The 60948-nt window shown below is 41.6% G+C and overlaps 3 protein-coding genes across 7 annotated transcripts in view; all 3 read left to right on the top strand.

Moving 5' to 3' along the window:
* The first annotated feature begins 423 nt into the window (after positions 1 to 423).
* LOC117986468 (solute carrier family 22 member 6-like) lies at positions 424 to 31100 on the top strand. Of its 2 annotated transcripts, XR_011237293.1 has the most exons (9): positions 424 to 998; positions 22380 to 22602; positions 23426 to 23526; positions 25101 to 25255; positions 25913 to 26279; positions 26739 to 26998; positions 27335 to 27516; positions 28031 to 29058; positions 29098 to 31100. XR_011237293.1 is itself a non-coding variant. In XM_034973300.2 (8 exons), exons 1-8 carry the CDS (start codon positions 871 to 873, stop codon positions 28190 to 28192), a joined length of 1578 nt encoding a protein of 525 aa, XP_034829191.1. In that variant the 5' UTR covers positions 424 to 870; the 3' UTR covers positions 28193 to 31100. The 2 variants fall into 2 exon arrangements, 1 of the variants encoding a protein (XP_034829191.1); XM_034973300.2 differs by having other exon boundaries at positions 28031 to 31100.
* Positions 31101 to 41578: 10478 nt separating this feature from the next.
* LOC117986741 (organic cation transporter protein-like) lies at positions 41579 to 58973 on the top strand. The gene is made up of 7 exons (XM_034973613.2): positions 41579 to 42216; positions 51080 to 51290; positions 54140 to 54240; positions 55243 to 55397; positions 55840 to 56472; positions 57144 to 57325; positions 58122 to 58973. Exons 1-7 carry the CDS (start codon positions 42032 to 42034, stop codon positions 58332 to 58334), a joined length of 1680 nt encoding a protein of 559 aa, XP_034829504.2. The 5' UTR covers positions 41579 to 42031; the 3' UTR covers positions 58335 to 58973.
* Positions 58974 to 59242: 269 nt separating this feature from the next.
* galene overlaps positions 59243 to 60948 on the top strand; it is a 34272-nt gene continuing 32566 nt past the window's right edge. The window contains exons 1-2 of one of the 4 annotated variants that reach the window (XM_069501724.1): positions 59243 to 60244; positions 60575 to 60703. In XM_069501724.1, the coding sequence (XP_069357825.1) occupies positions 60161 to 60244; positions 60575 to 60703 (213 nt within the window). In that variant the 5' untranslated portion in view covers positions 59243 to 60160. Of the gene's footprint in view, positions 60245 to 60283; positions 60411 to 60574; positions 60704 to 60948 lie in introns of those variants that run through there. The other 3 variants (XM_034973612.2, XM_069501723.1, XM_069501722.1) reach the window with 3 other exon arrangements.

Genomic DNA, 60948 nt, shown 5'->3' with positions numbered 1-60948 from the left:
ATGATCCTCAAAATATGCCTACCTAGTCGGCGACAAGAGAGATTTTATCTAAAAGCCTAATGCTTTTTTTTTTGTTTAGCTTTAAAATTAACAAATGAAGCATCCTCACTTCTGCCTTCTGAGTGTTCTGACAAAGTTGTTACAATCTAATTCAACAACTTCAACACAATGCTATTCTAAACGGTTACACAATTCGTCAACAAAATTAGGTTGAGTTGACAGGAGTCCGAGTGTCACAGCTCTCGCGTGGGACAGCTTCTTCCGCGAGCCGGTCTGCGCGCGCGCCGCTGCTCTCCGCATTAGCTCTTGACACGACGCCGTACAGCTCGAGTTGGCTCGGCTCGGGCTACCGGTGAGCGGTCAGCACTCAACAAATCGATTGGCGATCTTCTTTCGCAGCAGTGCGGTCGGCTGTCGGGCGTCGGCACTCGGCAGAACCGCGTGGAGCCCCCGGCCGGCGCGACGTGTCGCGTGTCTTCGGCCAGCGGTCGCCCGACTGTACGCAATAAATACACGCCGTCGGTAACCTCTCCGCGCACTCATTTATCCGAATCATTAACTTCACCAACTTACTGAAGTACAAAGCTTAGTACATTCGGAGATATTCACTCGAAGGGGTCGTTTCTTTAATTGGATATATCTTTAAATTCCCTAACTTTAAAACTTTAAATAAATTCTGTTTTCTCCGGGCTCACTGGAGTTTCAATCTTTAATTAAATTCCGTCGTCTTTTGTGGTGGGGTCAGGAATTCTGTTGAAGCTGCCTGAACTTTTGAAATTCGTGACTGTGAGTGTATTGGCTCGCCTGCGCACCGTCCGTCGCCCGCGCCGTCGGAGTGGGAGCGTGTGGGAGTGTGGGTGTCGGCTCGACATGGAGAAGGAGTGGCTGGGCTGGGGGCGCTGGCAGGTGCGCATCGCGGCGCTGCTGGCGCTGCCCGTGCTGCTGACCGGCATGTACGGCACCAACTACGTGTTCCTCGCTGCGCGCACGCCGCACCGGTAAGTCGGACGTGAGTGTGACGGCACGTGGCACGGAATGTATAAATGCCCAGCCTCCTTCCACTTGTATCGCCACTGCTTTGCGGAAGATCGTCAGGTTTATTTTGCCCCAAATTATTCATTCTTTACGAAATTTGCAATTTCAAAGTTTTTATATGTACCTACTCCCCTTTTTTGTTCAAGTACGAAAATACCCGAATACAGAAATATAGAGTTTTATATATTCTGCCGTATTCCTTTCTACTTTTCCTCGGATTCCTTTGTTAATTCTTAGGTCTTCCCTGGAATGCCTGGAACTAGCAAACACCCTTCGGATAAAGCGCCAGTATTGTATAATTCAGCGCGTTACCTCCCTCGCGTTACCTCCCTCGCGTTACCTCCCTCGCGTTACCTCCCTCGCGTTACCTCCCTCGGGGCCTCAACCTTCACTTTTCAATTTGGCTCCAGTCGTCGATCTGATTTATTGGGTTCATTCTATTCAGTTCTACATGAAGAACCAGTGATGTGATATTTATTTGAATGCATACATATCTATTCAAATAATTGAACCGTTAAACAAAACTGTAGAATTTGCAAATTCTTCAATTTATCTGCTATGTAAATGCATAATTTATTGTTATAATTGTTATAAGACTTAGCTGACTGGCTGACTTAGCTGACTGGCTGAGTTAGCTGACTGGCTGACTTAGCTGACTGGCTGACTTAGCTACTATCTTTACGAGTATAATGCATCGACATACAGTTGCACACATTCACACCAATAGATACCATCGTGTAGTTGTGGATACGTAGCTAGTTGCTAGTTGCTAGTTGCTAGTTTACGTTAGCCAAATCATCACTGGTCTGTCATTAGACATGGCAAAAACAGGATTATATTATTATAGTTAAGGGGAATAATGTAGTAAGTTAACCGTGTTTTGATGAATATTGCAGTTAACTAATTAAGTTAAGTTTATCATTAACTGGAATAATAACAAGGTTTATAAATTGATTGTTTAGTTTAAATTATCCTGGTGGTGTGGATATGTTAATTTGTTTACGTGCGAACTAACGTCACGTGAAGTGAGTCGAGAGTCGAGAGTCGAGACGTGCACGTCCGCGCACGTGTAGCTGTAGTGTAGGGACCCGACTCCCGAGCCCAGGGTTGCCAAGTTAATGAACCTCTATAAAGAGAATTTAGTAAATAAAGCTTGATTCTTCGGCTTGGAGGTCATGTAAACTTCTAAAGGCAACTGAAAGTGGTTCGCTTCGATAACAAACGCTGCTCGTATTTTTATGAGCCCACTTACCTACCTACCTATAGGTACATAATATAATGAATATTGTGTATTGTTTTTTAAACCACGGCAAATTAGTTTGTTACGGAATTTTAACGAGATAGGTACCTACTATATTATCAAAAAGCAATTAATAACTTCAATTGATTATTATCATCGCTGATCGAACAACAGCCGGTGACAGCTGACATGACGTCTTTGTACCTGATTGTGTACAACCCTATGGCCTTGTACCTGATTGTGTACAACTGCACAGTGCACAGCCCTATGGCCTTGTATCTGATTGTGTACAACTGCACAGTGCACAGCCATATGGCCTTGTACCTGATTGTGTACAAGTGCACAGTGCACAACCCTATGGCCTTGTACCTGATTGTGTACAACTGCACAGTGCACAGCCCTGGGGCCTCGGTGCAGGGAAGTTAACTGTTGACCTATAGGTACAAAAATAACTTCACAATTCTCAAAAATGTCAAAGGAGATTAAACGCCGCACTAATAAGCAATAAGCAATAAGCAATAAGCAATAAGCAATAAGCAATAAGCAATAAGCATAGCAATATTAGCAAAGTCAAATTCTACTTAATTATCATTTTCTTTTTGTATTGTCAATTTGTTGGACTTTTGTAAGATAACGATTTGATGTAAATTAATTACGTAAACTTGAAACTAAAGCTTCAAGAGGTTTCGAACGCGCCCAGGTTTGAGAAGAGCCCACAAGTCACAACAAACTCAGCCAGCAGGACCAACCCACCGCTGGGTCACTAAAAAGGCCTCCACTAGAATGAGAAGGATTTGGGACAATAGTCCGCCACGCTGGCCCAGTGCGGATTTGCAGATTTCACATATTTTGGAGAATATTATGGAAAACTCTCAGGCGTGCTGGTTTCCTCACGATATTTTTCTTCACTGCACTGTTGATATTAAATTGCTTAAATCTCACATAGGTAGGTAACTGTGAATAGTGAGAGATGCGTGCCCGGGGTCGAACCCCGGACTCCCAAAGAGGAGGCCGACGCCACCACCACTAGGCAATGACCGCTTTTTAGCAGGATGAACATTAGCTGTACCTATCAGCCGCGTCACGAGAGTCAACATCTGCTACTGATGCGTCACACGCTCGTCTAGCAACCACGCGTTCATCCTACCTACTTGCTGTGAGCTTTGTGGGAGCAGTACATAGAGTGATTGTAAAACAAAACATCAAGTACAGGAAAGACAACACGGTGTTGTTTTGGCTCATTCAGTTTATCTTCTGTTCATTACATGTTGTTTTATTAACGTTATACCGAAATAAATAAATATTAATTAAATATCCCGTGGGAACTTGATTTTCTATGCTTGAGTAAAGCTGTGGTAGCCTAGTGGCTAGGACGTCCGCCTTCCAATCGGAGGTCGGGGGTTCGATCCCGGGCACGCATATCTAACTTTTCGGAGTTATGTGCGTTTTAAGTCATTAAATATCACTCGCTTTAACGGTGAAGGAAAACATCGAGAGGAAACCTGCATGCCTGAGAGTTCTCCATAATGTTTCCAATGGTGTGTGAAGTCTGCCAACCGCTGCTAACAGCGTGGTGGACTACGGCGAACTCTTTTCATTGTAAGAGGAGAGTCATGCTCTGTCGTGATCGTGTCGTTGATCATGATGATGATCATCTATACAGGTACCTACTCTGCTGTGTTGGTGAAGATATTGGACAAATTCGATCCAGAGGCCCCGAGCTGTTTCGAATAGATACACAGACACCGTTCACGTGACGAATTCCTATATTTTTGTTTACTGTGTCGTTTCTCACACGCCATCTTTGTATTTCATGTTTTGGTTTACTGTGTCGTTTCGCACACGCCATCTTTGTATTTCATATTTTTGTTTACTGTGTCGTTTCTCACACGCCTTCTTTGTATTTCATGTTTTGGTTTACTGTGTCGTTTCGCACACGCCATCTTTGTATTTCATATTTTTGTTTACTGTGTCGTTTCTCACACGCCTTCTTTGTATTTCATATTTTTGTTTACTGTGTCGTTTCTCACACGCCATCTTTGTATTTCATATTTTTGTTTACTGTGTCGTTTCTCACACGCCTTCTTTGTATTTCATATTTTGGTTTACTGTGTCGTTTCGCACACGCCATCTTTGTATTTCATATTTTTGTTTACTGTGTCGTTTCTCACACGCCATCTTTGTATTTCATATTTTTGTTTACTGTGTCGTTTCTCACACGCCTTCTTTGTATTTCATGTTTTGGTTTACTGTGTCGTTTCGCACACGCCATCTTTGTATTTCATATTTTTGTTTACTGTGTCGTTTCTCACACGCCTTCTTTGTATTTCATATTTTGGTTTACTGTGTCGTTTCTCACACGCCTTCTTTGTATTTCATATTTTTGTTTACTGTGTCGTTTCTCACACGCCATCTTTGTATTTCATATTTTTGTTTACTGTGTCGTTTCTCACACGCCTTCTTTGTATTTCATATTTTGGTTTACTGTGTCGTTTCGCACACGCCATCTTTGTATTTCATATTTTTGTTTACTGTGTCGTTTCTCACACGCCTTCTTTGTATTTCATATTTTTGTTTACTGTGTCGTTTCTCACACGCCATCTTTGTATTTCATATTTTTGTTTACTGTGTCGTTTCTCACACGCCTTCTTTGTATTTCATATTTTGGTTTACTGTGTCGTTTCGCACACGCCATCTTTGTATTTCATATTTTTGTTTACTGTGTCGTTTCTCACACGCCATCTTTGTATTTCATATTTTTGTTTACTGTGTCGTTTCTCACACGCCTTCTTTGTATTTCATGTTTTGGTTTACTGTGTCGTTTCGCACACGCCATCTTTGTATTTCATATTTTTGTTTACTGTGTCGTTTCTCACACGCCTTCTTTGTATTTCATATTTTTGTTTACTGTGTCGTTTCTCACACGCCTTCTTTGTATTTCATGTTTTGGTTTACTGTGTCGTTTCGCACACGCCATCTTTGTATTTCATATTTTTGTTTACTGTGTCGTTTCTCACACGCCATCTTTGTATTTCATATTTTTGTTTACTGTGTCGTTTCTCACACGCCTTCTTTGTATTTCATATTTTGGTTTACTGTGTCGTTTCGCACACGCCATCTTTGTATTTCATATTTTTGTTTACTGTGTCGTTTCTCACACGCCTTCTTTGTATTTCATGTTTTGGTTTACTGTGTCGTTTCGCACATGCCATCTTTGTATTTCATATTTTTGTTTACTGTGTCGTTTCTCACACGCCTTCTTTGTATTTCATGTTTTGGTTTACTGTGTCGTTTCGCACACGCCATCTTTGTATTTCATATTTTTGTTTACTGTGTCGTTTCTCACACGCCATCTTTGTATTTCATATTTTTGTTTACTGTGTCGTTTCTCACACGCCTTCTTTGTATTTCATATTTTGGTTTACTGTGTTGTTTCTCACACGCCTTCTTTGTATTTCATATTTTTGTTTACTGTGTCGTTTCTCACACGCCATCTTTGTATTTCATATTTTTGTTTACTGTGTCGTTTCTCACACGCCTTCTTTGTATTTCATATTTTGGTTTACTGTGTCGTTTCGCACACGCCATCTTTGTATTTCATATTTTTGTTTACTGTGTCGTTTCTCACACGCCATCTTTGTATTTCATATTTTTGTTTACTGTGTCGTTTCTCACACGCCTTCTTTGTATTTCATGTTTTGGTTTACTGTGTCGTTTCGCACACGCCATCTTTGTATTTCATATTTTTGTTTACTGTGTCGTTTCTCACACGCCTTCTTTGTATTTCATATTTTGGTTTACTGTGTCGTTTCTCACACGCCTTCTTTGTATTTCATATTTTTGTTTACTGTGTCGTTTCTCACACGCCATCTTTGTATTTCATATTTTTGTTTACTGTGTCGTTTCTCACACGCCTTCTTTGTATTTCATATTTTGGTTTACTGTGTCGTTTCGCACACGCCATCTTTGTATTTCATATTTTTGTTTACTGTGTCGTTTCTCACACGCCTTCTTTGTATTTCATATTTTTGTTTACTGTGTCGTTTCTCACACGCCATCTTTGTATTTCATATTTTTGTTTACTGTGTCGTTTCTCACACGCCTTCTTTGTATTTCATATTTTGGTTTACTGTGTCGTTTCGCACACGCCATCTTTGTATTTCATATTTTTGTTTACTGTGTCGTTTCTCACACGCCATCTTTGTATTTCATATTTTTGTTTACTGTGTCGTTTCTCACACGCCTTCTTTGTATTTCATGTTTTGGTTTACTGTGTCGTTTCGCACACGCCATCTTTGTATTTCATATTTTTGTTTACTGTGTCGTTTCTCACACGCCATCTTTGTATTTCATATTTTTGTTTACTGTGTCGTTTCTCACACGCCTTCTTTGTATTTCATGTTTTGGTTTACTGTGTCGTTTCGCACACGCCATCTTTGTATTTCATATTTTTGTTTACTGTGTCGTTTCTCACACGCCATCTTTGTATTTCATATTTTTGTTTACTGTGTCGTTTCTCACACGCCTTCTTTGTATTTCATATTTTGGTTTACTGTGTCGTTTCGCACACGCCATCTTTGTATTTCATATTTTTGTTTACTGTGTCGTTTCTCACACGCCTTCTTTGTATTTCATGTTTTGGTTTACTGTGTCGTTTCGCACACGCCATCTTTGTATTTCATATTTTTGTTTACTGTGTCGTTTCTCACACGCCTTCTTTGTATTTCATGTTTTGGTTTACTGTGTCGTTTCGCACACGCCATCTTTGTATTTCATATTTTTGTTTACTGTGTCGTTTCGCACACGCCATCTCGTTCATCACAACTTTCAAATCAATCATTAAGTTAATAGTATTTTTATCTCTGGTATGTATGGTGTGGAAAAGTTTAAACTGATTCAAGATTATGATAATGATAGTCAGTTGTAGCTCCTACATTCCTGATAGATTGTTTTGTTGATTATCAAACCAATTAGCTCGCCACGCACGCCACGCACGCCACGGTGGCGGCCGCCATTGAATACATTATACTAGAACGTGTTATGTTATGTGTAGTAAACAATAGCGTGGAAACCACTAAAGTTAAATAATAGTACTAACGTGTAGAACACTCAGCATACAATAATACGCATAATAGATTCGTTTTATTTTTACGTTTTTACTACCAATTCTTATGTTTACATAGAAGCACGAACTTGCTCACAAGGAGTTTATGTATCTTTCTGATCTTTCGGTTTTTCAGTGAAGGAAAACATCTCGAGAAAAAAACCTGCATGCTTGAAAGTTCCCGTAATATTCTCAAAGGTGTGGAGTAGTCTGTAAATCCGCACTTGGCCAGCGTGGTGGACTGTGGCCAATCCCGGGTCTGAGAGGAGAGCCGAGTAGCGCGATAAACATTAAATACACTAACGATATCGGATGACAGCTGCAGCCACAGGGCGGCGGTAACTGATACCCTGCCGTCTGCCGTCTGCCGTCTGCCGTCTGCCGTCTGCCGTCTGCCGTCTGCCGTCTGCCGTCTGTCGTATGCCGTCTGCCGAGGGTAGCTTGCCGGCAAACCTGTCTATATAGCCTTCATTAGATTTTATATTTATCGACATAACAATAAATAGCTGTAAAGTAAGTATTTGTCAATGAATCTGAGAAATCTAAATAAGTATACATACTTATAAAATAAAAAGGTGACTGACTGACTGACTGATCTATTAATGCTCAGCTCAAACTACTGGACGGATAGGGCTGAAATTTGGCATACAGATAGCTATGATGACGTAGGCATCCGCAAAGAAAGAATTTTTGAAAATTCAACCTCTGAAAATGTGAAAAAAAGGTGAAATATGGGTTTGAAATTTGTGTAGTCCACGCGGACGAAGTCGCGAGCATAAGCTAGTTTTATTATTAAGTAGGCACAATATAAGGACGCGCCACAAAGCCGAGATAACCTCTGACTACAGTTTAGGTTAACGGTTAACCTAAATACTCAGTACGATGCAGATGGGGTAACTGGTGGAGCAACTCGACCGCGCGGGTCACGACCAAGGCCTTATCTCTTATCAGCGGCTGAAGCTGAAGCGGCGCGTCGGGGCAGAGGCGCCGTTATCACCTGCCGCTGATAACACGGGTCACCATGTGTACGTGGGAACGAGGTGCGCGCTACTATGGCCCATTGACTGATAACCAAAATTATGTTAAGGTCATATGTTGTAATAATATTATAACAATAGTTTTTTTTTATTTTCAGGCATAAAAATACCCATAAACACATTTAAAAAATTACAATAAAATATTATAAAGCATAAACATAATTAAGATAACTTTTTTTTTTTTTTCTAGTCATCAGTTTTATTTAATTAAGAATAAAATCTATCTCTAGTCTATAAAACATACAGAAAAATTTATCACAAAAAAAATATATATTTACAAAAAATATACGATATTAAGATAACTTACGACTAATTGAAATGGTTAAAAAACTCATTTCAGATGTCACAGGTAAGGCAATAACTAAACATAGGGCTGGGCACTGGGCACTGGGCACTGGGCAGCCCTGCACAGTGCACAACCGACCTTGAGTATTGCATTGTTAGGGTGAGGGCTCCGAAGTGTTTCCCAAAAGGATGCTACGCGAGTTCTAACAATACCACAGATGTCGGGCTGTCGGGCTGTCGGGCTGTCGGGCTGTCGGGCTGTCGGGCTGTCGGGCTGTCGGGCTGTCGGGCACGGGGCACCCCCGCTTCGGCAAACATAGCACAAGCACTGCAATACCTCGGCAATCCCATGAGTATTCGGAATGCGTTATATGATCAACCCATCGCTGGCTCACTACTGAGTACGGATCTCCTCCCAGACCGAGAAGAGTTTGGCCATAGTCCACCACGCTGGCCAAGTGCAGATTGGCACCTTTGAGAACGTTATGGAGAACAAGCACGTAGGTTTTCCTTATGATATTTTCATCACCGTTGAAGCTAGTGATATTTATATGTTGTTTAAAACGCAATAACTTGGACAAGTTGAGGTGTTCGGGATCGAACCCCCGACCCCCAAAAAAGGACGAACGAGTAACGTGTAACCACACGGCTATCGCCGCTCATACCTATGTCCTATGTGGTACCTACATGCATATGTGGTACCTACATGCATATGTGGTACCTACATGCATATGTGGTACCTACATGCATATGTGGTACCTACATGCATATGTGGTACCTACATGCATATGTGGTACCTACATGCATATGTGGTACCTACATGCATATGTGGTACCTACATGCATATGTGGTACCTACATGCATATGTGGTACCTACATGCATATGTGGTACCTACATGCATATGTGGTACCTACATGCATATGTGGTACCTACGTGCATATGTGGTACCTACATGCATATGTGGTACCTACATGCATATGTGGTACCTACATGCATATGTGGTACCTACATGCATATGTGGTACCTACATGCATATGTGGTACCTACATGCATATGTGGTACCTACATGCATATGGTCCAAAATTAAACAGTTTAATTAGGCAAGTCATTTAGATTTTAGAGGAAATAAAGAAATACTATTTACGATTAAAACGAGTTGAAACCTACATTATGGTTATTGAGATGTTAAATTATTTTATTTTTAAAAACAGTAATTGTGTTCTTGTTTGTGTCGGCTGTCGGCGCGCAACTACCTTGTTTGTGTCGGCTGTCGACGCGCAACTACCTTGTTTGTGTCGGCTGTCGGCGCGCAACTACCTTGTTTGTGTCGGCTGTCGGCGCGCAACTACCTTGTTTGTGTCGGCTGTCGACGCGCAACTACCTTGTTTGTGTCGGCTGTCGGCGCGCAACTACCTTGTTTGTGTCGGCTGTCGACGCGCAACTACCTTGTTTGTGTCGGCTGTCGGCGCGCAACTACCTTGTTTGTGTCGGCTGTCGGCGCGCAACTACCTTGTTTGTGTCGGCTGTCGGCGCGCAACTACCTTGTTTGTGTCGGCTGTCGGCGCGCAACTACCTTGTTTGTGTCGGCTGTCGACGCGCAACTACCTTGTTTGTGTCGGCTGTCGGCGCGCAACTACCTTGTTTGTGTCGGCTGTCGACGCGCAACTACCTTGTTTGTGTCGGCTGTCGGCGCGCAACTACCTTGTTTGTGTCGGCTGTCGGCGCGCAACTACCTTGTTTGTGTCGGCTGTCGACGCGCAACTACCTTGTTTGTGTCGGCTGTCGGCGCGCAACTACCTTGTTTGTGTCGGCTGTCGGCGCGCAACTACCTTGTTTGTGTCGGCTGTCGGCGCGCAACTACCTATAGAAGTCAGTTTTTGTAGTTCTGTGTACTGTTAGCGAGAGATACAAGAAGTGTGTCCAAATCGAGGCCGTAGAAACTCCAAACAATAATGTACTTAGCAATTACTTTGGCGAAATTTCATGTTTAAGTAGACCGCGAAATTCTTTTATCTAATCTACTTAGGAGTTAGGTGTCAAGTCTTCTGAGCTGAACTTATTATAAAGAAAATATTATCATTATATTATAAAATATATTGTCATACAAACAAAATTTCTTAAATTAATTAAAACTTTTTAGAGTTTAGGGTTCCTTAGTAAATCCAGTAAAGCTAGGTAATTATACTATTAGAGAGGACCGGTCGGGGGTTCGATCCCGGGCACGCACCTCTAACTTTTCGGTGTTATGTGCGTTTTAAGTAATTAAATATCACTTGCTTTAACGGCGAAGGAAAACATCGTGAGGAAACCTGTAGAGAGTTGTCCACAATGTTCTCACCGGTGTGTGAAGCCTGGCGGTCTGCACTGGGCCAGCGCGGCGGATTACGGCCTGAGCACTGAGCCCTTCTCATTCCGACCGTAGCTTAGACAATTTGATAGCTGTTACAAACATTATTGTTAGTTTAGTTTTAGCACAATATGTTATCCTCGCTCCTACGCCATGTGTTTGGCGTGTGTGTGTGTGTGTGTGTGTGTGTGTGACAACATCGGGCGTGGGAAGCTCATCGCTTATCTTGGGCGATGGCGACCAGTGGCCAGTGGCCAGTGGCCAGTGGCCAGCGAGCACGCCACACGCGCTGCCTGAGACCACCAAACATGATGCCGATAAAAATAACTCTAACAAAAATAACTAAGTACATAATAATATATTCAAAAGCTTCTAATTCATATATATAACTTATTTTCATCATTACTTAAATAGGTTGGTATAAGTCCCGCAAATTGCTAACGCGCGTGACCGCCATTTTAGTGACGTCAGTCAGTCAGACGAAGTTTCGAGCTGATGGTATATATTTTTATTTCGGATAGAATTTTCTATTGAGTTTTTTTTTTTTTTTTAATTCTCTTTTAAAGAGCTGAGTCACTAATGTGACTATGTGGCTCTCGTAAGTTTACAAAAAAATCAGACACTTAAATCTAGATCTAAATACTACTTATTTACTAATTATTTCTACGACTTATGTTATTACGGACCATCTTATACATACTTTTTGCAGCTTCGGACGTCGGGTTTGCCAAAATAATATTTACATTTCCCAGCGTCCTGTCCAGCACATCACTCCGGACACATTCCGTCAATATATGATACACGTCTTCCCTTGCGCCTGGACAGTCTGGACAAATGGGTGAAAGTACTTTTTTAATTAGAAATGCAAATTTGTTCAACGGAATGTGTCCGGAGCGAAGTCTGTACGCAGTAGTTAGGTCCTGTCGACACAATTTATTACTATTATCTATCCAAGATATGTCACAGGGCTGGGGTTGGATCGTCTTGTACCAAATCCCTTTTTGTTTGGACCTTAGATCAAAGTATTCATGCCAAATCTGTTTGCATCGTTTTTTAATCAAGTATAGGCATTCTGTATAATACGGCGCAATGCTCATTTCTACTCCTTCACTACAGGCCTGTTTTGCATAGGCGTCTACCCGTTCATTGCCAGAAATACCAATATGTGACGGAATCCACTGTAATATTATATTTTGGTTTGGTTGTAAATTTTGTAGGAGATCTAATATAGTATAGGCTATCGGTGTTCCTCGTATAGACGAGGTACACCGAGCCAAATGTTGTAGTGCACTTTTCGCATCCGAGAGTATCACAAACTTATCATAATTTACGGTTTGCATGTAAGCCATAGCTTCGGCTATACCAATTAGCTCCGCGTGCATAATAGATATTCTCGAGCTTACCCTTAATTTAATATTGGTCTCTGTTTGTGGGTCGTAAAAGGCAATGCCAATACTATGATTATCAATTGATGCATCAGTAAATATTTTATAAAAATTATGGTATTTAGAATTAAGGTACTTAACACACTTCAACCTAAGATCCACAGGGTTATATAAATGTTTAGCTTTATAAATTTCTGGTATTTGTGAGATTATACTTTGTGAAGCATTAACTCGAGACATCCATGTATTTAGTGAAAACATTTCCAACTGTGTACTGGTATGTATAAGAATATCTTTATATTCTAAGTGTATTAAAACTAATAGGGGTTTTTTCCTTCTACTCCAATAGGCAGCTTCATAATCAGTTGCATATTTGTTAAGTAAGTAAATCACTTTATTTTCTTTAAAAGATTTTGCTTTAAACCAAAATTTTCCACCTAAATATTGTCTACGTACAGTCAAGGGAGGTAAACATAATTCACTTTCCATCACGTGAATGGGGGTGGTTCTCACAAACCCTCCAATAACTCGCATAGCTTGGTTTTGAATTACATCTAATTTAGCCAAATGTGATCGTGCGCTGTTATCAAATAAAAAGCTAGCATAGTCAAGTCTGCTCCTTATAAGAGAAATATATAGTTTTCTCAGCCATTTAGGATGAATACCCCAACCGGGCCCTACCAACACTTTAAATATATTTATAAATTTTAAAACTTTTTGTTTCACTTCGTTGATGTTTTTACTCCATTTTAGTTTTCGATCCAACCACAGCCCTAGATATTTGACATTCTCAACGACTTCCATAGGATGATTTCTAATTGTGAGATTGATCGATTTTCCAATATGACTTCTGTTAAAAATGCATATCTTACTCTTATGAGGCGAAACGTCCAGACCCAAATTTTGAAGTAACGTCCCAAACGAATCTAATGCGACTTGTAATTTATTTCCCACCATAGCCAAATTTTTATTCGCCGCGTACAAAACAAAATCATCAGCATATTGGGAAATCGATACATCATTAATTTTTTTACAAATATGTGCTGTCACTACATTAAACAATAAGGGAGATAGTGGGTCTCCTTGAGCTAAACCACGACTACAATGTCTACTTACATTTATCTGGTCCACGCCTATTATATTCATAGTTCTATAATTCAAATAGTTCCATAGATATCTACATAGTTTTGATCCAATACCATAACCATCCAGTGAGCGCATAAGGCTGTCAACATCAACGTTATTGTATGCATTCACTATGTCTATAAAGCAACAAACCGTAGGGATCCCTCGGCCTAAATTAGTTTCAATGTCTATAACTAGCTGACTTAAGTTATCCAGACACGATCGCGCTTTTCTGAAACCACTCGTGTATGCAGAAAGTACGTTAGATTTTTCAAAATACCATTCAAGTCTTGTGTTCAAAATCGAATGATATACTTTGCATATGCAAGATATTAAAGAAATAGGCCGTAGGGTTCCTTGTGGTTGTTGATTTTGACCGGGTTTGGGAATTGGCTGGACACTAATTTGTTGCCATTGTTGGGGAACAGATCCGGATTCTAGACACATATTATATAGCCGTAGCAACCACTCTTTGCCGCATTCTGGCAAGTTTTTGATCATCGAATATGAAATCATATCTGACCCCGGGGCAGTATCTTTAGGTTTTATGGCTGCCTCCAACTCCTGCCTAGCAATTGGACTTTCTAAATGTAAATTGTTAGAGTAAAACGTTGGACGCTCATTTACAACAAAGTCAGGTGTAAGACTTTGCAGAAGATTATTGGCCCTGTCTCGATCAATAAATGTTTTTTTTGAGTATCGTCCTTTTAGCCATTTCATACGGAGCAACATTTCATTTATTGAGGACACTTCACTAATAGAACTACAAAAATTTTGCCATGATTTTGATTTAGAATTGCGTAATATTTTTTGGGCTGTTGAAATTTTATTTCGTAGTGCATCTAAATTATTTGGCGTGGGGTTTGCTCTAAATTTTACAAGTGCCAATCTACGTTCTGCAATAGATTTTGAGACAATCATGTTCCAGTATGGCTTAGGCGCAAAATTATTATTTGGATTCAAATTAATTTTAATATATGGGATGTGCTTATCTGCTGCCTTATTTAGGCAGTCCAAAAATAGGTTATAAGCACATTGTAATTCTGATGGCATGACTAAGTCACCTAATAAAGATTCTAGCTCTGAGCTATACGATTTCCAATTCGCATTTTTAAAGTTCCTTTTTTTAATAAAATTACTAACCGGTAAACAATACTCAAATGATAACTTAATAGCTACATGGTCACTTCCCAGTGATTCGTTCGTGGTTTGCCACTCAAAATTTAAAGCAATATCTGATGACAGCAAGGATAGATCAGGGGACGATTGTTGTAGGTTCCCATTTACTAAAGTTATTCTAGTTGGCTTACTGCTATTATTAAGTGTTATAAAGCTACTTTCGATAAGAGATTCAAAAATTTGAGCTCCTCTACTATCTATCTTGTTTGACCAGTTCGAATGGTGTCCGTTGAGGTCACCCAGTATTAAAGTTTTATGACTATTTAATGAGAATAGTTCATCCCAATCCGTTTGCGATGTTCTTGTTGAAGGGGCGCAATATACGGCACAAATATTTTCAACACTTTCACAATTATGGATTTTAACATGGAGAAATTCAATTTCTGTATTATTTAAGCTAGTCTGGCATACCTGTGAGCTAATAGATTTATGTGTGAGTATCGCAACTCCTCCAAAACCATCACCCCTATCTTTTCGATAAATGTTGTAGCCTGCCATCCTGATGTCAATATTTGATGATAGCCATGTTTCGCTGAGCACGGCAATGTGTATTTTTTCTTGCAATAACAGTTGTTCAAATTCAATCAGTTTGGGTTTCAAGCTTCTACAATTCCACTGTATAATGTTAAGTCTTAATCTATCCATAACCGAAGAAGTTTTTAAGTATTGGTATTTCTAAAATTTTGTCTTTGAGCCATGTAACCATCCATTCCCATGTTACTTCACAAGCCTGCATAATTTTGTCATTCAGTGTCACATCGCGCATAAATATGATATCTCTCAATTTTTCTAATAGTATCTTAAATGACCGCGACGGGTCGTTCCCTTTGTTATTGGACCGGCTATCTCCTCGTGGAGTATTTGCTGAGTTGGGCATCTCTTGAGTATTTATCTCTGAATCTGAAGACATATCCCAATCCATGGTGTTACGCGGCTGAGATCTTTTCTTTTGTCGCGATTCGGTGTTTGGTTTGGTTTTATCTTTTTTATACGTTTTAGGTTTTGAGGATCTATTAGGTTCTGAAGAGGGTTTCGTAGCTTCTGCATATGTTTTAGAGTTCTGCTTTGATTGGTTTGTCTCATGATGCTTGGTTGGGTCCTCTTGAGTAGTAAACGCAGGAAAATTATCTTCATTTATAGATACTTTGGATGGCGCTGGAGAAGGAGGTACATAAGTAGTAGCTGCTCGTTTATAAGTGCAGTTGAACTCGGCCATTAACTCTCTGATACGTCTTTCTTTACAATATACAGGGCACGTGCGTAAAAATGCTGTATGCCGCCCCGAGCAGTTCACACATTTAAAGTGGGTTGTCTCACAGTTATCATGATTACCGGCACATTTGGGACAGACTATTTTTTTTGACGGGCAGAATTTTTTTGTGTGTCCATATCTCCAACACTTACTACACTGCGTGACGTGAAATATGTAGCGTTCGACCTTCACTTTCATGCCATATATATAGATATATGGTGGTAAGGAAGAACCTTTAAATCCAAGACGTATAGTTTCGCTCTCAGTCCAATCAGATTCTTCAGATTCTCTTCGGAACAATCGTTTAATTGAGACAACTTCTATGTCAGACGTAATACTATTTTGAATATCTTTTATATCAACATCCAATTCGATGTCTCTTATGGTGCCGTATGACACAGATACCTCTTGCGATTTATAGCATTTCCAGCCCTTCTCTTGAAATACTTTAGATGTGATTAATTTTTCAGCACTGATTTCATCATCAAATAATATGAAAATTTTGTAAGGAGAAACATATTTCACTTTATATATATTGACAATATTTTCTTCTTTAAGACATCTCGCTAATTCAATTTTTTTAGGGATTTTGTCTTTACAAGTTATACACACTTCAATTTTATCTTGCTCATCTTCTTGGTTATTCGACACTCGTCTGCGATTTTGCCTTTTATGCCTTGAATACACCGTCCACGAGTCTTCTTCATCCACCTCCCGTTGTCTCTTTCTACGTGCGTTGTTTTGCTCATGATTTCTGTAGTCATCCCAATCGTCAGTCTCAGGTAGGTCTTCATTAAAACGTTCCGACCCTTCGTTCATCTCATTTTCGGCTCCCGAATGCACTTCTGCGCTAGCCATTTTCAATATAACGCATATTGCATTCACTCAGTACGGCTGCTAGAACGCCCGCTCGTGCACAGAGCACGCTGCACCTAGCCGCCAAACCGGTTTCGATTATCGCGGTGAGGTAACTCACTCAATGCAACTAAACGCGACCGTATCGCACGGTCTACACCTCAATACTGTCTATTGAGTTCTAATGAGACATGGCTCCAGCGCAATAGCAATTTGTGGGACTTATACCAAAGTGTATCTTATATTGTATTGTAGAAAACTGGTACCAACATATCGCGATTAGCTTATACTGACGTTGTGAGTGAAGTTCCAGCGAAAAGAACAACAATGCGGGGAGTTCGCTACTGCCCTTGACTGCTCCAACTTCATATCAGTCGCGTCGTGACCACGACCCGTGCAACTGGCTCCAAATATCGCCTAGTTAATTGTGGTATATATTCGTTATTTACAATATCAGAGATTATCTATACTTACTTGTTAATTAATAATTTCCGACAATATAATATTATGTCGTAAAAACACATGAGTCGATATCCACGAAAATCATTATTTACTTTTTGAGCAACAAAAGTGCCCGCTAACCGCTAACCGCTAACCGCTAACCGCTAACCGCTAACCGCTAACCGCTAACCGCTAACCGCTAACCGCTAACCGCTAACCGCTAACCGCTAACCGCTAACCGCTAACCGCTAACCGCTAACCGCTAACCGCTAACCGCTAACCGCTAACGGCTAAAGTGTAATGAGTAAAGTAAGTAGTTTGAGTTGTCGTGTGAGTTTATTGCACTCTCCACGTAATCTGAAGTTGCACTCATAAAGCTGTGTTCTTATCTTTATGCTAATTACTTGAGTTCAAGACTTCAAGTCTCGTTTCGCTATAATTGGATGTCAAACTTGTTCAAGACTTCAAGTCTCGTTTCGCTATAGTTGGATGTCAAACTTGTTCTAGATTTTTTATTGTTCCGCTTATTTTTTACGTAAGTAGGTAGGTACCTTTTATCTTTGTCAAGCAAATGCTCTGAAAGCAGCGAAATAGTTAGTTTTCCGCCAAACAACCGGTGGTAGTTACGATCCTGCTTATAGCGATACCTGCTTGACCGGTGGGTGCGGTGGGTGCGGTGGGTGCGGTGGGTGCGGTGGGTGCGATGTCAAACTTGCGTCTGTCTGCGTGCGTGTTCCACCCAGTAGAGTACACAGCTACACCCACGTAACACGTATCAACAAACAGTTAGTCGACATCCACAAGCCGTGTGGTTGACGCTATAATTAGGTACTTTGACCGACTTCGAGGATGAGTGGCACAACTACAAATACTTCGTCTGATTAAACCCTCTGTTAGGTATCTATAGTCGATTACAATCAATGTTTTTGAAGTTAAAATAGAATATAGTTACAACAGTTACAGAGGTCACATGTATACTACACTACACTACACTACACTACACTACACTACCCTATTGTGCTTGCATTTTATTGCATAGATAACTCTTTCATTCATTCATTCATTCTAACCAAAATAAAGCTAAATTCAAAATTATTTTTATTCAACTAAATATGTTCAAACTGCATAGGTTTCAAACAAGCTTTGCTGTGAAACGAACTTCACCAGACAAGCTTTGCTGTGAAACGAACTTCACCAGACAAGCTTTGCTGTGAAACGAACTTTACCAAACAAGCTTTGCTGTGAAACGAACTTTACCAAACAAGCTTTGCTGTGAAACGAACTTCACCAAACAAGCTTTGCTGTGAAACGAACTTCACCAGACAAACTTTGCTGTGAAACGAGCTTCACCAGACAAGCTTTGCTGTAAAACGAATTTCACCAAACAAGCGTTACAATGAAACTCTGAAAATATCAACCAATAAACTTGACTGAAACTTCACAAAGGCCCGATGTCGAGAAGATGCTTTTTTCATTTTTCACTAGCTCATGGCCGCGACTTCGTCTGCGTGGACTACACAAATTTCAAATCCCTGTTTTACCCCTTGGGACTGAGTTTTTAAAAATTCTTTCTTATCGGATATCTACGTCATAATAGCTATCCAGTAGTTTGGAATAGTTTAGTCTGTGCGTTGATAGATCAGTCAGTCAGTTAGTTAGTCAGCTTTTCCTTTTATACATACAGATATCACATAATCATTTATCATTTCCTTTCAATGACGCGAGTGAGGCTCGAGACTAACAACATTAATCTCACCGTTTATTATATATTTTTATCTCGACGACCTTTGATTACTCAGACTGCAATTTATTCAAATTATCCATTTAACTTACAAAAAGTTTAAGTCAATTTGGAAAATTTCCAAGTTATGTTTGTCTCACTTGACCCTGAACGAACCCATGCAGTCAGTTACGACTGACTGACTAATTAACTAATCAAGCCGCAGGCAAGTTGATAGACAAATTTATTTTAGTCGATCATTATTTTCGCTGACGGGAATGTAGGGAGATAGGATACATCTACATGTACAATGTAAGGGTAACATTGAAGTAGTGGCGTGCGGACCATAGTGCCATAGTGTCATAGTGCCATAGTACCATAGTGCCATAGTGCCATAGTGCCATAGTGCCTTAGTGCCATAGTACCATAGTGTCATAGTGCCATAGTGTCATAGTGCCATAGTACCATAGTGCCATGGTGCCATAGTGTCATAGTGTCATAGTGTCATAGTGCCATAGTACCATAGTACCATAGTGCCATAGTGCCATAGTGCCATAGTGCCATAGTGCCATAGTGTCATATTGCCATAGTGCCATAGTGCCATAGTGCCATAGTGCCATAGTGCCATAGTGCCATAGTGCCATAGTGTCATAGTGTCATAGTGCCATAGTATCATAGTGCCATAGTACCATAGTGCCATAGTGCCATAGTGCCATAGTGCCATAGTGCCATAGTGCCATAGTGCCATAGTGTCATAGTGCCATAGTACCATAGTGCCATAGTGCCATAGTGCCATAGTGCCATAGAGCCATAGAGGCATGGAAGCTTACCCATCCCAAGAGATATCCACAAAATAAGAAAGTACTCTATGGTCTAGACTCTCTCATCCTGAGAGGAGACCTGTGTTCAGTAGCGGACCGGCGATGGGTTTATCGTGATAATGGTACGGAACCCTTCGTGCGCGAATCCGACTCGCACTTGGCCGGTGTTTGAATGATACCTATCTTGTGAGTTGACATGGTCGCTCGTATATACAACCTACCTACCGGTTAGTCTTGTAACCAATGAAATTATGATGTAGTTTAATAATTACGTAATAAGCATAATATAGTACTTTCTATGTAGTCGGTCGGTGTGTCACTTCACTGCGATCTACTTAGCCTGCAGGTGAAGGCCCTTCTCGCGAAAGGCCACAGCTTCCATGGGGCATGACAATTATAACTTTCAACAGATACCGTCATACCGACCTACTTGGATATATGAATGTCCAAAGCAGGCCGTCATAAATCACAATACGATGTACCTACCTACTCGTGTGGTCTAGACTCTAGCCAGTAGCCATAGATATGACCTACAAGTCGTACCGGCCAAGTGCGAGTCAGACTCGCGCGCCGGTACCGCAAGGGAGTCGCAGCAGTCAGGCACACGACGAGGGCACCTGGCTGCTACCCTAAGGGCCGGTTGTTTCAACAAACTTTGACGGACACGTAACCTTTAAATATGGCGCTAACGAACGTAAGGAAAGAAAAAGCGTTGATTCAGCATCTATTAGCGCTAACGTTCGTTAAAAAGTTACGTTTACGTTAACCAGTGCTGGCGCCATTGGTGATCGTCAAATCAGTTCGTAACTTCATACTTCTTACAAACGGAATATTTTATTTACAAATTATAATGGAATCAATTTAATTCAAAGCTTTTAATGATAGTTTTTTTGAAGATTTTGTAAGAAAGAAAAAGTGTTTAAAATGCGAAGTAGCAATATTAATAACTATGTATATAATTTAATATACTTAAAATGAAATAAGAAAAGGATACGGAGAAGTAAGTTAATTTTTAGGGTTAGTTTCGCAACCAAAATAACAATGACGAACAGTTTTTTGTACAATGAAGCAACGCACTTAAATTAACAGATGTTAAAGTTCGTCTACGTCCGTTAAATTTTAACGAACGGATCTTACGAAGACCAATGGTTTGAAACAACCGGCCCTAAGAGCTTATTCAACTTTCCTAAATCATTATCTAGTCATGGTAATTTTAAGTTATATTTGAATGAAAAAATCGATGTGGTCTGCAATGTTGGCTACAAGTCCGGATTACTTTGCGCGCCATCGAAATCGAACAATTTACTTATAAATTGCTTTTTGGGCAAAGTATCATGTGGTATGATTGAGTGGCAAAGTTGGCTCGTTTGACGGTAATTATACCATTCAGGACGTCTTATTTAGGAAGGTGGAGCCCTTAAACAAGTAGATACGTAGGACAAGTGTGACGGCAACTAGCACGTTTATATTTAGCCTCCGCTGTCCGTCCGTCCACTCACTAACGGGCTGTACCCATCTCGTGAACCGTACTAGGTAAACAATTCTAATTTTCACATACCTATTATCTAATATGTACTTATTTCTATTCCTACTATATCAGCAATGAATATGTATTTCGAAATGGCCGCCATGAAAATTTAAAGAAAATTGAAAACATGGCCCCACCAACCTCTCGGTTATATGGGCCGAATCGCGGGAGGGCGCCCGTTCGGTACTTGCTCTTGGCATTTCCCGGGGCGCCTTCTTGACTCCCTACAAATTATTTTATGTCTCCTCCTTGTCCCTTATGCTCACTCTCCCCCCTTGGGGGCTAGACGTCACTAACACAGCTGTGATCTCCGCTGCTGCTCCTCCGTGGTGCCGGCCTGGCACCTGCACGCTCCGAGCTGCTTCGCCTCTTATGCCAATGGTGCGCGAATTCCCGTAGCCGGTTGTAGTTCCCCGCCGATGAGACGAGGTCCGTGTAGAAGACCGGCCCCGCTTCCCCGCGTACGAAAATTAAAAAGTGTTATTTGTTGCACGATGGCACGGAACCGTTCGTATGCGAGTCCGACTCGCACTTGGCCGGTATGTATTATTATACCGACTGGATAGCCAGGTGCCGGTCGCCGCCATGGCGAACTAAAAATAGCCGTCCATACCTACGTACCCCTCGGCCCGTCACGTGACTACAACTTAACACGAGTTGACCTGCGGCTCATTCGCCAACTCCGTGTCTTACACTGACCGATAGCCACCGGGTGCCGAGTGTGTCGCTCAGTGGCCTTACTGATCCAGCACACTTTATACTGTTGTAGTTGCTGCTAACTTAGTTAAGCGGTCCACGACGGCACAAGCACTTGGATACAAATTTTTATTATTTATATTAAACTTAACGAATCAGGTACATATATTTTCTACTTTTTCGAGGTTTTGTGTCGGGGTTCTTTTAATTTTAAATTCATTTTTTAAGTCATTTACGACGTTTTATATCGATTTTATGAATATCTTTAGTTTTATGAAAGATCTCAAGGTTTTTATGATAGGTACCTACACTTTACTTGTTTTCCCAGTTGCCACGTACCGGAATGCGAGGACAACAGCACGCTGCGGGGCCCGGTGCCGGCGCCGGCGTGGGCGCCGGACTGGGCCGGCTGGGCGCTGCCGCCGGAGTCGCCGGAGTGCCGCCGGCGCGCGGCGCGCGGCGGCGCCTGCAGCCGGGCCGCCTTCGACAACGCCACCGAGCTGGAGTGCGAGGACTTCGTGTACCAGCACCACGGCAGCATCGTGGCCGAGGTGGGTGTCATCAGTGACGATAATCAGCGGCATATCGCATGCGAAAATCAACAGCTTGTTTCAAAGAGATTTGCATTAAAATTCTGACATAAAAACAAGATTCCGTCGAGTGCGGAGTTTAATGACCCATCTGCATGAAGCCTCCAAGCACGGCATCCCCTCCATTTTTTATTTAGTTTTTATATTTAGTTTTTATATTTAGTTTTTACATTACAAAATCACAAATAAATTGAAAGTTACGAGCTAGAAAATACAAAGTACAAAAAGATGTCAAAGGAACTAGAAAATACAAAGAACAAAAGGGTTTCGTGTGTGCGCTAACGGTGCTCCTGCCTCAGCATAATGCTGCATGCTGCAGTGTGTCACTGCTGCAGTGTGTCACTGCTGCAGCGTGTCACTGCTGCAGCGCTGATGTTTAGACAGCCGTGATGTCACGATTATTATGTGTTCTTTGAATTGTAATACCTTACACTATACGCTTTTACTATATAGACTACACTAAACAGATCAAAAGGCACTAGATCTGATTTGATGACACTGCACATTCTCGTAGGTTATGGGAGCTAAGCTGGAAGGTCGGGGTTCACCGCGCTCGCTCGTAAGACGCAGGAGTTCAAGGGTGTTTCTCGCAGGATAAGGTCAACTTTGCGTAAGAGACACCCCGGCGCACGTTTTTGAGAGTTCCAAGAGTGTATTGAGTGTTGTTGAGGATGGCCACCGAAGAGGTTTCAGTGGCCAGTCGTTCCACGTAACCTGAACTCTCTCAGAGCAGGAACAACGCCGCAATGGTCGCATGCTGTAATTTGCTTTCCTGTATTTCCAGTTCGACCTGGCGTGCCAGGAGTGGAAGCGCACGCTGGTGGGCACGGTGCACAACGTGGGCATGCTGGTGTCGCTGCCCATCATGGGCTACGTCTCTGACAAGTAAGATGTTGCGTCCTATCGCAGGCCACATGAGCGCTTTCCATCTATGATCGTGGTCAAGCGTGTGTCTTGTTAGTGAATAAAAAGTTGAATGTACGTTGGAGTGAATATTGGCCCGTGAGCAGATCGTTTGAGTCTCACTGTAGAAGTAGCCCTATTGTGACTCTCACGGTTAGAGGGAGATAGCTAATTGCATTTAGACTCTTATTAGAACGTAACAAAATGAATACTTTTTGTCCTTACCTTGGCCACTTTTTTTTGTTTGTCAAGATGTATTTGTACGTGAGATCTTGACAAACAACGTGAAGTGAGGTTATGTTGACTCAAGTATTTTAAAGAAATAGGTAATTGATTTGTTTCGTTGTTTTTTGTTTTTGAATTTATTGTGCAATTGTGGGTTGCGGATGCAGTACCCATACTACTAGGCTACAATAGCCGAAACGAACTTAAAATAGAAGGAATAACATTTCACAAGTAAGTACCTCTGCTTGAGCGAGAGGGACTGAGAGGGCCTCGCTAGTTGCATATCTGTCGGGTAGGTGTATATCTGTGGTCTGAGTTGACCAGTAGGTAGGTATAGTAGGTACCACCACTTGTATAAGTTGCTTCGGCAAAATTCGCTCGCGCACAAAAGCGCATCCCAACGCCGACTAAAACCGAATGTACACAATGAAATACAGACTTTATAGCTTGACGGTAAGATTTTAAACACAAGAATAATAACAGTCTCTATCTCGCTCATAGCCCGCGCCACAGATATGTTCAGATTTGCAACTAGCGTGGCCCCCCCAGTCCCTCTCGCTCAAGCAGATTTTCTTACTTGTGAAATGTCATTCCTTCTACACTTCACGTTGTTTGTCAAATACTCACGTACAAATACATTTTGACAAACAAAAAAAAGTGGGCACGGTGATAAGGACAAAACATAATCATTTTGTCACGTTCTAACAAGAGCTTAAACGCATTTAGCTGTCTCGCTCTAACAGTAAGTGTCACAATAGGGCTACTTCTAACAGTCCTTATTCTGAGGCCCGCGCGTACAAACATGGCTTGGAAGCAGCCACTAATAGCGGACGGACGCGCGCTGTGATTGGCTGAGATATTTTCCCGCCATTCAAAGATAAGATTGAGAAGTGAGCCGGCGATGGGTTGATCATGATGATGACTTATTTCCCTTTAACCATGCTGTGACGTCACATGACCTTTACCTGTAGGTACCGTACTAATTACATAAACTAATCACTCGATTAGAAAATGATACAAACCGATTAGGTTGATAACGTAATTAGAGATAAGTAAAACTAGTTTATCCGGGAGTTAGCAATATTTATCTAATAAGAATCTGGTCAGGGCTTTACATAATTACATAGGTACTTATTTAGATTCATTTGAATAGGTATTTCTGCAATAAGTTATGTAATTTTTCAGTAAATACCTACTTTAAGACATTTAACTTCTGAAAGCGTCCAAAACTTTATAGCAAGCAGGCAGAAATCTAAGCCAAGCAGGTAACTTAGTCCTTACTGCTTTCGGTTAGGTTTGAAACTTTGAATAATGTTCGTTGTTGTTCCCAGATGGGGGCGGCGGGCGGCGCTGGTGGCGAGCGGCGCGGGCGCCGGCGCGCTGGGGCTCTGCAAGTCGCTGGCGGGCTCCTACCCCGCCTACCTCGCGCTCGAGTTCCTGGAGACCGCGCTCGGGGCCAGCGTCTACCCCGCCGCCTTTGTCCTCAGTTCGTTTTTATCTCTATATTCATTCTAAATCATGCCGAAACCTCATCGTTGGACGTAGACCGTCTTCCCCACGCCACGAACTCCCATTGTCTTCATCGTGATCGTCACTACGAAATACAATTCGGCAGCCTTCATTGGGTTAAATCGGCTCCTTACAACCTTCTCAGTTCGAAAAAATGCAACATGAAGATGAAGAAATTTTTGATCGTCAAAACTATGCAAGTTGGGAAGAATATAAAATTGGTAGATAGGAAGTCTTTCTTGCAAAATAGTCATAGAGTGAAAAAATGAGCTGTTTACTTTTGGACATGTTTGTTTGAGATCTTATAGAGAAGTAGGAGTAGAAAGTATACTTAGTAATATTAAGTAAGTATATCAATGAAATTTAGTGCAACAAAGCAGAAATTGAAAAGGCATTATAGTGACGATTGTAATGTTTTGATTGATTGCAAGTTGTACGACGACAATCGTTAACCTAAAGAAGACATTATGTAATCTAGTGGCACAGTTGTGACTCAACAGATTGTGAAGGTCACATTGTAACAACTTATTGTAAAAACTGGTGACCGTAGGATCTGGGTTACAATTGTAAGCAGACCTTTAGTAAATGGAAAGAGCTGGAAATGTCGCGATGTCAACAATTTGGATGTTTCCAGTGATCGAGTGGTTGGGCGTGGAGCACAGAATCCTGGCGAGTCTGCTGCTCGGCATCCCGCTGTCGGCCGGCGCCGCGTCGCTGGCTCTGCTGGACTACCTGACGGGCTACTGGCGCACCTGGGCCCGCTTCGCGTACCCCCCTTCCTTCCTGCTCCTCCTGTACCCGTGGGTGCTGCCGGAGAGCATCAGATGGCTCGTGGCGCGAGGCAAGGTGCCGCAAGCTATCCGCGTCATCAAGCAAGCCGCGCGAGCTAACAGGGTCACGATACCCGAGGACGCGCTGGACAAGATGCTGGCGAAAGATCAAGTCACCAACAAAATGGAGGCGATTGTGGAAGAGGAGAGTCTTTTCTCGGCCTTTATTAAGTAAGTGAACAAAGTAATCTAAGAAATTAAATTTCCTTAAAGGCGAACCTTGAATACAGTTTTTTTGTTTGCATTCCGTAAGTTATGTTTCCTGAAGAGACAATAAGGACAATACTGATTTCAATCAGATATCTACCGGCACCTAGTCTCCCGATGTGAACTTATCCAATACCTGCAGCAATTTTGAACAGAACCATAAAATTGGGTACGCATCGGTTCATCGTCTATAGCTATAGTGTCCTTGGTTATGAACATCTGTGAAATTTCCACCGATTTGTTTCAAGCAATATTATCAAAACGTAGACAACATAGAAACGCTTTATTTTTATACAAACTCCTGAAGGGCGGCCATGCATTGCCGGTTGATTTGGCGCTGTTCATGTTCGGCGGTGATCACTTAACATTAGGGGACCCGCCTGCTAGTTTGCTCACTATTTCTATTCCACCTGTCATCACCAGATACGGCGCGCTGCGGCGGCGACTGCTGGTGTGCTTCGCGTGGTGGTCGTGCGCGGTGTTCGTGTTCTACGGGCTAGCCGTGCGCGCGCACGCGCTGGCCGGCTCAGCGCACGCCAACTACGCGCTGCTGGCGGCGGCCGAGCTGCCGGCGCTGCTGCTCAACACGCTGCTGCTGGACCGCGTGGGGCGGCGCCCGCTGCTCACGGCGGCCTTCCTGCTCACTGCAGTGGCGCTCATCGCCATCCCCTGCTTGCCGGAGCGTGAGTATTATTAATTCTCGAGACAGCTCTCTGTTGAAAGCTAGAAATTCAAGCAAATAAAACTCATTTTTGGCGACATACACTGCTGCACGATGTTCGTCCATGTTACGACGGAGATCATTGTTCTATAAGCAACACTCTCTCATAATGAAACTATTCGTTGTTTTATTTTGGTACTAGCGCCTGCACGCAATGGTTGGTACTAGCGCCTGCGCGCAATGGTTGGTACTAGCGCCTGCGCGCAATGGTTGGTACTAGCGCCTGCGCGCAATGGTTGGGGCTATTGGAAGCTTTTGAGTCGAGGCTGGGACTAACGTAGTATTTTCTGTGTTTCAGATGAGAACGGCTTGGGCACAGCGCTGTTCCTGGCGGGCAAGATGGGCGCTACCATGGCGCTGAACGCCCTGTACGTGTACACAGCCGAGCTGTTCCCCACTCGCGCCAGGCAGAGGCTGCTGGCGGCGTGCTCCACCTGCGGCAGGATAGGCGCCATCCTAGCGCCGCAGACGCCGCTCTTGGTAAGCAGTCAGCTCAGCGCTGTTCCTGCAGGCGTGACCAGGAATATTATCAACTTTGATGCCTACTTGGCTTGTTAACTATGTGCCCTGCCAATTGCCACTTCAGCTTCGTAACGTCCGTTACTCTAGTTCTCCTACATATTTCCTCATTTCTGATTTGATCCTGTAGAGAAACTCCAAGCTCAGCTCTCTCCATAGCTCGCTGAGTGGCTGCGGAATAGCCGACAGACGAAGTGACCCCGAGATTCTGGAATGGCGACCTCGCACCTGAAAGCGCAGAGTTGGAACACCCCCACTTAGTGGACAGACTGGATTGAGGCGCTGCAAGACCGTGGCGTATGGAAGTCCGTACAAAAGACCTATGTCGTCAAAAATGAGTTAGATGAAGTTATTAGTTGTGTAGTTCGTGCACATATTATTATTGTAACGGGCAACTACGGAACCTACACTGCGCATGTCAGTTTTTGTATAAGTAGGTAGGTACATAGATTTGATCGTGACCGCATGTTTTCAGGCGGCTTACGGCGCGTGGGTGCCCACCACCTTGCTGGGCGCCCTGCCGCTGGCCAGCGCGGCGCTGACGCGGCTGGTGCCCGACACGCTGGGCCGGCGGCTGCCGGACTCCTTCGCGGACCTGGACCACTCCGCCGCCACCACCGACACGGACATCCCTTAGACACTCTCTTCTATCTCCTCTCCGACAACTGGTGGGAAACTTTAAGATTTTCCCGATAAAAGACAAATGTTTGTAATAATGTATGGTGGTCGCCACAGTTGACATCAGATGGCGCTTCTCGCACTCATATAAAACAAACAATCGGCAATCACGATTCACGAGATACGAATCTAAGACAGCAGCAACTCACAACTATCCCACTAGATGGCACCACAGGTATCTTTAATCTGAAGTGAAAGTGGAACATGCGCCCTGAATCACGCTGATGAAGTTTTTCACTATACACAAGTTTCAAGATACAGAGGTCAGACCACTGACCGGCTGGGCGCCTCTGTGCTGGGCGCCTCTGTGCTGGGCGCCTCTGTGCTGGGCGCCTCTGTGCTGGGCGCCTCTGTGCTGGGCGCCTCTGTGTCGGGCGCCTCTGTGCCGGGCGCCTCTGTGCTGGGCGCCTCTGTGCTGGGCGCCTCTGTGCTGGGCGCCTCTGTGCTGGGCGCCTCTGTGCTGGGCGCCTCTGTGCTGGGCGCCTCTGTGCTGGGGTGCTCGGCGAAGATCTTCCTGTCGTTGTAATGTCCTTTACATTACCTGAGACTAACTTACCTTGCATACCAACACAAGCCTGTGATTTCGTCTGCGTGCAATATTTGTTGTCTCATGGGATATGAGCTATAACCGGCGTGATCTGGAACCATGTAACACACAGACAGATACACGGTCTATCTATCTTGAACTTGTTTACATCTGTGGTTTAGATATTTAATTTATCTAATTTATTTATGAGACTAGCTAGCGTTTGTAGTGTTTTCTTAAAAAAAAAAAAGATTTAGGAATAAAGGTTAAACAGAGGCTTCCACTTGTTGAGTGTCACTGTAGGTACGGGTAGTGGGTACAGGAGTAGGTACGGGTAGTGGGTACAGGAGTAGGTACGGGTAGTGGGTACACGGTAGGTACGGGTAGTGGGTACACGGTAGGTATGGGTAGTGGGTACAGGAGTAGGTATCTGATAACTTAACATCAAATCAATCACTTTTTATTTCTAATCACTACGAAATTGTGGCCATGTTCCCAGGTAGCGTGCAGCCAAACTGTCGGCCGCTAAGTATCTCGCAAGTTTCCCACCAGTTGTGTGGAACCATGGGTTCATGGATCTCAACGTAAGCTACATTTATTGATAAGGGTGAACGGGTTAGCGCCACGTCGCCACGTCGCCACGTCGCCACGTCGCGTCTCAGTGCATTGACGGAGCCGGGGACATTAATATAGCTTTAATTTTTTTATATTATTTAAAGCACAAATATGACATTAAGCTAGCAAGTATGTGGAATCCAGTGGTAGAACTGTGCAGTGTGCAGTTTGCAGTGTGCAGTGTGCAGTGTGCAGTGTGCAGTGTGCACCCCAGGACAGCGTCGACATCCAAAGTTAATGTAACGTTGTGAGTATATTTTGCCGGACAGCTCGTGAAGGTCCAGCGAAACAAACAAGAAAGAGGGTAGTTCGTTACTGCCCTTGACAGCTCGAACTTCATCTCTCGCAGCGCCGCAGTCCCGTCGTGACCACGTCGTGACCACGTCGTGACCACGTCGTGACCACAGAGTACATTGGTATAATGTCGTGACCACGACCCGTGCAACTGAGTCGAAATATCGGCAGATGAAAATCAATTTTACATTTTAATCAAGGAACATATTTACTCTAATTATAATCAAGGATCATATTATTTACTCTAATTATAACGTCGCAAATGACACGATTTTGTCGATAAATAGGTATTACCTAGAGGTCATAAATATTACTAGCTTGTCCCCACGACTTCGTCCGCGTGGACTACACAAACTTCAAATCCCTATTTCACCCCCTTTGAGGTTGAATTTTCAAAAATCCTTTCTTAGCTGACGTCTACGTCATAATAGCTATCTGCTGCCAAACAGCTCGATCCGTCCAGTTAGTTGGTTAGAGCTGCGCGTTGACTTATCAACTTATCAGTCAGTCAGCTTTTCCTTTTAGGTATTTATATTTAGATAATCTCATCTTACGGCCATTACGGCCATGTAGCACGCGGCACGAAAGCCAGAAAGTGATATCGGTGACACAATATACTCTCTGCATCATGTTACTCACTGCTGAGGGTCTTCACCCTTTTACATTTTACGCTCATCATAATGGCAGGAGTTTTCCTTGGGATAGTAATGCAGAGATGCTTCCTCATACGACTCGACTAAGAGATCAACATTTCGACGCTTTTAGTAACATTTAATAGGTACCTAAAAATCGGCCTGGAGCTAAAATGTCGTCTAAAAAGGCGCCTGGCTAGACTTGCATCATGAATTTAAGTTTATATGTTGTATTGAGAGTTAATACTTACGTAAGTTTTCGAATTATTAGTTTTAAGGACCAGATAAAGTGATAATTCTGTTGTAAGTTCACAATCTCTACAAAATGACTCTCACGCGCCATTTTAACTCTATGGGTCAGTTACTGTCCTGTCAAAAGTAAGGTTCTCCTTTAAAATAAGGACTAAAATCGTACTTTGGACATGAAAATTGAAACAAAAAGTTAAAATGTCGCGTGAGGAGTTAAATTTTACGTGTTTTACACTAAAATGACAGGTCTAAATATATCGTTATCTCTTTCATAATGCTCTCTGCGGACAAAGATAGCACTAAACTGAGACCTGTCCATTTAGTTTAGAGATCGTGTCGACTCAGCAGAGGGAGCCACAGTCAATGCACTGGACGTTATAATGACAAATTGTTATGTAATTGATAATTAAAAATTAATAATTTTTCTAATTCGTAAAAATTAATACCTAAGTATAGATTTCGTAATTTTGTAAGACAAAATTAGAAGTAAGATTGATAACATGTCTGAAGTGACAATAAACAGTTTTGATACGATCGCAATATTTGCTCAATTTGGTGGTTTCATTTTTCCTTCCTGATGTGGTGTTTTATGAAGTGATAGCAGCAACCGCGCAAGGCTCCCAAGGCGCTGCAATGACGACCTCGCACCGACACGTGGAGCATCGATAGACCTCCCACTAGATAGGCGACATGGCCACTAAAGTCCCCTCGGTGGATACGTCGGAGGCAGCGGCCCTCCGACCTCACGTACCTCGCTTCGAAGCTCGGCTGCTTGTGTCGCAGCAACTAGGTCATACAGATGGTAAAGTGAACCATTCAGACCGCTCAGAGCAATGAAGTCTTTTCGACCGGGACTGTTGAACGGATACGAAGATCCATGCAGGAGATAGTACAGTGCACAAGTGTGCGCGCATGTACGAGTAGGTACAGTGCACAAGTGTACGCGCATGTACGAGTAGGTACAGTGCACAAGTGTGCGCACAAACACAGGTGCACTGTCATGATCCGATCATGTCCGATAGCTATTATAGAAATAATTAGGTGTAGAATCGATGAATTTGCACGCTATGCGAGGTACAGGGGCATAACAATGCTAACTTTACAAATCTGAGTTGCTCCTAGGATTCCTAAGAATTTCTTTACAGAAAAATCGATAATGTTCTTGTACTTTATGCTACGCTAGCCATGACACCGACGAAGCAGTTGGCTGACTCCGTACGTGTTCTATGGAAGAGCCCTATGCACGTCGTCGCAAAGTCTGCATCACCAGCGTCCACGACGACCGAGAGCAGGCCATGACCTAGAGCTTTGTGTCTACCGATCGTATTGTCTGCGGTGTTCAGGCAAGCATCCGAGTTGTCGGCGCGTTCAGTGCTCTGCTTGCCGCTCTTCTGTTCAGTCTATATTTAGATTTGTTTCAAATGATTCTTGATTGGATTTAAGAAATATTTTATAGTATAATATTTTTTAAATAATCTGTATACCTAATTAGTGAACATAGTGACTTTTGGTTGTTAGTTACCTAGCAAGAGAATACATAGTTAGTACCTTGTAATTAAGTATTTGTGGGATCTAAGAAAATAAACAGTTTGTAAAGATTTTGGATCACCCAAAAACTCGTAATAATGTTCGATTGGCGTTAACTAAGACTGCAGAGTTGTTGGCATCAAACATAAGCAAAGCCGTCAGAAGCTTTATCTAAAGACTAAAGTCGTAATGATTTTCGGTTGCCTGAGAATGTTTCACAAAATGTGTGGCAGAAAGGCCAAAAACCGTGAGGCAGAGCGGCGGCGCGAGGGCGGGCGGCGCGAGGGCGGGCGGGGCGAGCACGTGGACCTGGAGCGAGTGGCGCGCGAGCTGGGCTACCTGGGGCGGTTCCACCTGCGCGTGTACGCGCTGGTGGCGCTGGCGGCGCTGCAGGTGGGGCTGCTGCACGTGTCCTACATATTCCTGGCCGCGGATGTGCCGTACAGGTAAAACTTGAATTCAATTGAGAGGGTCTCCTTTTCTAACGTCTCTTCTAATAAATTGTGAACTTCAATTTTTTCTCTAGTTTGTCTACATACACTCTTGGGGTAAGTTTTCTTTATACTGTTCATAAAGATAAGCGTTATACGGTTAAATGCTTTGGAACAGTCCACAATACATTTTCAATGATCTCTATGGTCATGTAAGTACATGCGAATTGCGATGTATTGTTGGGTATTGTGGTAGAAACTCGAAAACCTACCTGTTGTAATGGTTGGTTTGGTTTTCATCAATGCCTGGTGCTATTCTACTCGGAATGATTGATGACGTACAGACAGACAGACAGCGGGAAGCGACTTTATTTAATACTATGTAAAGAGAAGATACAGATGGAAGCTACGAGGAAATTCCCTGTACCTAGTTAGTTATTATCACGTACACACACACACACACAGGGATAACTGCACTCGAGGTGACGCACCTTATTGATGTATTGACATAATGACGTCATCGTTAATGTTAACGTTAATGTTAACTTTACAACGAGGATAATTTCGTGCTACTTTTATGACATTTGGTTTCTACACGGATAGGCCGTGAAAAGCTAGCAACCAGACAGGACAGACAAACTTTCGCATTTAAGTATAATGATGGGTAGTGGTTGATACCTCACACGTATCCGAAGCTGTAACAGCTTAAAACTTAAGACGTCCGCCTCCTACTCGGGAGGTCGGGGGTTCGATCCCGGGCACGCACCTCCAACTATTGCATGCGATCCATATATAATATTCTACGTGACTATTTGTAGGTATGTTTATGAATAATTTTATCCAAAATTACAACGCAATTTTGGGCAATTCGAACATAATAGAGTATTACTATGTAATTTATTTGCGACTGCAATTATTTGTGTCACAAAGTGACGGTTTGATTGCGTCGGTGACCGAAGGCAATTATTTGTGTCACAAAGTGACGGTGTGATTGCGTCGGTGACCGAAGGCAATTATTTGTGTCACAAAGTGACGGTGTGATTGCGTCGGTGACCGAAGGCAATTATTTGTGTCACAAAGTGACGGTTTGATTGCGTCGGTGACCGAAGGCAATTATTTGTGTCACAAAGTGACGGTGTGATTGCGTCGGTGACCGAAGGCAATTATTTGTGTCACAAAGTGACGGTTTGATTGCGTCGGTGACCGAAGGCAATTATTTGTGTCACAAAGTGACGGTGTGATTGCGTCGGTGACCGAAGGCAATTATTTGTGTCACAAAGTGACGGTGTGATTGCGTCGGTGACCGAAGGCAATTATTTGTGTCACAAAGTGACGGTGTGATTGCGTCGGTGACCGAAGGCAATTATTTGTGTCACAAAGTGACGGTTTGATTGCGTCGGTGACCGAAGGCAATTATTTGTGTCACAAAGTGACGGTGTGATTGCGTCGGTGACCGAAGGCAATTATTTGTGTCACAAAGTGACGGATTGATTGCGTCGGTGACCGAAGGCAATTATTTGTGTCACAAAGTGACGGTTTGATTGCGTCGGTGACCGAAGGCAATTATTTGTGTCACAAAGTGACGGTGTGATTGCGTCGGTGACCGAAGGCAATTATTTGTGTCACAAACTGACGGTTTGATTGCGTCGGTGACCGAAGGCAATTATTTGTGTCACAAACGGTCGGTGTGATTGCGTCGGTGACCGAAGGCAATTATTTGTGTCACAAAGTGACGGTGTGATTGCGTCGGTGACCGAAGGCAATTATTTGTGTCACAAAGTGACGGTGTGATTGCGTCGGTGACCGAAGGCAATTATTTGTGTCACAAAGTGACGGTTTGATTGCGTCGGTGACCGAAGGCAATTATTTGTGTCACAAAGTGACGGTGTGATTGCGTCGGTGACCGAAGGCAATTATTTGTGTCACAAAGTGACGGTTTGATTGCGTCGGTGACCGAAGGCAATTATTTGTGTCACAAAGTGACGGTTTGATTGCGTCGGTGACCGAAGGCAATTATTTGTGTCACAAAGTGACGGTGTGATTGCGTCGGTGACCGAAGGCAATTATTTGTGTCACAAAGTGACGGTGTGATTGCGTCGGTGACCGAAGGCAATTATTTGTGTCACAAAGTGACGGTGTGATTGCGTCGGTGACCGAAGGCAATTATTTGTGTCACAAAGTGACGGTGTGATTGCGTCGGTGACCGAAGGCAATTATTTGTGTCACAAAGTGACGGTGTGATTGCGTCGGTGACCGAAGGCAATTATTTGTGTCACAAAGTGACGGTGTGATTGCGTCGGTGACCGAAGGCAATTATTTGTGTCACAAAGTGACGGTGTGATTGCGTCGGTGACCGAAGGCAATTATTTGTGTCACAAAGTGACGGTGTGATTGCGTCGGTGACCGAAGGCAATTATTTGTGTCACAAACTGACGGTTTGATTGCGTCGGTGACCGAAGGCAATTATTTGTGTCACAAACGGTCGGTGTGATTGCGTCGGTGACCGAAGGCAATTATTTGTGTCACAAAGTGACGGTGTGATTGCGTCGGTGACCGAAGGCAATTATTTGTGTCACAAAGTGACGGTGTGATTGCGTCGGTGACCGAAGGCAATTATTTGTGTCACAAAGTGACGGTTTGATTGCGTCGGTGACCGAAGGCAATTATTTGTGTCACAAAGTGACGGTGTGATTGCGTCGGTGACCGAAGGCAATTATTTGTGTCACAAAGTGACGGTTTGATTGCGTCGGTGACCGAAGGCAATTATTTGTGTCACAAAGTGACGGTTTGATTGCGTCGGTGACCGAAGGCAATTATTTGTGTCACAAAGTGACGGTGTGATTGCGTCGGTGACCGAAGGCAATTATTTGTGTCACAAAGTGACGGTGTGATTGCGTCGGTGACCGAAGGCAATTATTTGTGTCACAAAGTGACGGTGTGATTGCGTCGGTGACCGAAGGCAATTATTTGTGTCACAAAGTGACGGTTTGATTGCGTCGGTGACCGAAGGCAATTATTTGTGTCACAAAGTGACGGTGTGATTGCGTCGGTGACCGAAGGCAATTATTTGTGTCACAAAGTGACGGTTTGATTGCGTCGGTGACCGAAGGCAATTATTTGTGTCACAAAGTGACGGTGTGATTGCGTCGGTGACCGAAGGCAATTATTTGTGTCACAAAGTGACGGTGTGATTGCGTCGGTGACCGAAGGCAATTATTTGTGTCACAAAGTGACGGTGTGATTGCGTCGGTGACCGAAGGCAATTATTTGTGTCACAAAGTGACGGTGTGATTGCGTCGGTGACCGAAGGCAATTATTTGTGTCACAAAGTGACGGTTTGATTGCGTCGGTGACCGAAGGCAATTATTTGTGTCACAAAGTGACGGTGTGATTGCGTCGGTGACCGAAGGCAATTATTTGTGTCACAAAGTGACGGTGTGATTGCGTCGGTGACCGAAGGCAATTATTTGTGTCACAAAGTGACGGTGTGATTGCGTCGGTGACCGAAGGCAATTATTTGTGTCACAAAGTGACGGTGTGATTGCGTCGGTGACCGAAGGCAATTATTTGTGTCACAAAGTGACGGTGTGATTGCGTCGGTGACCGAAGGCAATTATTTGTGTCACAAAGTGACGGTTTGATTGCGTCGGTGACCGAAGGCAATTATTTGTGTCACAAAGTGACGGTGTGATTGCGTCGGTGACCGAAGGCAATTATTTGTGTCACAAAGTGACGGTTTGATTGCGTCGGTGACCGAAGGCAATTATTTGTGTCACAAAGTGACGGTTTGATTGCGTCGGTGACCGAAGGCAATTATTTGTGTCACAAAGTGACGGTGTGATTGCGTCGGTGACCGAAGGCAATTATTTGTGTCACAAACTGACGGTTTGATTGCGTCGGTGACCGAAGGCAATTATTTGTGTCACAAACGTTCGGTGTGATTGCGTCGGTGACCGAAGGCAATTATTTGTGTCACAAAGTGACGGTTTGATTGCGTCGGTGACCGAAGGCAATTATTTGTGTCACAAAGTGACGGTTTGATTGCGTCGGTGACCGAAGGCAATTATTTGTGTCACAAACGGTCGGTGTGATTGCGTCGGTGACCGAAGGCAATTATTTGTGTCACAAACTGACGGTTTGATTGCGTCGGTGACCGAAGGCAATTATTTGTGTCACAAACGGTCGGTGTGATTGCGTCGGTGACCGAAGGCAATTATTTGTGTCACAAAGTGACGGTGTGATTGCGTCGGTGACCGAAGGCAATTATTTGTGTCACAAAGTGACGGTTTGATTGCGTCGGTGACCGAAGGCAATTATTTGTGTCACAAAGTGACGGTTTGATTGCGTCGGTGACCGAAGGCAATTCCAATCCACTTGTATACATTCTTTATTTATAATTTGTACACGTAGGTAGTTAGCGGTGGGTACTGCTGTACTGCTGTACTGCTGTACTGCTGTACTGCTGTACTGCTGTACTGCTGTACTGTTGTACTGCTGTACTGCTGTACTGCTGTACTGCTGTACTGCTGGCAACTCGCGTCTTGTCTATACATTGCACAATGCCTATTACAATTTACAACTAGAAGCAATATAATTGTAAGAATTCGATGTGTCCACCGCCACCGGCACCACGTCCACCACGTGCACCACGTGCACCACGTGCACCACGTGCACCACGTGCACCACGTCCACCACGTCCACCACATCCACCACCACGGCAATGCCCAGCAATGAAGGGAATTCCATTGAAATTGAAATTAGTATCCATATAGTGAAAACCGGCCAAGTGTGAGTTAGTCTCGCGCACGGAGGGTTCCGTTCTAGGGTATTTTTTTCGCCATTTTGCACGATAAATCAAAAACTATTAAGTAGATATGCATAGAAAAAAATAAACATCTGTTTAAGAATGTACCGGTAAAGTCCTTTCGTATGATATCCCACTTGGTATAATTATCTTACTTTTAAAATTTTAAATACTAATTACCTAGGTATTTGTTCATAAACACATTTTTTTTGTGATGTAACAACAAATTCACTTGTGCTATAAGACCTACCTACCTACTATAGCTGTTTCTCTCTTTGTCTAAGTAGGTACCTACCTACCTAGCTACTCCAATGTTGACTATTGTGCTAAATTTCATTAGCTATGAATTAGTCAGAAATTAATTAGAAGTCAAGGTTTGGAGTGGCGTCGCCATTGAAGGTGGCCCATTATCTGTTGGTGTGCGATGAACTGCGTCGGTCACTTGAACGCAGAGTACACCAGGTACTCCAAGGTACTCCAAGGGAAACCTTGGTATAACAATAGTTTCCCATTTGATGTAACACTTGACCTGCAAAGATAAAATATGTCATTTAGTTTTAGACCTTCCATTTAGTATTTTCTGTTATGTTAACCTTAGTAGTAGAAGTATAGAATTTTCGGACAAAGAAAATCAAATCCATTGCAGGAGCATTTTTTGAATTTGAATAAAAACATTATCTCTATGATATGATAACACACAGTGGCGTGCAGGATGACAAACATCTGTTATCTGTTATATGGTAACAGTAACACACATCCAAATAGAAAACTACTTTCACATTTTATTATTAGTAAAATGTTTTTTCATTAATTTCATGATTGGTTTTAATGAATGCCTTCTAAAATGCCGACCGTGCTGTTCGATAGAGTTACATAATAACATTATGTTATTAGTATGATATGTATGTTCCTACTACGTGTACCTGTAGTTGTATCGACACTAAGTCAACTCTGACTTACGAAACGGTACATAATGATATAAGCATTAGGGATGCTAGTCACATAAGCTTGGCATCCAGTTTCCGGGTCACGTCACACGTGTACGCCACAACACCAGTAGGTAGAGGTAGAGGTAGAAGTAGAGGTAGAGGTAGAGGTAGAGGTAGAGGTAGGTAGCTTTCCTTGCTGTATCCTGACCGCTCAACGTGGAACAGTTCATGCCATTCTGGCCGCCTGACTTCACTCGGGTACTATCTGAAAATTTAGCGATTTAATCATCACAAGTGTATTATTATAGCCTAGTGGTCAGGACGTCCGCCTTCTAATCAGAGGTCGGGAGTTCGATCCCGGGCACGCACCTCTAAATTTTCGGTGTTATTATCGTGTATCGAATTTTCGGTGTTTTAAGTAATTAAATATCACTTGCTTTATCGGTGAAGGAAAACATCGTGAGGAAACCTGCATGCCTGAGAGTTCTCTATAATGTTTTCAAAGGTGTGTGAAGTGTACCAATCCGCACATGGTTAGCGTGGTAGACTATGGCCAAAACCCTTCTCACTCTGAGAGGAGACCCGCGCTCTGTAGTGAGCCGGTGATGGGTTGATCATGATAAGTGAGTGATATTTGCTTACATCTATGATCTATAAATAAAATAAATAAATAAAAATCTTTTTTATTCGAATAAACTTTTACAAGTGCTTACGAATAGTCGGATGCATCTACCACTGGTTCGGAATGCCTTTCCTGCCGAGAAGAACCAGCAAGAAACTCGGCGGTTGCTCTTTTCAAATATTTGATATAGGTACAAGATTATGCCATGTATAAAATAGTATTTGCAGTCCTGTGCGTTGCTGGAACGAGCTGCAGGTCAAATCCACGCTCTTTTATCATTTAGATAAACTAAATGTACGACGGCTAAACTCACGCATTTGTCGGAGTATGTCCGACTAGTTTGGAACCCGTCCGGAGTCATCTTCAATAGGCCTTTGCTCGCGACGCGGCGCCCACGGGACTGCGACACGCAGTAGACATGCAGTAGCCGGCAACAAATATTGCACATCGACCTTTTTTAGAGTGGGATTTCGAGCGTTGTCTCTGTCACTCATACCTATGTGACGTTTTGTCGGTCTCAACAACAGAGAGCGCTATCTCCTTCTCAGTGGCGTGCACAGGGTTTGAAGCCAGGGTAGGCACTAGTTAGGTAGGAACCTGTTTACTGGCAGGTCATAATGAAAAATATGCATTGAGCTATTACAACTGGGGTACGCAGTGCATTTATGCCTCTATGACCTGCACGCCACTGCTCCTTCTAAAGGTCGATATACAATATTTCCTGCCGAGTTCTGTACTGTGAGGACTTGAGGAGGACTGACATCGGGGGAGGAGGCTCAGATCATCCCCCGATGGTTCCTGCAGACCTTCGTCGCCGGCACTGTCGCCGTCCCATGGATGATGGCGTCGTCTCAGCGCCGTACCTACTCCGCAAACACGTGAGTTGACGTCACACGTTACGTCATACGTTTAGATTTCAGAAAACCTTGCGTGAAAAAGTATTTATTGACAAACCTTGCGTGAAAAAGTATTTATTGACAAAGTGTATTTATTGACATGTAAAGTATTTCATCCGAGGGCATACCTACTATGTCACGTTCTACTAAATTAAAGGCTTCTAAACAAAAACCTACCTATATAAAAAAAACTATCGCAAGAAACTTTTGTAAAGGTGTAGTAATTTTTGTCCGATCAAGCAATAAAAATGTTTTTGACCTCCTTTATTATAATTTTATGATCGTAAGAATTAAGATTCATTACAGGTAACTATTAACTCAATTTCCTTCATTAGATTGTTTGTTAGTTTCCTTACAGTGTACAGTGTACCTCCTCCACCTCCACTTCCACCTCCACACGAACACTGCAAGTGTCTCATCAATTGATTAGCCTTCAGTTAACCTTTACTTTAATGGCTCAAGAGGTTAACAGCTCGCTGGGTTCCCTCCATCACTCGCACATACAAACGTACTTTGGCTCTCATTACAATTTACAATATTATAACCAATCGAACTCAGTGCTATTTTGTAAGTAGAACACGTTCGTCAAACAACGTTCACACGTTCGTCGTACAAATATCTAGTTTTAGAGTCACACTGCGATACACAGAAGTTGGGAGTCATGTACACAGGAGTTGGGAGTCAGGTACACAGGAGTTGGGAGTCAGGTACAATGGACAGGCTGAAGAAAATATGGAAAAACAGAAACATCACAAAAGCTACAAAGGTCCGGCTCGTTCGAACAATCGACGTGGACTTTATGACTGGTCGAGAAGACGAAGATTGATACTTTGGAGATGTGGTGCTGGAGGCGAATGCTACGAGTCTCATGGACCGAAATTCGCAGCAACGCGGCAACGTCTCTATACCCCAAGAGCTCGGCATTAAACAACGTCGCATGCTAAAGTTCTTCGGGCATGTCTCCCGGCGGCGCGAGAGTGACTCCATTGAGCGTCTTGTAGGGCAGGGCAAGGCGGAGGGTACCAGAGGGCGAGGAAGGTCACCTACGCGATGGAGTGGGCGGTCCCGTGTACCAGACTATCGGCCAGCAGGGAGAAGTGGCGAATGCTCGTGTGGCGTATAACATCTGCCAACAAAACCGTCACTTCGTGATGACCACGACCACTCGGCAAAGAGTGTTACGACGGAGAAGAAGACACACGAGTTAAACATTTGTATGTAAATCTTTGAGCCCGTGTAACTTAGCCTACAAAGGACCCAGAAAGCTGAAATTTTGCGCAGAGGTTCCCGATATAATATTTACTGGCTGGATATTTCGAAATTGCTACGGCATAAGAAATAGGTAAAGATAATTAATATTTTGCCAGAATGAAACCGCTGGTAGTCGTTACTCATTCATATTTAAATCACTAGCTTATGTTTGCGACTTTGTCCGCGTGGACTACACAAATTTCAAAACTCTATTGGTTGATTTTTCAAAAATATTTTCTCAGCGGATGCTATGTCATAATAGCTATCTGCATAATTTCAGCCCGATCCGTCCAGTAGTTTGAGCTGTGCATTGATAGATCAGTCAGTCACCTTTTCCTACTATATATTTAGAAGATTAGTCATTACACATTGATAGCATTATTAATTAAATACTTCATGTATGCAGTTTTATGTTCTTCTTGCTTTATACAGCTTACAAACATCACGATAAAACATAGTTTATTTTCTAAACAAAGAGTGGGAAAAATGTCAAGAAATCTCATAATGTCTAAGTAACCTTTATACAGATCTGTATGTGCCGCCAAGGTGCCGCCACTGTCGGAGAGGAGCGCGACGCGTGCGCACACTCCACGACGACGCGTGACGCGTGACGCGTGGCTGCGGATAGTACTATTCTGTGCTGCGGACTAGGGCGGCAACGCACGGACAACAATACCGTATCTAAACAAATAACTATTGTTATCCCCGTCCATATATCTTAAATAAAAATTTACTCTAAAACCCAAAACACACTCAGAGATAAAAAATTGCGACTCATAAATTAATGACTCCAACAGCTGTTTCTATTAATGTAAAAGAAATTCCAATTTTGGCTGACAATTTGTGAGCGGACCTCGAGTTTCCTCATTTAAATAAATAAAATAATTAAATAAACCAAATAGTATATGTAACGAACAAATGTTTTTTGGTTTAAAGTGCTATAGATATAAAGTGAAACGTGGTGATAATTATATGGGCAGTAATTAAAGTTATAGTCAACTTTTAAATAAAAAATAAGTAAAATGGGAAATGACGAGAAGGTTTCGACGCAGAGGGCAGGTCAGGTGGACCCTGACGCCTTGATGCAGGAGTTGGGGCAGTTCCGCAAGTTCCACGTGCTGAACTACTTCCTGCTGGGCCTGGTGCCGTTCGCGCTGGCGCACTACACCATCAACTATGTGTTCTTGGCGGCTGACGTCGACTACAGGTGATAGTGATTACTTAGACGTAGTTTAGTCATTGATCTCTACAAATAATGTAAAAAGAGAAATTACCTAAATTATTCAACGTACCGGCAGATCAATCCAAACAATTTAATAAAAACGTTAAAAAAATTACCCCCGGAAAGCCGAAGTCAGCTAACTTTTTATAAGTAAAATCAATTTCATTGATAAGTTACTCTCGATATAATCTGGATATAAGTTCCAGCGTATTGTCAAGATGTTTGTTTTCAATGAAACCTTGAGGCTTGAGCAGACTTGCAAGAATCAAGAACTTGGAAAGTCTCAAACATCTCTACAAAACTTTTTCGAGAAAATCGTTGGAGTAGAATAGAATAGAATATTATTTAGGTAGGTACTTACTTTGCAAACACATTCAAAAAGTCTTCAAGAATTAAATGCCACATTAAAACATTTGCTTTTACCTTTTCAAAGGACTTCTGCCATTCTGCTCTACTTAGTGGGTATTTTCAAAGGACTTCTGCCATTCTGTTCTACTTAGTGGGTATTTTCAAAGGACTTCTGCCATTCTGCTCTACTTAGTGGGTATTTTCAAAGGTCTTCTGCCATTCTGCTCTACTTAGTGGGTATTTTCAAAGGTCTTCTGCCGTTCTGCTCTACTTAGTGGGTATTTTCAAAGGTCTTCTGCCATTCTGCTCTACTTAGTGGGTATTTTCAAAGGTCTTCTGCCATTCTGCTCTACTTAGTGGGTATTTTCAAAGGTGTTCTGCCATTCTGCTCTACTTAGTGGGTATTTTCAAAGGTCTTCTGCCATTCTGCTCTACTTAGTGGGTATTATCGTGAGTAAGTAGTTTTTACCAGCAAAATATTTTTTTGCGTAAATTATATCCGAGTACCTACCTAGGCCGTTATTAAAGGATCTTATGTTAGTGATGTAGAGTAGATGACGATTTTAAGTTAGTGGTTCGTAAGAAAACTAAACTTAAAAATATGCGTGGTACATTGCAGAACTCGGCCCGAATTTTGGTGAGCGAATCCAAAAGTGCCATTTACTTGTCTCGGGCTAAAAAGAGTACCACCGAAGACGACATTAAAAATCATATTAAAGACATGAATCAAGAGTGCTTCAGCGTCGAGTTATTAAAACAAAATCGTGACGTAGATTTTAATTCTTATAAAATAGTGGTGTCTAGTAGCCAGCTGAGCACCTTCTTGAACAGTAATTTTTGGCCTCAGGGCTTAGTATTTCGTCGCTTCAGAGACCGTAATGCGCAAAGCGTTGCCGCCACTAACAATAAACTCAATGGATAGTACGCCCGAAAATAATTACAATTACGTAACTATTGCGTCCTTCAACTGTAAGTCCGTAAAGCGGTCTGCGCAGCATGTACGCCACTTATGTCAAAACGTTGACATAATAGCCCTCCAAGAAACGTGGCTGCTGCCACATGACATTAATTTCATAAATGAAATTGATAAAGATTTTAGCTGTTACTCGAAATCTTCGGTAGACACCTCTGCCGGCGTGTTGCGTGGCAGGCCGTACGGAGGGCTAGCGTTAATGTGGCGCAGATCGCTCTTTCCAGATGTCACTATAGTGGATTGTAACAGTGACCGATTAATTGCGGTTAAAATTAAGACCCATAATTGTGATATGTTAGTATTTAGTATTTATATGCCCTGTGATAGTGATAAAGTAGATGATTTAATTGAGTTTACGAGCTGTCTCGCGCAACTTAATGCCATTGTTAGTGACAGTAATATAGAAGTTGTGTTTGCTTTGGGCGACTTTAATGCGCACCCTTGCGCCCGCTTCGGACGGGAACTTTTTGAATTCTGTTCGGCCGAGTCCTGGGTGTGTGCGGATGTGGATCTATTGGGTTTGAACTCCAATACTTACACTTTTATGTGTGAGTCGAGTGGCTCAAGAAGATGGCTTGACCACTGTTTAGGCACGGAGGCGGCGTTTAAAATGATAAAAGGTATAAATGTTGTCAATGACGTACACTGGTCAGACCACTTTCCGCTACTGATAGATATTAATATTGACGTCATTGTAAAAAAAATAGAATGTAACATAGGCAATACCCGTAACAATTGCAAAATTCTCTGGAATAATAGAAATCTTGACCAGATTAATCAATACGGAGAATATTGTTTTAGAAAATTAAAACTAGTTAGTACTTATACTAGTCATTTCGATAGCTGTGATAAAAATAACTGTGATATTTTAGAGTGTAAGCTTACTATTGACAATATGTATAATGAAGTGGTAAGTATTTTACAGGCTGGAGCCGAGTTAAGTTGTTCTCGTAGCGGTGCAGGAAATAAGGGTAGACAGATCGCTGGCTGGAACTATCATGTAAAATTAAGCCACGAACAAGCTAGACTATATTTTAGTTGGTGGGTTGACGTTGGTAAACCGGATCATGGATATATATATGAAAATATGTTAAAATTTAGAAAAATATTTAAAAACAAATTAAAATGGTGCCAAAGAAACCAAGAAATGATAAAGATGGATAAAATAGCTGAAAATAGAGATAAAAAGAATTTTCCAAAATTTTGGAAGGCCACCAAAAACCTCCAACATAAGGATGTCCTACCCGTATCTGTGAATAATGAACAGGACCCGAATAGAATCGCGGACATGTTTGCTAACCATTTTAAAGTGCAACCTATGGAAGTGGGTAGTGAACAAAATGTTGAGACCATTGTGTCCGATACATCCTTGCAGCAGAACTCGTCTGTTGATCTGAATAATATTTTCACTCCAGATAACATTGCGCAAACTGTAAGATGTATAAAGCGTGGCAAGTCTCCGGGACACGATGGCCTCAGCATTGAGCACATACTCTATGCCAGTGATGAAGTTTATCGGGTCTTGTCCATTATATTCAAGTTATGCTTAAAGCACAGTTATTTACCACAGGGCCTTATGAAAACGGTAGTAGCCCCCATCGTAAAAAATAGAACCGGCGATCTGTCTAACCTTACCAACTATAGACCCATATCGTTAGGTACTGTGGTCGGAAAAATCTTGGAAAGGCTCTTACAACCCGAACTGACCAGGAATTTTAATATTGACGATGCTCAGTTTGGTTTTCGTGCCGGACTCTCCACAGATTCGGCTATTTTAAGTCTCAAATATACTGTAAACTATTATGTTAATAGAGATACTTCAGTATATGCATGTTTTCTAGATCTAAGCCGGGCATTTGACCTTGTTAATTACAAAATACTATGGCGTAAACTTGATAGACACGTACCAAAAGAATTAATGAATCTGTGGAGATTTTGGTACGAGAACCAAACTAACTACGTAAAATGGGGCGATGCACTCTCTAGTGAATACAGACTAGAGTGTGGCGTTCGTCAAGGAGGGCTAACGTCTCCGGACCTATTTAACCTTTATATCAATGACCTTATCGGGAGGCTGAGAAGTACCAAAGTCGGTTGCCATATTGGTAACATCTGTGTTAACAATTTGAGCTACGCTGATGACATGGTGCTCCTCAGCCCCTCAATAAATGGACTTAGGAAACTGCTCAATATTTGTGAGCAGTTTGCTACAGAACATGCTCTCAAATATAATGTAGCAAAAACTGAAATGCTCGTCTTCAAAGCGGGCAAGGGTCCGGAGACCGTTCCGCCGGTATATCTGAATGGGTCGTCGGTTCGGGTTGTCAAGAGCTTTAAATATTTGGGCCATATTTTATCAGAAGACATAAAAGATGACAGAGATATGGAGAGGGAGCGCAGGGCTCTTTCGGTACGGGCTAACATGATAGCGCGCAGATTCGCTCGTTGCTCCGATGATGTGAAGGTGACGTTATTTAAAGCTTTTTGTCAATGTTTCTACACATGTCAGCTGTGGACAAAGTTTACCAAGCGCAGCTATAATGCACTTAGGGTACAATATAACAACGCCTTCCGCATCCTAATGAAGCACCCGCGTTTCTGCAGTGCTAAAGCTATGTTTGCTGCTGCAAGAGTCCCTGACTTCTTCGCCATACTCCGAGCAAGGACGGCATCCTTCTGGAAAAGACTGACACACAGTACAAACGCTATCTTGTGTGCTGTTGTAGAGGACCTTAGTAATCCTTTTACAAAGCATTGGTCCAACCTGCATCGGTGCGACAATAACACCTTTACTTAGATTTTTTTTTAAATTGTTAGCTCCATTTTTTTACATTAATATTATATTCTAATCAATTCTAATATTAATTTAATCCGCTTCATACTGTGTATATTGTTATGGGTTGTATTTTCATTGCCTGAAATAAAAATTATTTATTTATTATTATTATTATTTATCAAATCGCCGACGCATGTAACTACCTATAGGTATAGTAGGCACGTCAAGCTAACTATGATATGATAATTTTGCAGTTATAATAGCTAACGTCCTGTCTTTCAGTTCAATGTACCTATTGTTTAACATTACATGACTTCGACACACAGTGGTTTCGACGTCAGCGACATCGACTGTAATAAATAATTCTGTATTGAAAATTTTGGCTGCTTTAATATTTTAGTGCTGGACTATATTCAAAAAGGAAAGATTTGTACTTCCTTTCTGATAGTATTTTGTATACTACTAGCTTATTCTCGCAACTTTGTCCACGTGGACTACACAAATTTCAACCCTCTATTTAACCGCCTTAAGGGTTGTCTATTTAAACATCCTTTGGTAGGTAATAGCTATCTGCATGCCAAATTTCAGCCCGATCCGTCCAGTAGTTTGAGCTATGCATTGATAGATTAGTCAGTCAGTCAGTCAGCGTTTCCTTTTATAAATATTATCTGAATCTCGTAGTGATTCCACACCTTTTGCTTCGCGATGCCACAAATGACCATCTCTGTGTGCCCTCTTACACCAACTGTCACATGTCGCATGCATGCATGCATGTGTCTACATGTCATGAAGCGAGGCATTATAGCTCCGTGTACCCTCTTACACCAACTGTCACATGTCGCATGCATGCATGCATGTGTCTACATGTCATGAAGCGAGGCATTATAGCTCCGTGTACCCTCTTACACCAACTGTCACATGTCGCATGCATGCATGTGTCTACATGTCATGAAGCGAGGCATTATAGCTCCGTGCCCAATTCTAACTTTATACACTTTGTCGGCGTACAAGGATTACTTAGAAAACTTGTAGTATTGTTCCATGAACTCTGGCAAGTTAAACCTTATCACTGTCAACAGCTAACTTGTGTTAGTGTGTAAATATAACAGGCGCCAAACAAAATCAACATATTTTATTGAACTAGTTTGGTTGCACGCACAACTATATCTACATACCTACTGACTGACTGACTACCGTACCGAGGTACTACTTAATGATAAGTAACATTAAACACGATGAAGTCCTTTTCTGTAAAACAACTATGATACAACGCGTGCATCATTTCAATGCATTGAGAAACATTCAGAATTATTATATTTCTCAATTTTTAGATTTTGTACTTTTACGTAAATGAAAGAAAAAATGCTAGCGTTAATGACTAGGAATTACTTTATTTACTTAATTTTAATTATGATGGTATCATTTTGCAACTATCTATAAGTACCTGTATATTATTTATAGACATATAACTACTTACTAGGTTTCCTAACCACCATAACTAATACTTATAACATAACTGAAACTTATGGCAGTTTATGCCACAAACAACAATTACGCGTAAAACTTGGTAGGTACATTATGTCTTATTTCTAGTTTTCAACAGACCTATACTTAGTTTCCTTCATTATACTTAATTCACTGAAAAATGGCTACAGTTTCCCGGAAGTGACATCAACACAGATTCTCGCAATTCTATTCTATGATCTTAATATCTTATTTTTACTTCTAATAATTACTGTCACATCAGCATCTCGTTGAAATCAATTTCACGTGATTTATAGAAATCTGTCATTTTTAGTCTTTAATATTTGTCTAGGCTATCAGGGGATGATCAGGGGATGATCAGGGGGCTCATAATTTACAAGAGACTATTTATTATTGATATCTAATTAGCATACATTAGAGAACATTTTAACAATGATGTTTGAAAAGATAAAAACAAAACTAGAGGATGCAAACAAACATAACTGGAGGACTTGGTCCGCGTGGATTTAGGATATTTTAAATCCCGTAGGAATTCTTTAATTTTCCTATAAAAAGTAGCCTACGTCCTTCCACGGGACATAAGCTAACTCTGTATCTACCAAATTTTATCAAAATCAGTTTTACTGTTCGGCCGTGAAAAGCTTGCATACAGACAGACACACTTTCACATTTATAATATGGATTATACATTTGATGAATCTATCATTTTAAGTACTTAAGAAATAAAAGATGTGAACATCTAAAATGTTTCATCTGTAACAAGTTTGAGAATTTTAAATTTAGAACCTACGATGGGATTTATGTGTAAATTCCGTGAGGATGTACATATAACAAGTATCTCACAGGTTTGCTTCAATCGAAGTGCACAATACTGTGAGGAAGACGGAAACAGTGCACGTACAGACGACTATGTGGGCCAACACTCGTCGTCGTCTTAATGAGATAATGCGAGGCTGAACAGTGGACACCGGAAACGCGCTAAGATCCTCTAACAAGGATGTCCACTCATTTTACTCAATCTGGTAAAAACGAGATCTCATTAACAAACAACTACTAAGTACTTACAGTTATTAATATTATCTTGTTGTTCTTTTGTTCTAAGGAAGCTGCTTACTCTTATTTCTACAATATTTAACGCTACTTAATACCAAAGACACAAGGAATCTATATCTATATACATAAAAAGAAAAGCTGACTGACAGACTGACTGACTGATCTATAAACACACAGCTTGAACCACTGGACGGGATGGATGGGATGGACGGATCGGGCTGAAATTCGGCATGCAGATAGCTATTATGACGTACACAACCGCTAAGAAAGGATTTTTGAAAGTTCAACCTCTAAGTTGGTAAAATGGCTTGAAATTTATGTTGTCTACGTGAACAGAGTCGCGAGCATAAGCTAGTTGATTAAAGACCTTGAATTTTAAGATTTCTGAATTTGCAGCGATGTTTACTGACTCCAAAGTTGTGAACAAGATGTCATCGATTCATTAAAATAAAAACAAAACATTACTCAGTTTTCGTGGTTTTATAATTTTGCTATACCTACTTACCAGTTCCTATTACATTATGATTGTATTTGTGTATGATTGATCATTATTTTGTTCAGCTCTTATTGAATCATTTGCAGTTTTTGTCACATCAATTTGCAAGGAATTCCCCAAATAGTCAAACAGTTAGTTGTATGCGAACAGTGGCTAAAATTAGTATCTAGTGTTGACTTTTTATATACTACTCGTACCTACATCCTGCATTAGAGATATTACATAGAATTCTGCCATCAAACAGTAGTTCAAGCTTTTTTATGCCAGCTATGAAACGTTCAAACACTGATATTTGATTGCTGAAAGGCAGATATCATTCTGGCGGTAGAAGCTATCATTCTGGCGGTAGAAGCTATCATTCTGGCGGTAGAAGCTATCATTCTGGCAGTAGAAGCTAATAGATGTTTAGCATGAGCGTGGAGGCATTTGATGTTGTATAAGTTTACTGTTTAGCTTATACTTAGTCAGTGTATAGCGATGGGTCATCACGAGGTTGTTGAAAGTTTCTAAGTTATGTCATGACCTTTAGTGCTTTGTAGATGCAGGCCAGCCCCCCGATTGTGTAAGAAAAACGTATTAATTTATTATTTATTACATTACAAACAATATACACTAACAGTCTTAACCAAAGCGTGTACATGCAAAGTTATTACAGCTAATTAGTAATCACATTCTAAAACTATATTATAATCTATTTAAATAGAAAAAAATTGCTTTTATGAAAGCTGTATCTTTTTGATAGAACACGTCGGCATCTGGGAGTTGATGCAGCGTATTAATCGTAGGTAATCGTCAAAAAATTCTGCCCTTTGATTGGTTGATTCGCTGTTTACATTTTCCCACAGCCAATCAAAGGGCAGAATTTGTTGACGATAACGATAACGATGAATACGTTTTTCTTACACAATTGGGGGGCAGGTATAGTCAATTTCTCCATTTCTCTCTATTAATAATTATTAACATGGTCTATTAACTTGTTTTCTTGTCGGTCTGTTTATTTTTTAAGTTATGCTCTCTGATATGATTGGCGAATTATTGTTCACACCGACACCATGCGTCACTTTGTTTTGTATACACTCGCCTTCCTTGTTAATATCTCGTCTTATTGGGCTGCGTGGACAATGAGATTCAATATTTGGACTCATTTACACAATATACCTAATATGGGAGCACAATTAGTATCCTTACTTTATTTTGTTTGTGGTCTTCTTTATATTATTGTGAGTAATTCACTAATGGATAGTGTAGATGTTCACAATACCAGTCATGATCATGTCAAGTTAAAGCTTTCTTTGTCTATTTTGGAATTTAAACGTCTTAGTTAGTTAGTTGTTGTTAGTTAGTTGTTGTTCAAACCATGCTGTGAAATGTTCTAACCAGCAGGCCCTCTATTGGTTTTTAGGTTTATTTGTTTCGAATCTAGTAATTATTTATTTATGGTATTTATTTATGGATTTGTAGAAATATTGAGTAGTAAACTGACTTGAGGACATCGAAATATAAATAAGTACTTATTTTGAACTTTAACTTCTGAGGATGAGGATTTAGAATAGAATGTAATTGTACATACCTACCTATTACCTACTCATAATGCTAGAAATCATAACTTAAGTTCCAAGTGAGGTGATAGAATTAACGAGGCTTTGAACGACACAACTTATCATGAATATTCTATACATGTGATCGTCTTATATGATAGTGTGCTGTGATGTTTCAGATGTGTGGTGCCGGAGTGTGAATCCGCCAACAGTACGGACTACAGCCCCTCATGGCTGGAAGGGGCCCTGGCCGGCAGCGGGCGCGAGCGGCGCTGTGCCAGCAAGGCCCCCGTCGACGCCGAGCTGCCGTGCGAGGCGGGGGCCTTCTCAGAAGAGCTGCGGCCCTGCGACCGCTGGCTCTATGCTTCCAAGGATACCATCGTGGCAGAGGTAAGGTGTTGTTGCAACCAGACTCCTATGTATTGTATAGCTCCTCCTAGCCTCCTCTTACACTCCTCTTGTACTCCCTTGTACACAAAGCTGATGTGTGAGAAGGGGCCTTCTCGGAAGAGTGACCCACGGCCCTGCAACTACGGACTTTATGCTTCCATAATACACAATTTTGCAATTTTTGCAATTTTCAGAGCCAGGATGAAAATGAAAATGAAAATGAAAATCTTTTTTATTCGTATAAACTTTTACAAGTGCTTACGAATAGTCGGATGCATCTACTACTGGTTCGGAATGCCTTTCCTGCCGAGAAGAACCAGCAAGAAACTCGGCGGTTGCTCTTTTCAAATATTTGATATAGGTACAAGATTGTGCCATGTATTAAATAGTATTTGCAGTCTTGTGCGTCGCCGGAACGAGCTGCAGGTCAAATCCACGCTCTTTTATCATTTAGATAATCTTCAATTGTGTAATATGCTTTTTTCAGGAGCATATTTTTAATAGATTTTTTAAACTTGTGCAAAGGTAAGTCCAAAATAGTTTGCGGGATTTTATTATAAAAGGTAATACCCATACCCACAAATGACTTTTGGACTTTCCTGAGGCGGAAGGCAGGAGCTGCAAGTTTGTCTCTGTTTCTAGTTTGCATTATGAGCATTAGGTACCTATATTATGTGAATTGGTGCCATTGTGCTATTGCTGTAGCTTATTCCCTAAAAAGGAAATCACGTGATTTATTATTTATTGGTTATGAAGAACAAGGTATTGATGTAAATGGCAATTATGTACCTAGTTAGGTGCATTTAAGTTCTGTCTCTAGCATAAATGTACGAAGTCTGTACTTCGTAACTCATTCCAGAATTGAATAATTAAATTAATAATTATTATCTACACTTTAGTTTTTAGTTTTGAGTTAAATGTTTAACGACGTACCTTATAATAGTTTGTGCGATCGTATCTACTTATATTATTTACGTCTTTAAAAGATATTTATCTCGATTCTAGAATATAACGTCGTTAAATTAACTTTTTGGGAAAAATCCCAAACTGTTTATTGAAACAAAAAAATATCAAAAGAAGTTCAAAAGTTTATTTAGAAATATTGTTATCATAGTAGGTATAATAATTAATTAAGAAAATAATGTAAACTAAATATCTCATCTAAACCACCGCAACGAGGCAAGGTGCCAAGAACGCTGGCTTTGTTACCTCATTGAATGGCCAGACTATAGGTATATGCTAACCGAGGTAACTGCCAGCGCAGCCCCATGTGGATTCCACGAGAAGTTTTTTTAGATTTATGTGTGAATTTTTCTATTTGTTTTTCTTTCGGTAGAGTTATTCCCTAGATAAGTTGATGAGTAGATTTGTTGTTGCGGCAAACGATATTGCTCTGAGATGATATAATTAACTCTTGCCTAACACTTAGCATGAACGTTATGGTATTTTATTGTTATCAGGTATCAGGGCCATTCTTCATTCAAATCGTATTGTTTTGGTCGTACCTAACTAACTCCACTTTGTGATGTCAAAACCTCTTGTACTCAGCTATGCAATGTAGTAATAAAAGTTGTTAAAATCACCTTTTTCCAATTTTCAAAACTATTCAATTCAGACAATCAGAAATTATTATTGTTACAATAATAATTATTATTTATATAAATGTGTTATTTTAGTATATTATCACATTCACCGTCTTGTACACCCTGGGTGACGTTAGCGGAGTAGTTTGTGCGATCTCGTTTAGTATAGCTAACAAACAATGGACTGTAGTTTATCTCTTTAAAGCTGATCTCTTTGAGATGATATTCTGGGAAGACTTCATGCGCATTAATCCATACTTCTATATCATTATGATGGAAGCACCATTATGATCAACCCTCTTTTATTTTCCGTAGTAAAAAGTAGCCTATGTCCTTCCCCGAGATGTCAACTAACTCTGTACCAAATTTCATCAACATCGGTTAAACTGTTGGGCCGTGAATAGCTAGCAGACAGACAAACAGACGCATTTTCGCATTTATAATATTAGTATGAATTTTCATTGGAAATTTACTTATTTGACTTTCATTGAATCTTTAATTTTTTTTGTTTGTTTGCATTATTTACATCAATAGCAAATACGTAGCAAATAGAAACTGAGGCAACGGATCCAATGAAAGGAATTCATTTTGCGCATCTAAGTACTTTGAAAAATATTTGATAGTAAGTAAACTAGATTACATCCTAGTGCTTTTAAACGTGGTACCTGTTGCCTAACTGTCTACAGAAAGAGAGCTAAGGCAGCATAACTGATTTTGCGATAGTGTGCAAAACGCCAATGAATGTGTCCTAACCTTCAAACATGGCTATTATTTGCTGAATACGACCTCCAATATTTGGCAATACTTAATTAGATTGGTCTGATGTTGCTTGCTATCAAATATTTAGAGTTAACCACACTATGCTAAAAACGTTTAGTTTTTAGTGTATTCTTGGAATTTATAAAGATCCGGGTAAATATTCATCTTTGCAAAACAAACGCATTGTTATAGTAATGTTTGAAAATTTTATTAACTATTTATTAACTCTAATTTTAATTTAATTTAAATTTTATTATTGTATATTTTGTAACTTTATTATTTTCATTTCTTTTTTTAACAATTGTACATTTGTATTTGTTTACTTTTATGTATGTTCAAATGGGTTCAAGTTGCCTAAATAAATGACTATTTTATTATTATTATTACTATTATTATGGTAGATGGTACACATTACCACCCACATTTCCTTATTTTTAGAAATATTACCCAGCCTTCTTGTTCAGTCATCTAGTTTGCCAATAATAGCTTGTGATGTTCTACTCGCAGTTCGACCTGGCCTGCCAGGAGTGGAAGCGCACCCTGGTGGGCACCATCCACAACGTGGGCATGCTGGTGTCGCTGCCTATCATCGGCTACATCTCAGATCGGTCAGTGTGTACTGTGTACTTTAATTATTATCCAAATAATTCGAGCAAATCTTGTACGAATCTTTTACTTAAGGAGTACTTAAGTAGTGCTTGAGGGGGAGGAGTTGTAGGTTATTTAAGTTGTGCTTGAGGAGGAGGAGTTGTAGGTTATTTAAGTTGTGCTTGAGGAGGAGGAGTTGTAGGTTATTTAAGTAGTGCTTGAGGAGGAGGAGTTGTAGGTTATTTAAGTTGTGCTTGAGGAGGAGGAGTTGTAGGTTATTTAAGTAGTGCTTGAGGAGGAGGAGTTGTAGGTTATTTAAGTTGTGCTTGAGGAGGAGGAGTTGTAGGTTATTTAAGTAGTGCTTGAGGAGGAGGAGTTGTAGGTTATTTAAGTAGTGCTTGAGGAGGAGGAGTTGTAGGTTATTTAAGGAGTCTAGTCCAGGTACTATGTGTGATCTGACAAAATCAAAACCCCTGTATCCGTGTTCGTTGGGCGCGTGCGCAGCTAAGCAGAATCGAACTTAGCTTTCGATGGGTCCAATGTAATTTTAAGTGTCCGTAGACAAGCAAGCATAATATAATCTTCAAGCTTGTCTGGGTGTTTATCAGATTATTGTAATTCAATGACAAGGTACCCAAAGATGTTACATGTAATTTTGAATATTTCGTAATGATAACTTTGGTAATACGTTACATGGGAGGAATGAAATATCTTGCAGCAGATTTGGATGAAATTGCTGTATCTATTGATAACCTTGTGTTGTTCTTTATATTATTCATAGTTGTTTATTTGTATTGGCACCACTACGGAGTTTGAGGAATTTATCAGTCAGTCAACCACTGACCAGTGCCATTTTGCCTTTGATGAAATTTCTCAAAATCCTTGTTTAGTGGCGGACTACACTACAGAGGAAACTTGAGTGAATTTTTTTAAGTCACAAATAGCATGTTGACTATTGGATACAGTTTCAAGATCAATCTACCTAACTAACCTCTGTTCTTCATTACTGGTGAACAACTCAGATGGGGCCGCAAACGGGCCCTGGTGCTCAGCTGCACGCTGGTCGGCGCTATCGGCACCCTCAAAGCGTTCTCCGTCTCGTACGAGATGTACGTCATCGTGGAGTTCCTGGAGAGCGTGGCCGGGGCCAGCGCCTTCCCGGCTGCTTACATCCTGAGTATGATATACCTATCACTTTATTTTACTAACTTTTTCATAGTAAAAAAAAATTGTAATAGCGTGAAAGATGGTGGCTTTCTATTCGGAGGTCCGAAGTTCAATCTCTGGAAAACACCCCTCGCGGTAATGTTTTCATTTTTTGTCAAATCTCTTGATTTAACGAAAATGGAAAATATCACCGTGAGGTAATCTGCATGCTTGATCCATAATTTTCTCAAGGGTGTGTGAAGTCTGCCAATCAGAAGTTAGTCAGCGTGTTGGTCTTCATCCTTCGAATTCTGAGAAGACACACGTGTGGAGTAGTGGCGGGCAATGGGTAGATAATGATAAACGAGTAGAGAATATAGAATTTCAAATACAAACTAAGGACCTTTAGTTCCGTAGATTATGATCAATGTAAGTTAACAGTATCAGCTTTTAAAACTTTTTTGTTTTTCCAGCTATCGAGTTGCTCGGCCAGGATAAGCGAGTACTCACGACAGCATTTCTGGGCATCATGCTGGTCATCGGTGGCCTGAGCTTCGCACTCCTCGCCAAAGCCTTTCCCTACTTCCGGACCTTCATCCTCGTCGCTTACCCGCCTTCCTTGCTCTTCCTCTCCTACATCTACTTCCTCCCCGAAAGTATACGATGGTTGCTGTCCAAGGGTAGGAGAGAGGAAGCTTTGGAGATCGTCTTGAGAGCGGCGAAGATGAACAATGTGACGCTATCGGACGAGACAATGAGACAGTTGACTACTGTGGAGGAAAAGGTCAAGATAGAGGACAAGAAGGAGTCAGCAGAAGAGGGAGGGTTGTGCATGCAAGTGTTGCGATCGCCGATCATAATGACTCGGCTAGCTATATGCTCGTGGTGGTGGATCACGTGCACCTTTGTGTTCTACGGCCTCGCGATCAACTCGGTGTCGCTGGCAGGAGATAAGTACACTAACTACATGTTGGTGGTGAGCGTGGAGGTCATCGCAGTGGTGACCAACGCGCTGGTGTTGGATCGCATCGGGAGGAAGACTACGTTGCTGCTAGCGTACCTTGTCTGTGGGTTCTCTTGTGTGGCGATTGCTTTTGTACCAACCGGTAAGTAACCAACTTCGTATTATTAATAAATTGTAGAATGTAGATACATCTAAATATATAAAACGAAAAGGTGACTGACTGACTGACTGATCTATCAACGCACAACTCAAACTACTGGACGGATTGGGCTGAAATTTGGCATGCAGATAGCTACTATGACGTAGAAATCCGCTAAGAAAGGATTTTTGAAAATTCAACCTCTAAGGGGGTAAAAAAGGGGTTCAAAAATTGAATAGTCTATGCGGACGAAATCGCGGGCATACGCTAGTATAATATATTCATGTTTGTACATGATGGAGAGAGCGATGTTTGTAGTTTCCCTACACGATCAAATCATGTAAAAATGAGCCAGTCCTTCTGTCGCCAAATGAGGCTATTAACCGCGGTCAAATGTCTCGTAATTTTTTTTAGCATTAAGGCTCCATGACCCCAGGATCTGCACGGGAAACGGAACAAAAATTTGACTCTTGATAAGAGAGGCGTACTTGCGCCACTTACCGGTACCAGTCATTTCTGCCGCGACTCCTGACCTTGATGCACTTTCCCTGATATGGCACGGGGCCAACATGTCAACGCTGCGTCAATCCATAAGGTCTCTTGCCGGCTCAATGAGCGCAGGAATATCTATGGTGGCAGGAGCCCTTTTGATCGTATCGTTAATGATTGTGCAGCGATGTCGTGGCTGACGACGCTGCTGTACCTGGTGGGCAAGATCGCCATCACGCAGGCCTTCAGCGGCATCTACATGTACACGTCCGAGCTGTTCCCCACGCATGCGCGACACTCTCTGCTCGGCTTCTGCTCGATGATCGGCCGACTGGGGTCCATCATCGCACCGCAGATGCCGTTGCTGGTGAGTACAGTACCTATCCTTGATACTTGTTTCCTTGACTGCCTCGATGCTTTGGTGGCTAGCTTATTTGGCTGTGGATTTTGAAGTCCCGGGTCGAACTAATGAGTTACTGGTTGTTTTTGACTTTGTTATATTTCCGTGTCTCAGAGAAGATGTGAAAATGTTAGTACTGCGCCTGATGTTTCCTGGTCGTGTCGCATTGCATGCATTGCATTGTAGAAGTCAGTATGAGGGAACCTACTCCAAGTATAAAATCTCATGCGTAGTTGGCTAGTTTCTGCGGAGATTGGTTGATGTGAGTGAAATTCTATCAGGAGAGCATTATTTTCCTGGAGGATAAATAGTTCAGGGCTGAATTCAAAAAGTGCTTTCATGATGCAAGCTTAGACTGTAGGATAAATCTATGTTCCGAATTTAGAATCAATGCCTTCTAATTTATTGGAAAGATTTGACGGGCAATATTGTAAATAATCAGCCTTTTTATTATCATCCCATCACCACCATCTCTACCCATCGTCGGCTCACTAATGAGCTGTGAATGAGAACAGTCTACCACGCTTGTCAAGTGCGAATTGGCAGACTTCGCAGACATCTTTGATTGAAAAAAAAATATCTCTCAGGCATTCATGTTTCTCAACCCTCGCCGTCAAATTGATACAATAAATGGTCCTCATATTATTATGTTGCGCCAAAGTCCCTCATGTGACTATGATAAAAGCTTCAAAGTGTTTATTGGTAGAAAAATCCGCCCTAGTTTTTAAATGTCGTATGTCATACAAAGTGTTTCCCCTTGCAGGCGATCTACGTGGAGTGGCTGCCGTCGGTGCTGTTCGGCGCCGCAGCACTGGCGGCGGGCGCGCTGATGCTGAGCACGCCCGAGACGCTGCACACGAGGCTGCCTGACACCATCCGAGAGGCCGAGCGTCTCGCCTCACAGCCGCGCGCCACCCACACACCACGCGCCAGCAACAGAGCCGTGCCAGACGCACAAGCTACGTCTAAATTTTAATTATACATAATTTAATTTAAATTAAAAGTTTGAATAGAATAAGTGCAAGTGTAAAAGTAGAATAGTAAAAATAGTAGATCCAAAAGCATCTGATACTTTTTAACAATTACCGAAACAAGGTTTTAGCTGATGGAGAGAGGAACCTATTAAAGATAAATATAAGTCCCGCAAATTGATAATGCGTGTGGCATATTTTCATTTCGGCTAACGTCAAAATGACGTTATTTCGATGTCAACGAGACATGGTTCCAGCACAATAGGAACTTGCGGGACTTATAGCAGAAAACGGATACTTGTATAATAGCGCCTTATATGTATGATTTTATTTATATTGAAAAATGAAGATGAGTATAGAATCTTAACAGCTAATTTATTGTTTGAAGGATTGTAGGTGCGTAGCTAAATATACTAAATTTGACAAAATAGCAGGTAATGAAGTAATAGTGATATAGTATGTTGTGATGTTAGTATATAATAGCAGTAATAGTTTTACAAAATAGTAGTAAGAACAGTGTGGTGAATGTGTTATTGACGCTGATAAGTCGATGATGATGTGAAATTGTTCTTATTTATTCATTTTTATAATAATTGTAATAATATTGTGATATTTATGAAATATAATTTATAATTTGTATTACATGTTATTTTAGTATTTACACGTATTTTTATAGATAATAATGTTATTTTAGTAACAGAAAAGATCGCCATTGAAGGTAATATCGTTACGGAGGGAGACGCCACGATGTCTGTGACAGTATGTTTTGTGTAAAACATAATATTAGTTGTATAACTATGCCTCATGGATGATATTGACCTGTGTACGTGACAGGCTGAAATGACAATCGGGGGGGGGGGGGGGGGGCGGGGGGGGGGACACGAGCGAAGGCATCAGCTAGTAACCCCTGTGAAATAGCTGGGGTTTGAAATTCATATAGTCCACGCTGACGAAGTCGCGAGCATAAACCAGTAAAAAATAAATTCTTCAGACATCGATCAGTCGAAAATCAAAATAAGGCATAGAAAAGCCTGTGTCACTCTCCAGGCCTTTATCTATACCCATGCAAAAATCACGTCAATCCGTTGCACCGTTGCGACGTGATTGCTGACGTGACGCGAACAAATCAACAAACAAACACACTTTCGCATTTATAATAAGGGTACTGATTTCAATAAGCAACACCACAATAGAAAGTTTCGGAGATAGTTTTGGTCTCACTCACCCTCACCATAGTTTTCATTAATCTATGTTAATGTTTGGATTGCTTCACAACACAACAGTTAAATTGAGTACGATCCAGCGTCGAACAGTGATTGCGAAACTCCGTATCCTCGTAAATAACGTTGGGTTGTGGATAATAAACCTTCGGAATCCCGCCTCCAGTACCGATTTATCCCAGTTCCCACCGAGCTGCGCCCGCGCCGCCTGCCATCAACATTTACTGACAACTCCACTAAATAACACAAATATTTGAATGTTACCGTGATGTTCGCGATTACAAGATAGTGAAAATAATAGCTAGAGGTGCATTCTGTGTTGACATTGATGTAGGTATTCAAATGCAAATAAAACACACGATGATTAAGAAAACTTAGAGTCAAAGCCAAACATAATGAATGATCGAAGATAAATTATTGATTAATTCAGTGTTAGTGCTAATATCTAGATAGGCGTTATAGTGAAGTGAGGCCGAGGGCGGATGGGGAAAGAATTTATGTTCACGAAACGTTTTCAGTTTAAGTGGGTGTACAATCAATTAGTGTGACTTTGAGTAGATGTAAGTAATACAGTGTTGTCTGAAGAAAGATCCTCGTAGAGGAGAGCCAGGATGTCTCGTCGTGACACGCGCATAGAACGCGTCGACTACCCCCCGCCGCCCCCGCCGCCCCCGCCGCCCAGCAAGTGCGCTATGGTAATATAATAGTCTTGGACTGTAGTCATAAAATTACGTGATTTTTTGTATAGCGGTAGTTTATGAGGCTCTAGCCCCATAAACTACCGCTTCATTAAATTATTCATTAAAGAGAATTATTTAAATTAAAAAAAAACCATATTATTATACATAATAATATAATATGGTAAATATCGTATATATCTAGAGATGTTGTTAGCTCTACAATCTTGCACTAAAATTGAAAAAAATTGAATTTAAATTAAATACACAAAATTTTACAAAATTTTAATCCCTTTTTTGAGTTTTACCCTAATTACGAAACCAACGAACTTTGAAACTTCTCTGTAGGTTCTGTACTACACGTGGAAGCTATGCTCGGTGGTGTTCTCCCACTTCGTGATGATCAGCCTGGTAGTGGCCTACTGCATCCTGGGGGCCGTCACCTTCGAGAAGCTGGAGGCGCAGCATGAGAGAGAGGTATACCCTCCATGGTTCTGCAGACGTTATCCTGGTGCTGCATACGTTCATGGGCAGCGGTATTCACTTAGCAGCAGATGACCCGCCTGTTCGCTTGCTCGCTATTTTTTATTAAAAAGAAGAATAGGACGCAGACCGCCGTACTCAGAGTCGATAATCGTTACTCAAGATTGAGTTAAAACGAGACAGATTTATGTGAGAAATACAGCTCTGTCTCGTTTTAACTAAACTTAAGTAACGATTAA

This window comes from Maniola hyperantus, chromosome 11, assembly GCF_902806685.2.
Source record: "Maniola hyperantus chromosome 11, iAphHyp1.2, whole genome shotgun sequence".
In the NCBI taxonomy this organism is placed as follows: Eukaryota; Metazoa; Arthropoda; class Insecta; order Lepidoptera; family Nymphalidae; genus Maniola; species Maniola hyperantus.
This window is presented reverse-complemented; position numbering and strand designations above follow the sequence as displayed.

Coding starts and splice junctions, on each gene's coding strand:
- LOC117986741 (XM_034973613.2), top strand. CDS start 42,032: ATGGGAAATGACGAGAAGGTTTCGACGCAGAGGGCAGGTCAGGTGGAC. Junction 51,291..54,139: donor AGGATACCATCGTGGCAGAG/GTAAGGTGTTGT, acceptor TTCTACTCGCAG/TTCGACCTGGCCTGCCAGGA. Junction 56,473..57,143: donor GATTGCTTTTGTACCAACCG/GTAAGTAACCAA, acceptor ATGATTGTGCAG/CGATGTCGTGGCTGACGACG.
- LOC117986468 (XM_034973300.2), top strand. CDS start 871: ATGGAGAAGGAGTGGCTGGGCTGGGGGCGCTGGCAGGTGCGCATCGCG. Junction 999..22,379: donor GCTGCGCGCACGCCGCACCG/GTAAGTCGGACG, acceptor TTGTTTTCCCAG/TTGCCACGTACCGGAATGCG. Junction 26,280..26,738: donor CTTTTCTCGGCCTTTATTAA/GTAAGTGAACAA, acceptor TGTCATCACCAG/ATACGGCGCGCTGCGGCGGC.